The 72,089-nt window shown below is 40.9% G+C and overlaps 1 long non-coding RNA gene across 3 annotated transcripts; it reads left to right on the forward strand.

The window, feature by feature from the left end:
* The first annotated feature begins 11,337 nt into the window (after positions 1-11,337).
* On the forward strand, positions 11,338-58,887 carry LOC132659447 (uncharacterized). 3 transcript variants are annotated; one of them, XR_009599933.1, is made up of 3 exons: positions 11,338-12,893; positions 50,559-57,740; positions 58,559-58,887. It is a non-coding gene; the product is annotated as an uncharacterized LOC132659447 (long non-coding RNA). The 3 variants fall into 3 exon arrangements; XR_009599934.1 differs by having other exon boundaries at positions 11,379-12,893; positions 57,594-57,740; XR_009599935.1 differs by lacking the exon at positions 11,338-12,893 and having other exon boundaries at positions 44,004-57,740.
* Positions 58,888-72,089: the final 13,202 nt, after the last annotated feature.

Below are 72,089 nucleotides of genomic sequence, written 5' to 3' on the forward strand. Positions count from 1 at the left end.
CTATATTGATATATAAATCTCTGATTTCTTTAAAATAATTTTAAAGAAATGGTATTATTATTTCAAAAATTAACCCCTCCCCCCCAAAATTAAAACCCCTTTAAGCCTCTTAACTCATATTGAAAAAAATTATCGTATGGCAAGGTTGTACTCCTGTTATCAATGTATGAGACTCAGTATATTTCCTAGAACCCTAAGCATTTCTATGAAGGCTTCCTTCACAAGTGATTGCCACACCTATCTGTTTTGATTAATTTCTGGAAACCTTTACTAATGGTCATTTACTGAAAATCATCGCCATTGTAGACTTTTCATTTCTTGTTTATTTTCATTATAATTTGCATGTTTTCTTTTAAAAACAGCAAACCAGTAAAAATGCTAATAAAACTAAAATGGAGATTTAATTTCTTAGGTAAAATTGAGACAGGCTGACAAATTCAGACTTGTGGGAAGAAACTAGATGGACGGTTGCCTGGGAAATATTTTATGAGTCATTGCTTTTAAAACCTCCCAAGTCAGGAAGAAGGTGCTGATTAGTTGGAATGGGCGATCATATTGCCATTTCATATATCTCTAAAAATAGCACAATTTTGTGCATGTAGTACATGGTCCAAAATTAATTGATGATAAAATCACAAGATGAACTGCTTTAGGCAAATTTGGCCCCCTGACCTAGTCATGAACCTCTGTTAAGTAGGGTGAACACTCCTTTGCTAATCTTTTACACGTTTGTATTTACCTGTGTGTATATGTCTGTCTCCTTCATTGGCTAGTGGAGTTCCTTGAGAAAGAGACTGAATTTCATATTGTTTTACACCTAGGACTGGAGAACAATATCTGTAATAAAATCATGCAGATGAATGATTACTTGATGGCTGGCTAGTAAATAACTTTTTTTTTTTAATTTTAAAATCTTTAATCCTTACATGCATTCCCAAACATGAACCCCCCTCCCACCTCCCTCCCCATAACATCTCTCTGGGTCATCCCCATGCACCAGCCCCAAGCATGCTGCATCCTGCGTCAGACATAGACTGGCGATTCGATTCTTACATGAGAGTATACATGTTAGAATGCCATTCTCCCAAATCATCCCACCCTCTCCCTCTCCCTCTGAGTCCAAAAGTCCATTATACACATCTGTGTCTTTTTTGCTGTCTTGCATACAGGGTCGTCATTGCCATCTTTCTAAATTCCATATATATGTGTTAGTATACTGTATTGGTGTTTTTCTTTCTGGCTTACTTCGCTCTGTGTAAATAACTTTTTGAGCATAATAGAAATGGAGGAAAACCCAAAGGAAATCATTAAAAGATTTGAATATAATAAATTTAAAATGTGTCTGTACTACCCTCTCCTCCATAAACATTCAAGCTCATAAACAAACTTACATGATGAGAAACTAATAGGGAAAAATAGGTTCAATAAATTTGACAGCAAGAGACTTAATGCCTTTACTGTATAAAGGACTCATAAATATCAATAAGAAAACTATTGAGTCCAATAGTTAAAGGGACAAAGGACAAGAATGTATATTTCACTGAAGGGAAAGTAGATATTAATAAATATTTAAAATGCATAACCTTGCTTTTTTCAATTTTTTAAATTGTGGTAAAATACACATAATATTTATCATCTTAATCACTTTTAAGTGAACAGTTCTGTGATCAACAGTTTTAACTGAAGAAGTACAGAACAAAATCAGATCTCATTTTTGATCATTAAGTGAAAAAAATTCTTTTTAAAAGAAAATGATAATAAAGCTAACAAAAGCAGAGTGTATAGGAGTGTATTTTAGTACAAGCTTTCTGGAAAGCAATTTAGAACTATGTATCAAAATCTTGAAAGATGTTTATACTCTTGACATAAGAGTCCCACTTTTACAGATTTAATCTAAAGAAACAATCTGAAATGTGAATAAAGATATTTATAATACTTGGTGCTATTTATGTTAACAAATTACTAGAAAAATTTTAAAAAATTCAAGTGAGAGGTAATTAAATACATTTAGGCCAGATAATAGATGCTTTATATATTGTTTAACATAATATTTATGGAAAAAATTTTAATAACATGACAAAACATGTAGAATTTGAAGTGAACATATTTATAAAGTAGACATTTATGCATACTTGGATATATGCATGGAAAATTACTAGAAAGAAAGAAAGAAATATACCAGTCCATTAGCAAGAACTATTTCTGGATAGTAGAATTACAAATGATTTCTCCTTCATATTTTGTGTATTTTTGAGCTTTTAACAATGATAATGTATTGCAAATGTAACTTGAAGTTAGCAGTGGAGATTTATCTTAGAGAAGAAAGGTTAAAGAAAAGCCAGGAATAGGAACTATCCTGGTGGTCCAGTGGCTAAGACTGTGCTGGGGGGTGGTGTCTAGGGTTCGATCCCTGGCCAGGAAACTAGATCCTACATGCCACAATTAATAAGAGTTCACACGCATCAGTGAAGACTGAACATCTTGAGTGCTGCAACTAAGATCTGGCCCAGCAAAGAAATAAATATTCTTAAAAAGACAAAGAAGAAGAAAGAAAGAAAAGCAAGGCATAAGCAAAAAGGTAGAAGAGGATTTGAGAACATTTGAAAGCTATGTGCTGCGGGAAAGAGTTAATAAGGGAGAGGGAAAGGGTCTGAGGAGAGACTCTCACTGGGGCTGAGGTCCGAGGGCATAGGGTTGGGTGAGACCTGAGGGGGCAACCTCTTCCACTGGGGTGTGAAGCAAGATACAGAAGAGTTAGTCAGCAGGACTAAGGAATAAGGAAATGGAGAGATTCTTGCTTGATGACGTCTTTTTCCCTGAAGGATAAACAAGTGAGATTCTCTGTTGGGCTCTCCTATGAGACTTGAGAAACGTGTGAAGCTTTGAATTTGCTACTGAGCAGAAAGGAAGGAGTGCGTGTGTGATTTCCCTCCAAAACCCACTCCTTACTCTTATCCTTCTGGTCAACGATTGGCTCCAGTGAACCAAGACAAAAATCTGGAAATTATCTTCCCCACTCCTATTGCTCAACAGGGTTCTCACACTTCAACCTCTTTCATGTCTATGGAACCAGTCTTCTCTCTAACTCTTCTCCATTTTTTGCTGGAGTTGCTGCAGTAGATTCCAGACTAGTCTCTCTAGGCTCATGTGTCTCTTCTCATTCCCAATGCATCCATCATACTGTTTCCAGACCCATCTTTCAAAAACCCAATAAGACATTTTGTCATGACTCTGTTCAAAATACTTTAAGGTCTTCAGTGGCTGAGGAGCAGTCACATGCAGGACTTGGTGATGGAATAACATGGAGTGGGTGGAAGGAAGGAGTGTAAGATGATTCTTAGGTCACACAACTGGAGTGGTGGCTATAGAAAGTTACAGAAACAACCATTTTTTAAAAATATGGTAAATTCCCACTTTGCTGTTGTTTTGGGTAACAGTTGTATTTTAAAAAATGCATTTGAGGAAACATGTCATAATTTTTTATACCTCTAGGTTTTTGCATGCACCATTTCCTCTACCAGAAACATTCCTCACTCCCTTCTTCACTTGGCTGCTGCTGCTGCTGCTAAGTTACTTCAGTCGTGTCCGACTCTGTGCAACCCTATAGACGGCAGCCCACTAGGCTCCCCCGTCCCTGGGATTCTCCAGGCAAGAACACTGGAGTGGGTTCCCATTTCCTTCTCCAATGCACGAAAGTAAAAGTGAAAGTGAAGTCAGTCAGTTGTGTCAGACTCTTTGTGACCCCATGGACTGCAGCCCACCAGGTTCCTTCTGCCCATGGGATTTTCCAGGCAAGAGTACTGGAGTGGGTTGCCATTGCCTTCTCCATTTTCACTTGGCTAATACTTAATATACAGACAAATGTTGTAAAAGCATTTCTGTATCATCAACTTTATACTAAATGCCTTACATTTATGATCACATTTAATCCTCACATGTGTATATTTGTTGCTTTCCTTTCTTTCCTAAACTATGAGCTCCCTGAGGGCAGGAAGGATTCCTTACATTCCTGAACCTTTTAATCCAGAGCACAGTGCCCAGTATTCAGTAGGAGCTCAGTAATTGTTGAATAAATGGAGACATGAGAAAACCTAATGGGTTATATGATGGTTGAGGCCAGAAAATAGAGCATCTGGGCTAAATCTGTGCAGGAAGATTGGGGTCAGATCATGAAGACTGCTATATGCTAGGTTTAGAAGTTTGCAAGCAGCAGTCACAAAATCCTTTATTCTTTTCACAACCATGAATATTACACTCTTCAAGTCTCAAACTCTGTAGTGGGGACACTAACCAGAGGTGTGCTAGTATGTGTTTAACAGTTTCTTCCTTCCCTTTCCGTGCCCAAAGCTCTGATTTGTTTTGTGTTTTGATTCCCATGGTATACATGCTTCTGTCACAACCAGTCTTTAAAAAATTATATATATATATATGCACATATATAATTGAAATAGTTATGTACAATGTTATACTAGTTTCAGGTATGCCACATAGAACAACAGACTGGTTCCGTATAGGAAAAGGGGTACGTCAAGGCTGTATATTGTCACCCTGCTTATTTAACTTATATGCAGAGTACATCATGAGAAACGCTGGACTGGAAGAAACACAAGCTGGAATCAAGATTTCCGGGAGAAATATCAATAACCTCAGATATGCAGATGACACCGCCCTTACCGCAGAAAGTGAAGAGGAGCTGAAAAGCCTCTTGATGAAAGTGAAAGGGAGAGTGAAAAAGTTGGCTTAAAACTCAACATTCAGAAAACGAAGATCATGGCATCTGGTCCCATCACTTCATGGGAAATAGATGGGGAAACAGTAGAAACAGTGTCAGACTTTATTTTTGGGGGCTCCAAAATCACTGCAGATGGTCACTGCAGCCATGAAATTAAAGGACGCTTACTCCTTGGAAGAAAAGTTATGACCAACCTAGATAGTATATTCAAAACCAGAGACATTACTTTGCCAACAAAGGTCCATCTAGTCAAGGCTATGGTTTTTCCTGTGGTCATGTATGGATGTGAGAGTTGGACTGTGAAGAAGGCTGAGCGCCGAAGAATTGATGCTTTTGAACTGTGGTGTTGGAGAAGACTCTTGAGAGTCCCTTGGACTGCAAGGAGATCCAACCAGTCCATTCTGAAGGAGATCAGCCCTGGGATTTCTTTGGAAGGAATGATGCTAAAGCTGAAACTCTAGTACTTTGGTCACCTCATGCGAAGAGTTGACTCACTGGAAAAGACTCTGATGCTGGGAGGGACTGGGGGCAGGAGGAGAAGGGGACGACCCAGGATGAGATGGCTGGATGGCAGCACGGACTCGATGGACGTGAGTCTGAGTGAACTCCGGGAGATGGTGATGGACAGGGAGGCCTGGCGTGCTGAGATTCATGGGGTCGCAAAGAGTCGGACACGACTGAGCGACTGAAATGAACTGAACTGAACTGATGCCACATAGTGATTTGACATTGGCATACATTATGAAATAATCACTACAATAAGTCTAGTAAATGTCTGTCTCCATACAAAATTATTACAATATTATTGACCATATTTCTTATCTGTCACAGCCAGTTTCAAGCTACCAGTGTGATGTTACTACTGAATATGGATGTAGAAAGAAATGCACAGTATTATACCATTAAAAAATATTCTCCCCACACATTACAATAGACACAAATGACTTGATGAGCACAGTATGTAAATATAGTGTGTATGTATTTACACAGCATGTAAATGTAGTAAAATAATTAGTAAGTGATGAATTTTGAGTGTTTATTACATTTTATTTTAATATGTCTTTAAGTTTATATACACAGAAAGACTATACAAAAAAGAACTTCATGACCCAGATAACCACGATGGTGTGATCACTCACATAGAGCCAGACATCCTGGAATGCAACGTCAAGTGGCCCTAGAAAGCATCACTACAAACAAAGCTAATGGAGGTGATTTAATTCCAGCTGAGCTATTTCAAATCCTAAAAGATGGTGCTGTGAAAGTGCTGCACTCAATATACCAGCAAATCTGGAAAACTCAGCAGTGGCCACAGGACTGGAAAAGGTCAGTTTTCATTCCAATCCCAAAGAAAGGCAATGCCAAAGAATGTTCAAACTATTGCACAATTGCACTCATCTCACATGCTAATAAAGTAATGCTCAAAATTCTCGAAGTCAGGCTTCAACAATATATGAACCGTGAACTTCCAGATGTTCAAGCTGGATTTAGAAAAGGCAGAGGAACAAGAGATCAAATTGCCAATATCCGCTGGATCATCAAAAAAGCGAGAGTTCCAGAAAACATCTACTTCTGCTTTATTGACTATGCCAAAGCCTCTGACTGTGTGGATCACAACAAACTTGTGGACAATTTTTAAAGAGATAGGAATACCAGACCACCTGACCTGCCTCCAGAGAAATCTGTATGCAGGTCAGGAAGCAACAGTTAGAACTAGACATGGAACAACAGACTGGTTCCAAATTGGGAATGGTGTACGTCAAGGCTGTATATTGTCAACCTGCTTATTTAACTTATATGCAGAGTACATCATGTGAAATACCGGGCTGGATGAAGCACAAGCTGGAATCAAGATTGCCGGGAGAAATATCAATAACCTCAGATATGCAGATGACACCACCCTTATGGCAGAAAGCAAAGAAGAACTATAAGAGCCTCTTGATGAAAGTGAAAGAGGAGAGTGACAAAGCTGGCTTAAAACTCAGCATTCAGAAAATTAAGATCATGGCATCTGGTCCCATCACTTCATGGCAAATAGATGGAGAAACAGTGGAAATAGTGAGAGACTTTACTTTTTAGGGGCCCCACATCACTGTAGATGGTGACTGCAGCCATGAAATTCAAAGATGCTTGTTCCTTGGAAGAAAAGCTATGACCAACCTGCTGCTGCTGCTAAGTCGCTTCAGTCGTGTTCGACTCTGCAACCCCATAGACGGCAGCCCACAAGGCTCTGCCATCCCTGGGATTCTCCAGGCAAGAACACTGGAGTGGGTTGCCATTGCCTTCTCCAATGCATGAAAGTGAAAAGTGAAAGTGAAGTCACTGAGTCGTGTCCAACTCTCAGCGACCCCATGGACTGCAGCACACCAGGCTCTTCCGTCCATGGGATTTTCCAGGCAAGAGTACTGGAGTGGGGTGCCATTGCCTTCTCCTATGACCAACCTAGACAGCATATTAAAAAGCAGAGACATTACTTTGCCAGCAAAGTTCCATCTAGTCAAAGCTATGGTTTTTCCAGTAGTCATGTATGGATGTGAGAGTTGGACTATAAAGAAAGCTGAGCACTGAATAATTGATGCTTTTGAATTGTGGTGTTGGAGAAGACTCTTGAGAGTCCCTTGGACCGTAAAGGACATCCAACCAGTCCATCCTAAAGGAAATCAGTCCTGAATATTCATTGGAAGGACTGATGCTGAAACTAAAACTCCAATACTTTGGCCACCTGGTGTGGAAAACTAACTCATTGGAAAAGACCCTGATGCTGGGAAAGATTAAAGGTGGGAGGAGAAGGGGATGACAGAGGATGAGATGTCACTGACGTGATGGATATGAGTTTGAGTAGGCTCTGGGAGTTGGTGATGGACAGGGAAGCCTGGCGTGCTGCAGTCCATGGGTTGCAAAGAGTCGGACACAACTGAGCGGCTGAACTGAACTGAAGTTTATATAATTTAATTTTTGCTAATAACTGTGTTTAACGGCTGCCTTACAAAATTCCTTAAATTTTAACAATTGGCTGTCTTGAGCAGATAGGAGCCAACTCCTCCACACCATTGTCATTACTTCCTTTCCCTACAGGTCCTTCCAGCCAAATCTCCTGGGACCAGTCTTTCTTTTTCCTAAGCAGGGCACTTATTAGAAGCTCTGGGTCAGTAGCTTTTTGAGGTAGCATTAGCTCTCTCACTATGTTACTACGTTCTAATCTTTGTGATCCAGGTCCTCAGGACTCAAGTTTGTACTTTGTTTGCAACAACCAAGGAGTCATGGATACAACCATCCCTCCAGACAATGCTTTTTGTCCTGAATACTGGTTTCTCTCTGATGCCTTCTTTACTCAGGGTTGTTTGAGTCATATAAGATCTGCTCTTTAAAATGGGGCCCCATTCATATATGGACTGCTTGCCTGGCGATCACATGCCATATTGCTTTCTGTTGCTCACCTGCCCTGCTACTGCTTGGATATGTGCCCTGGCATGTGGACTTGCGTTGGCTCTACTTCTTGGTTCTTCTATCCTGCATATGCTCTTACTTTGGGATCTACCTTTGGACTCAAGGTTCCTTTTGCTTCAATAACTGAAATCTGGCCTTATTCCATGATCTGATTATAGGGCTGTCTGGCTTCCTAGCTTTGGCCTTGCCAACCACAACTCAAATTCAAAAGCTGATAAAGAACAGCACGAGAAAATGAGCTGATTTAAGCAGGTATTACTATTTTAGTGTGATTAATATCTGCCAATAGTGGCAAAAACCACCCCTCCCTTGCTTCTAAACAACTCCTGAAGATTCAAGAATGCTGAGAGTTCTGAAGGGGGCCTAGGTTAAGATAATGGAGCAACTGAATTCAACAAATGGTGGCTCCTCCCCAGCTTTCAGTTCAAAGAAGTTTCCGAAGAGACTGAGTAAACGTTGGGTCCTTTATCAATTGAGCTTTTCTTTGCTGCTGCCCAGAGGGAGGACGTGTGGAATAAATCTAGGCTAAGCACTAGATGGTTTTGAAATGCACAGGCTTATACTTTTCTGCTCTTTGAACCTAATAAAATCAAGGTTCTTCATTAAGAAAAGGGGTTTGGCTTTTTTATTTTTGTTCAATTGATATTATCACCAATAGTGATACAGAACTAAGGTGAATAGATTTCAGCCTTGAATATTCTTGAATGATTTAGGAAACTTGCAATTTGCAAAAAACTGCAAGGGAAAGGCATGCTAGAAAATTCAGTTGGATCTCAACTGAATAAATAAAAACTACAATAAAAACTTCTAGTTGTTACTACAGGACTCATGCTGTTGGTTGGAGGTGAGGACTTAGTCCTGTGCCTCAGGTTTCACTGATGCTCCACCCCTGCTTTGAGGCAACTGGGGGCAGTTCCCAGTCCAGGAAAGGTTTCTGAGCTTATCACTGAACAGAGAGAGAGAAAGAAAGTGAAGTCTTTCAGTCGTGTCCTACCCTTGCCTGCCAGGCTCCTCTGTCCATGAAATTTTCCAGGCAAGAGTACTGGAGTGGATACTTCTCAAGGGGATATATCTCCAGGGGATATTCCCGACCCAGGGATTGTAGCCGGGTCTCAGACACTTTACTGACTGAGCCACCTGAACAGAGAGAATCCTTATTAACTCAAAGATTGATATTCCCACATTCCAGGAGAGCAGTTACATTTAATGAGATACTGACTATCTGTCCTGGAATAGCAAGTTGATTTTCTGAAGAATATTTTGATTCTCAGACTATTTCCATAGAAGGAGAATTATTAATACCTTAAGCTTTTTCCTGGACAAAGTAGGGTTAGTAACTGAGTGAAGTTAGAGTGCTTTCTGAATCTTTATCTTCTTACTGAAGAAAAGATGCCCAGCAGGGTCAGCTTTATGGGCATGTGATGTGTACCCCCAAAGTCCTGCACTTAGAGGGGCTTTGTACTTTCATGCTGTTGCGATCTTGGAATTCTCAATTTTGAGCAGGAAGCCCCACATTTTCATTTTTCACTGGGCCCAGCAAATGGTAGAGCCAGGCCTGATGGCAAGAGAGATGAAGAAAGTCTTCCTAAAGAGTTTTTTTTTTCTTTTTCCTGGAGCGCTGCAAGAATGCACCAGAGGAACACTGAAAACATGCCTTTTAAAAAGTTATAATTTTTATTTATCTATCCAGGCAAGAGTAAACTGAGAATATGGTAATCACAAGTAGTGTTATAAACATCCAAGTGTGTGTAATAACTAACATTTATATGGTGCTCATTTCTATGTGCCAGGCTTTGTATACATTAACTCTCTTAATTATCACTGTATCCCCATTTTACAGTTGAGAATATGAGGCCCAGAGAGGGTGAAAAATAACACCAAAGATCACATAGGTAAGTAAGTAGAAAAGCCTAGGTATAAACCAAAGCATTACGGCTTCAGAATGTTCTTAGTGTAATGTGCCTTCTTTCTACTAAATGGAATAATGACATTGCTGAGAGATGCTTTGTAATATTTCTTTTTATTCTGGTTATTATTTTTGAATTCAGGGAAAAGTGATGAGCTAGGGCCCTTTAAAGGCCTAAGCCAACATGCACTAATAGTGAAATGCACCATAGGGCAAACACATCTTTTCCTTTGGAACATCAACTACTGACTGTTTTATAAAGGGAAAAAGTACTGAACATATCACACTTCAGTGTCTCATGACTGACATTTGATTTTGACTTAAAAGATTTTTAACTACACTACTAAGCTTACATGCTAGAGACCACATGCTCATTCTTGGATGTTCATACTATACTTTATTCCTGTCAAGGAACTGGAGATTTGGCTCATACTTGTTGGATATGTTAAACGAGCCTGTGAAACCATATTTAAATTAAAGAGTCTTTCCTTGATTTCATTTTTTAAAATCTATGTAGGCATCAAAGCATATGGGTTGAAAGGATGGGCTCTAGTATCCTGTGGCTACTTTTCTGGCCCTGAGATGTGCTTCTGTATAAGGATTAAAAAAACACAACAACATGGCTGCCGTGAGACTAGGAAGTACCTAGCACTTCTCAGAACATGGTTAACACTCAGTATAGATGAATCCGTTCAGTTCAGTTGCTCAGTCGTGTCCGACTCTTTGTGACCCCATGGACTGCAGCATGCCAGGCTTCCCTGTCCATCACCAACTCCCAGATTGTGCCTAAACTCATATCCATGGAGTTGATGATGCCATAATTGATTTATAAAAACTGGTATAGAATAGTGCAATTATATCTTGGGGATATAAATTCTCTGAGACTCATTTCATTCAGCATAAAATAAATGTAATAACACCCATTTCATAAGGTATTATAAGGATTAAATGTGTATGAAATGCTTAACATAGACCTAACATATAGTAAGTTCTTACTAAGTGGGAACTTCTATTATTCTCTTTGAACTTTTTGTCTGTAATGTAGGTCTAGGTCATTTCATGATAGAATTTTGGACCCAGTATAAAACCATTCTATTTTTAATAATATTTTTCACCTTTTTCTTCTTTGTAGGACACATTCTGTTAGGAGAATGAGATATATATTGGTTTTTACTGTGCAGCGATACTTTTTTGTAGTAACTATGCATTTAAAAAATACCTTTTGGAAAGATACATTGGTCTTTTTCCAACAGTCCTCTTAAAAAGGACTATTAAAATAATGCATAGAAGAAATAACGTTCATTCATTATTAATACCTTGTAGCAGTGATTATATTAGCTCAGCCTGGCCATCGACCAGCCCTTAGCGCCCTTACTTCAAGCAGAGCTCAGGGAGCAGACAACAGAGGGAAGGCAAAGAGCATATCTTCTCCTATAAGCTCCAGATCTTGCTTCTGTACCTTCTGCTCATCTCCACTGGCCTTTTTCTTTCCTTCTACCAATATGCAGGGGTGTATTCCACTTCACAAACAAGAAACAGAACCATTTTCCTCTCAGGCTTGTCACTCCATTGAAGAACTATTTCATCTTTCCCTTCTCTTTGACTGTTGAGCTTCAGCTGAAAGTGGGTTTCACTTCCTTAACATCTCCCATTCTTAACTGCTTTCTTTCACTGTCTTTCACCATTAGGACTTTCCAGAAATTTTAAGAACCCTGAACGCATTCAGTTCAGTTCAGTTCAGTCGCTCAGTCATGTCCAACTCTTTGCGACCCCATGAACCGCAGCATGCCAGGCCTCCCTGTCCATCACCAACTGCCAGAGTCTACCCAAACCCATGTCCATTGAGTCGGTGATGCCATCCATCTCATTCTCTGTCATCCCCTTCTCCTCCTGTCCCCAATCTTTCCCAGCATCAGGGGCTTTTCAAATGAGTCAAATCTTCACATCCAGTGGCCAAAATATTGCAGCATTAAGAACCTCTTAATCACCAAGGTGTTTGACCTTTTCCTAGTCTTCATTTTTCTTATATACATTGATACTGTTGAAGTCTTGATATTCTATTAGAGTCTGGGACATTGTTTGTCCCTGATTTTTTGACTTTTGATTTGCTCATAGAAAATGGCAGTGATGCCCACTTTGCATCATTGCAGTAATAACTAATGATGTTAAGCATCTTTTCATATTCCTGTATGTTATGCCCATTTTTTGATTGAGTTATTTGTTTGTTTTATATCAAGCTGTATGAAATGTTTGTCTGTTTTGGAGATCAATCCCTTCTTGGTAGCATTGTTTGAAAATATTTTCTTCAGCAATAAGTTGTCTCTTATTTTATTGTTTACTTTCCTGTGGTCATGTATGGATGTGAGAGTTAGACTGTGAAGAAAGCTGAGCGCCGAAGAATTGATGCTTTTGAACTGTGGTGTTGGAGAAGACTCTTGAGAGTCCCTTGGACTGCAAGGAGATCCAACCAGTCCATTCTGAAGGAGATCAACCCTGGGATTTCTTTGGAAGGAATGATGCTAAAGCTGAAACTCCAGTACTTTGGCCACCTTATGCGAAGAGTTGACTCACTGGAAAAAACTCTGATGCTGGGAGGGATTGGGGGCAGGAGGAGAAGGGGACGACCCAGGATGAGATGGCTGGATGGCATCAGTGACTCGATGGACATGAGTCTGAGTGAACTCCGGGAGATGGTGATGAACAGGGAGGCCTGGCATGCTGCGATTCATGGGGTCGCAAAGAGTCAGACACGACTGAGCGACTGAACTGAACTGAACTTGCTGTGCAAAAGCTTTTAAATTGAATCAGGTCCTTTTGTTTGTTTACTTTTATTTCTATTACTTCAAGAGATGGATCCAAAAATATTTCTGTGATTTCTGTCATAGTGTTCTGCCTATGTTTTTCTCTAAGAGTTTTACAGTATCTGATCTTATATTTAGCCTTTTAATTCATTTTGAGTTTATTTTTTCATGTGGTGTTAGAGAATGTTCTAATTTCATTCTTTTACATGTAACTGTCCAGTTTTCCCCGCATCACTTGTTAAAGAGACTGTCTTTTCTCCATTGTGTATTCTTGCCTCCTTTGTCATAGATTAATTACCACAAATGCATGGGTTTATTTCTGGGTTTTCTCTTCTGTTCCATTGATTTATATGTCTGTTTTTGTGCATTATGATACTACTTTGATAACTGTAGCTTTGTAGTGTAGTCTGAAGCCAGGGAGCATGATTCCTCCAACTCTGTTCTTCTTGCTAAAGATTGTTTTGGCTATTTGGGTTATTTAGTGTTTCCATGGAAATTAAATTTTTTTTGTTCTAGTTCTGTGAAAAATACCATTGGTAATTTGATAGGGATTACACTGAATCTATAAGTCTTCCATTGAAAAAACATGGTATATCTTTCTATTTGTGTCATATACAGATTTCTTTATATCTTCAAACACATTTCTTACCACCTTTACAAGACTGAAAGATTCTTGAAGGTAGTGACCCATGTATTTATTTATCCCAGTACCCCAATGATGTCTTAGAGAATATCTTATAAACAGTAACTGCACAATAAATGTTGGAGGATTTTTCATAACTGAGGTTAGCTGAAGGACTGAAAACACTTTATTGTATTTTTAAAATATGTGACTTTTCCTGATTGTGACATATGAAGCCTTCTTCATACACATAAGATTGAGGAATTATTTTCTTCGTATTTAGGATGCTAGGATGCTTAATCTCTTACATAAATAACTTTTATTTGTGACCTCTAGAAACATTTCTCATTGCCTAAGTACCAGAAGCTGTTGGTTGTGGTGGATTTGTAATTGTTTGATGATCACCTTTATAATGTGGATACTCATATCTTCAGCAAAAATAGCATAAAGAATCAATGATTGTATTATAGAGAAAATAACAAAAGTTTGTTTCTGGAGCATTGCTTCATATTTTTTGACATTTTGTTGAAATAAGGAAACCGAAGCCCTATCTAAGCAATAGGACTCTGATAAAAACCTGAGAATAATCTTGTTGCAGAGTTAAAGTGAATTAGAAACTGGGCCAAGAGGAGAGCTTTAGTTCAGTTTCAAATATCTGACAAAATTGGGAAATTGGATAGAAGGAGTTTAGGAAATTGTACTGGATGAAAATGTACTGATGTTTTGTATTTGTTCCAACATAAAAGCATCTATTTCCCTCACAGAGAGATGGATACGTAATGGTCTCAAATCTAATGGAAGTGCTCATTTCCAGGGGTATTGTAGTTTTGAAATGGGTTTGTTTGAGGATTCTGGGTCTAATTTCATATTATTAAACTCTGAAATTACAGAAGCCTTTCTGCAGTATTCTGTGGGCTCCAGAATGGCCTTGCAGTGCACTGTGAGCTTGTTGGGTACAAAATTTGAAGGGCTTGTTGCAATGCAGTTCCTTCTGTGGCAACCAGTGCTCTGTCTTCGTTTTTGCCTTTCCTATGGACTGTTTCTTTCTCTGATGCGCGTCACAGCTTAGCCTGGATGATGGAATGGCAGCCACTGAAGTTTCAAAAGCAGGTAATAGGGCAGAGATTTCCCTGGTGGCTCAGATGGTAAAGAATCTGCCTGCAATGCAGGAAACCCGGGTTCAGTCCCTGGGTTGGGATGATCCCCTGGAGAAGGGGACAGCTACCACTCTAGTATTCTGGCCTGGAGAATCCCATGGATAGAGGAAGTTGGCCAGCTACAGTCCATGGGGTTGTAAAGAGTCGGTGAGAGACCACGCACACATGCACGACAAGGTCAAGGTTTGAAGGTAGACTTGTGTTTGAATGCGAATTCTGTCACCTAGGAGCTTTGTGGCCCTGGTTCAGTTGTCTAGCTTCTCAAGCGGCGTTTTCCTCACCTGCTGAACGACTCCATCAACGTTAAGAGCTTAGTGTGGTGCCTGGCACAGAGAGCACACACTCAAAATGTATGCTAGTAGTATCACTAGCAACCAGAAATTAGTGTTTCTTCAAGAAAATAGCCTTGGGTTTATCCTGAGGATGATTTGGAAAAAAAAAAAATGATTGTGTGGATGTGGACATTTTTCTTAGAAACATTTGTAGAGGAAACTTGGTGGTGTGTATCTAAAAGGCCTGCCCGACTTTGCCCAAAAGATACACATACCAGTACCTTCAAATAGATACACTAATGGTGTTATGGAGCCCCAGATACTGTCCACCAAATTCATTGTGGGCAGGAAGAGGATCTATTTTTAAGGGGAGCTAAGAGGACTATAATTGGTTAAAAATAGGATTCTCCTCCATCTTCTCTGTGCTGCTTTTCACCCTCCACTTTTCTGTCCACCCCCACTTTTCCTGAATTCCTCTTATCACCTCTGTTCACTTCCCCCTTCTCTTTCTCTGCTTTAGAATTGGTACATATTGTGAAAGAGAAAATACTTGACACCATCCCCAGAAAGTCAGTGGTGGGGGTAATGCATTTTTAATCCTGAACACCTGGCCTCTTTTTATTTGGCTGCCAGAATGGGAAAGTTTTTTGATTATTCAAAAAAGTCCCCTTGCTGGTGCTCACAAATGACTAAAAAGGTTAATAAATTTCAGACTCTGCTTGGTAATCCAGGGCAATAGAACTCTGCAAACACAGACTTTTCTTTTTAAGTTGAATCTGACATTATGAAAAGCTACCCCTCTCTTCCCACACTCAAAGTATTTATCTAGGCTTTAAACACTGGGTAACAGAAGTGTGGCAAGGGAGCTAACATTAATCGTGGGTCTGCAATGCGGAGAGAATCTCACTTACATCACCTCATTTAGTGTTCATGACAGCCCCATGGGGAAAGCATCACAATTTCCATATTTCATAGGTGAGACCATGGGGGGCCTTCATTGTGCCCCATCAGAGAGGGACTCACCGCAGTGCGGTGTCCCTAAGCAATGGTGACCCCATGCAAAGTTTACCCATCTTACTGAAATGCCTTGATTCAAATGCCTCTCTGTCCTCCATGTAGTGTCGATTATGACAAGGTGTAGCTCCCAATTCTGCCCACCTTCTGTAGTCAATCAGTTCTTGGGACCATGGTCAAGTGCAGAAACCATCTTTCGTAGGAAATGGTGATGGGAAATTGATATCCCCTCTTCCCAGCAGTATAACCACAACATTTATCTCCTCAAATCTCTTTCCTTTGCTCTGATTACATAGAGGCAGGTCTGCAGGTCCCTTGGTGTTGGGGTGGTGGAGATAGCAGGGGAGGGGATGAGAGTGGGTGATGTTATCTGTGTGGCTTTCACCTTCCCGTTCCTCAGCCTCCTTTCTGTATGATGGAAGAATAACAGTACTTACCTTTAGACTGTTTTGAAAAGCAAATGAGATAGTTTACACAGTAGGAAGTGCTCTCTATTATCTCTGTTTTCCAGATGGAGAAACTGACACCCAGATGAGTTAGATAACTGCCCAAAGTCACATAGCTAAGTAGTCTTTCAAAATCCATGCTCTTAGCCGTTCTCTTGTGGTGGGACTTTTCAGCCTTTTTCATATCTTGGCACATGGAAAATTATATTACTCATACGACATGGGGGGAGAATGAATGGGGCAGCTCAAGCCTTGAGGTATTTGGTCTGTAGGGCTCCGACCACTCCAAGCTCCTGGTCAACTGGTTTTCTGCTGTACTGTTCCAGTACAGCAGAATCAGAGCTGCTACCCAGGCCAAGGATGTTAGTAAGTAAGTCTTACTGGAGAAAATGAAGACTTATCTGGAAAGTTTAGTAAAATTTAGTAGTGAAGGGAGGGGGTGATAGTGGTTGAAAAGGATTGTTTAATTTTCTCTTCTGAAAAATGGAGACCACAAAAATATCTGTTTCACAAGGTACTTAAAAACTAAATGATGGGAGGTACAAGGAAAAGCTTTTGTAAAATGTGATAATTTTAGCTTAAGGAAAAAGAATACAATACTTGAAATCATAAGAATGAGTTAGGCATAGCCGTTATAGAGATGGAATGTTTCAACTAACTATTGACTTGGGGAAAGTTACTATTTAATAGGACAGACCTCCCTCCCTTCCTTCCTTCATCTTAAACCAAATAAAAATGGACATTAGCTTCTTCCAAGTTTTCTTATAAGGTTGCACCTATTTTCATTATGTAACTAGAGCAAGTGGAAATAAGGTCAAGAATCCTATAAACCCAAGTAGTCCGGCGTTATCTGAGGAAATGGCATGCCAGGCTGTTTCTCTAACGTGGGTGTCTCTGGTGAGGATTTGCTCTGACAGGCAAGGCAGTTAGGCACAAGCTGGACCCAGAAACAAAGTTTGGTCAGTGGAGGGGAGGGACCATCAGCCAGGTTGTCTCTTCCCAGGGCCTGATGTCCTGTGTTGACATTTTCTTTGCTGAGTTTACTGTAAAATTCAAGTAACTTGCACAAATGCATCAATATTTTAAAAGCTACCAATCCTACATATGAAAAAAGAAGGCTTATGATCTCCAATAATCTTTACTATAACACATATTCATTATTTATGAGCCCTCAAAGGAGAAATTCCCACTGTCTAGGAATCTAAATGCTATACTATGGTGGCTTTGGGATAGTTAGCCACCACACTTTTGCTTTGTAAAACCATCACCGAGTGACCTTAGCAGGTTAACTCTAAAAGTCATCAATGCTTTTTGTCTTTCATCATCTGGACCAAGCTAAAGGAGAGAATTTTCTCTGACGTGACATTCTTGTAGTCAGAGTTTTAACCAGATACCCTCCTTGAAATTTGACTCTGATGTTGTAATGCTCATTATTTCTTGGCAAAGCTGACTCATTCTTTGTGGCTGAATGCAAATGTCAGCTCCTCTGTGAACCAGGCCCTACACTTTGAGCCGGGTTAATTGATCTCATGGAACCTGGTATATGCCTCTATTACGGCATCATTACAACACGGTGTCTTAGCTATTCTTGTGTTTGTTTGCCCAATAAACTATGTGCTCCTTGGAGTAGGGGTGGTATAAGGATGGTTCTTGGTCTAGGAGGCATGCACTTGATGATTTTGGAATTAACGAGTGTATCTGTCATGGACAAAGGAGCCTGGTGGGCTGCCATCTATGGGGTCTCACAGAGTCGAACATGACTGAAGTGACTTAGCAGCAGCAGCTGTCATGGATATTATGTTTAAAATACAGATAAATTTGTGCACTTCTACAAACTCAGAAAAAAAAATGTTCAAGAGACTGTTGTCATCCAGATATGAACTGAAAAAAAAACCACAACAAACATCTCAAGAGTTTTAGGAAGTTGTCATCTTAAAATCTCACTAACTGGAGAGATTCAAGAAAGATACAACAATATGTCAAGATGAATGAGTGAGTTAATGAATGAGTGAAGATTTTTGTGTTAGTGTGTGTTTGATTTATTCCTATATTTAAAGGTGGAAGCCAGGGAAAAGGAAAGGGACAGGTTTGATATTTATTGGTTGACCTCTGACCGCTAAGTTGTATATTAGATGATTCATATGATGTGATTTTCCTTTGGGTACAACTCCTCTTTTGGTTGGGTCATATTAGCTTCTTTTGTCAAATGGGAAAACTGAATTTTGCAGGTTCAATAATGTGAACAGTCACTCCATCTAGTAAGTGACTAAGCCAGAATCCAAACCCGTCTCAAAAAATTTCTTGTTTTTATTGTGGCTAAGTTGTGTCTGACTTTTTGGAACCCCGTGAACTGCAGCATGCCAGGCTTCCCTGTCGTTCACTGTCACTCAGAGTTTGCTGAAACTCAGAAAGTTCTTAGTGTATGTCTTTGTTGTTGCTGTTTAGTCGCTAAGTTGTGTCTGACTTCTTTGTGACCCCATGGACTGTAGCCTGCCAGGCTCCTCTGTCTGTGGGATTTTTCCAGGCAAGAATACTGGAGTGAGTTGCTATTTCCTTCTCCAGGGGATCTTCCTGACCCAGGGATCAAACCCACATCTCCTGTTTGGCAGGCAGATTCTTTACTACTGAGCCAGTCGTAGAGCCCAGTGTATGTCTATATATGTTAAAAAAAAAAAGGGTGGGGAAAAACTCAGCAGTTATTATGCTAATTTAGGACAGCCCTCACATTGTAGCCTACACTTTCCCCCCTTAAATATCTAAGCAAAAGGTGAGCCAGGTGGCGCTTGAAGTGGGCAACATGTGTGATGTTTCAGCAAGTGACTCAGAGTCAGAAACCTGGGTAGAGAGCCTGGCTCTCTTACTTTCTAGTGGGGTGTGTGTGTGTGTGTGTGTGTGTGTGTGTGTGTGTGTGTGTGTGTATGTTCTTTGCTCAGTCGTGTCTGACTCTTTGCAACTCCATGGACTGTAGCCCACCAGGCTCCTCTGTCCATGGGGATTCTCCAGGCAAGAGGACTGGAGTGGGTTGCCATGCCCTTCTCCAGGGGATCTTCCCAATCCAGGGATTGAACCCAGGTCTCCCACATTGTAGGCAGATACTTTACCATTTGAGCTACCTGGGAAGCCCCTTCTAGTACTGTGGACCTAGACAGATTATTTAACATCCTTGAGCCTCAGTCTCTCGAGTTATAAAATGTAAAAGCACAGTACTGATCAAATTTGTATCTCACAACACAGGAGAATGAAATGAGAGAATGCACTCAGCACTCAACCAAGGGTTTGGCACACATTAATGCTCAATGCACTCTTGTCATAATTACTCAAATGCACTCTCTTTCTTGCCCAAAGTCAATAGAGACAATTGCTCGTCTTCCTACTTTCTTAATGTTCAGCCGTTGCAATCGTAGAGTAAGTGGAAGAGAAGTCTTTTGCTCTGTGACCTGCAATCAGAAAATGGGGTTTGGAATCATTTGATAGGAGTTTGGTTCCTGGCTCTGCATTGTGGCTTGGTGAGAAACTCAGTTTTGTTGTCTGTAATGTGGCGATCAAAACTGTATCTATCTTACAGAATTCTTGCCAGGCTTACTTGAAAGTGGTAAGATAAGGAGCACATGAAAGGGCACTAACCTGGTCTGAGAAGCATGAGGAGAGTCTTCTTGAGGGCAGTGGAATACTTGTGGATCCAAGTGCAAAAAAGAGAGGAGTCTTGTAAACTAGGACACACGTTTATACCAGTAATAATTATGTTATCATTTTAATAACATACTGACATTTAAACATCTTTCAGACTACATTTTCCACGCTACTGGTTTCACTTTCTGATATAACCTCTGAATTTCATTAAATTTTTAGGGGGAGGAATACTGTGATTTTTTGGGGGGGGGTGTTGTTGGACTGTAGTTATCTCCACAATTTCATTGATCATTTTTCTGAAGGTGTTTCTAGTACAAGTTTATTATTTTGCAGTGTCTCAATTATCAGCTGTGTAATACAAGAATCTGAATAAATATAGACTGTAATTCTTTCCAGCCTTCATATTGAATGGGAGAGAGAAAATACACATACCTTAGATTTGATCCTGAGTTATTCCTTGGGTGTCAATAAGACACTGAAAAGCATATCACATTAACTTTCCAGGTCACTAGGGTTTTCATTAGACTGCTGGACTATAAATAGCTCCCCAATGATGGAGCGGAAATGATGTAACATTCCTTCTCCTCCCCAAGAGGGCTTAGCTATCAGAGAGCAACATTCATTTGCAAGTGTCTGGCTCTGTTGTGTGCTGAAGAGTTGGCTCATTGGAAAAGACCCTGATGCTGGGAGGGATTGGGGGCGGGAGGAGAAGGGGACGACTGAGGATGAGATGGCTGGATGGCATCACTGACTCGATGGACGTGAGTCTGAGTGAACTCCAGGAGTTGGTGATGGACAGGGAGGCCTGGCGTGCTGCGATTCATGGGGTCGCAAAGAGTTGGACACGACTGAGTGAATGAACTGAACTGAACTGAACTGTGCATAAGGTCAAATTTTGGATTAACCTTTGAGGTGAAAAGAAAATAAAAAACCAACAAGGGTGTCTTCCTGAACATTTTCCTTCCTAGGGAAAACTATTTTATGTGGAATTTACCTACTATACCACATAAAAATTTTTAGCATGGAATATCTAGCAGAGTGTATAAATTTATTTCCCTTGAGTTGCTTAAATGTCATCATGTTTGGTACAAAATTGGAAATACCTTGTTCTGCAAATACTCTTGCCAGCGCTTCTCTGTCATGGTTTTATATACAACGGTGCCATCTGCATAGCAAAGGATAATAGAGTAACTACCTGGTGAATACAAACACAGAGCCAACCACAAGAGTAATTCAGAAAACTTGTATTCTGTTTTGTTATCTTTTAAAGTCAGATTATCTGTCCAAAGAATTTGGAGAATTCCCTCTACTGTTTCCAACTGATTTTGTCTGAACTGTTTCTGTGAGATCCACTGAACCGGCTATCCTGGGATAAAGTGGATTTGTTGGAAGAATAAGTTGGAACAAACTGCTGCTTTGTTGATCTTACCAAGTTTTTACTAGACTGTAAGCTACCTGAGGGCACAGACTGTACTGCATTTGCCTTTGAATCGCTTCTGGGTCAGAAATATAGGGTGTGTGTGTGTGTGCTCAGTCATTTCAGTCATGTCTCTTAGTGACCCCATGGACTGTAGCCACCAGGCTCCACTGTCCAGGGGGTTCTCCAGGCAAGAATACTGGAATGGGTTGTCATGCCCTCCTCCAGGGCAGGAATGTAATAGGCATTCTCTAAATAGTTATTGAATTAATTTAATTTATTATAAAAGTCATTTCTGGGCCTCCTAAAAGTCAGACAGTGGTTGAAAAGCATATTCTTGGAAGTTCTTTTCTTTTTTTAAAAAATTAACTCTGGTTTTCATATCCTAAAACTAGATGGGTAGCCATGTATGTTGTGGAAACATGGGTGTATATTTGTGATAGAAAATTAAGGGTTGTGATAAGGAAAGCAGCAGAAAAATGGTTTCAGTTCAGTCGCTCAGCCATGTCTGACTCTTTGCGACCCCATGAATTGCAGCACGCCTGGCCTCCCTGTCCATCACCAACTCCCAGAGTTCACTCAAACTCATGTCCATTGGTCTGTGATGCCATCCAGCCATCTCATCCTCTGTCGTCCCCTTCTCCTCCTGCCCCCAATCCCTCCCAGCATCAGAGTCTTTTCCAATGAGCCAACTCTTCGAATGAGGTGGCCAAAGTATTGGAGTTTCAGCTTTAGCATCATTCCTTCCAGTGAACACCCAGGACTGATTTCTAGAATGGACTGGTTGGATCTCCTTGCAGTCCAAGGGACTCTCAAGCGTCTTCTCCAACACTACAGTTCAAAAGCATCAATTACATGTGGTAAATATGGTTAAAATGACCTGTTTGGTCTAACAGAGTCCATATATATTAAGAGTTTTTGAGAACTGTTCTCATGGCTTTGGTACATTATAGTGTTTGCTTTCCTTTTCTCTTCTGACAGTTTTATTATCAAGTCAGCCTGAAAATGAGGCAAGGAGATACATGTATGTGTAAACAAGAGGTCAGTGAAATTTCACAATGATGAGTTCTGCTTAGTGTGATGAATTATAATGGCTATTAATTGACAGCCTCATATGTGTAAGTCTTTAAATCAATAACATGTTTCATGCATGCAAAAACCTTATGACTTAATCATTGTTTCCATTTTTAAAGATTAATAAATTGAGTTCAGAGATATTTAATAACTTGCTCGAATTTGCACAGTAAATGGCAGAGCTGAGATTCAAACCCCAAACTCTTTGACTAGTAAACTGATATTCTTCCTACGTATTGTGTTCAATGCAGGAGGCACCCACGCATGGTGATTCTTAACAGTGTCAAAACATCTTCTTCTTTTGGGATACCACTTGCCTGTAATTATTACCTTTGGAGTCTTTCTTTGAGCCTTAAGGCCAGATTAATGCTTTGTTTGTGTACAGCAATAAAATATTACCATCTCAGCTTCCAGTACTGGCATCATTTCCAGGGAAGTCAGTAACTGGACAGAATTGAGTCACCTTGAATAAAAGAAAAAAAGTGAAGTGAGAGGGTGTTTAATGCTTTGTCTTCTTTTTTTTTTTTAATGCAACTAATTAAGCAATTTGAATTCTGAGTAGAAAGAAACAAATGAAAATGCTATTTCACTTTTCAAACTATATTGAATTACTATACTAGAATTTTTACCATCAGGCAGTAATGAACCAGCAAGATGGAAGAGCTGCAGGTGGAAGAGGTTGAGAAGGGTTCTGTGTTTTATCAGTTGATATGGGAGCCAAGGTGGTGTTTTGGCTGGGGAGGGAGTGACGGCATAAGAAAAGCATTAGCTAGTTTCTAGTTGGTCTCCTTTTCTATGCACACAAAATAAAGCCAAATTTAAATGATTTTTCAAAAACTGAAAAATCATTTAAATGTCTGGCTTTTGGTTCACATGCTGTTTTACTCAAAAGCAGGCAAAATAGCAAAACCAGGTCTGCTGAGATGGGCATCCAAATACTTAAGTTTCTTTTTACATTCTGTGCTAAGTATAGTGGTGAACCAAAGGAGCTCTCACCTTCATGGAGCTTATAGTCTAGACAAAAAAGACTTAGTTTCATATAACAGTATGTGAGGTCTTTCAAAGAGGCATCAGTCAAAGAAAATTCAGGAACTCAGCAGGAGAAAAATTGCATGCAAAAGGCCCCTGGAGACTTTTGCCCAAGGCAGGGAGTGTTCAGAGGGACTGTGGAAAGACAAGATAATGGAGAGGAAAAATAAGGGCTCCCAATGAAGTTTGCAGCTAGTTAGAAGTAATAACATCAGTAGGAGACTGCAGTGCTCCAGTTGGGGCTGTTGGTGTTATTAAACAATAAAGAATGCCTGGGCATTAAAGACTCTGGTTGGAATGGGTACCATAGTGGTTTAATGCAAACTACCTTTTATTCAGGGGTGACTTGAGGCTGTGAACTTGTTACATTTGCTTTCTGTGAAGAGGCTTTCATAACAGTTAAAATACACATATACTTTATTTATGTGCCTTGAGGTGAAAGTAAGAGAAAATGAACCATTGTGAAGTGAACACTTTCAGTGGCATTTAGGTTTTGCACAGTGTTCTGTGCTGTTTTCATCACTCCAAGGGGGAACCTCATACATATTATGTGGTTGTTTCTCGCTCTCCCTTCTCACTGCCTCTGATAACTACCAATCTTTGATTTGTCTCTATGAATTTGCTTATTCTGGATATTTATTAAAAATGGAATCATAAAGTATACAATCTTTTGTGTGGCTTTTTTTCACTTGAAAGTGAAAGTGTTTGACCATCAGTCGTGTCTGACTCTTTGTGACCCCAGGGACCATAGCCCGCCAGGCTCCTCTGTCCATAGGATGCTCCAGGCCAGAATACTGGAGTGGGTTGCCATTCCCTTCTCCCGGGGATCTTCCCAACCCAGGCATCGAACCCAGGTCTCCTGCATTGCAGGCAGATTCTTTACTATCTGAGCCACCAGGGAAGAGGCACCTTTTTTTTTTCCACTTAGCATGATGTTATTTCAAGTTTCATCCGTGTTGTAGCGTGTGTCAGTACTTCATTTCTTTTCGTGGCTGAGTAATATTCCATTAATATATATATCACATATTAATAGACGTTTGGGCTGCTCCTACATTTAGTTATTGTAAGAGTGCTTCTGTGAACAGGTGTCCATTTGAGCTGCTTAACAAAATACCACAGACCGAATCACTTATAACAACAGAAATTTATTGCCCTTTAGTGCTGGAGGTCTGGGATCAGGGTGCCAGCATGGTTGGGTGAGCACCCTTTTTTGTGTCATAGACTTCTTTTTGTATCCTCACATGGTAGAAGGGGCTAGGGAGCTCTTTGGAATCTCTTTTATAAGAACACTAATCTCATTCATGAGGGCTCCACCCTCATCTTCTAAAGGTCCCACCTTCTAACATCATTACATTGAGTGTTGGGATTCCAGCCTGTGATTTTGGGGAACATAAATAATCAGGCCATGCCAGGCCAAACAAGTGTGTACCTGGACTTGTTTGAACACATATTTTCAGTTCTTTTGAGAGTATACATAGGAGTAGAATTACTGGGTCATTTGATAATTCTATGTTTAAATTATCAAACTGTTTTCTGGAACCACCAAACTGTTTTCCAAAAGGGCTGAACCATTTTACCTTCCCACCAGCAATGTAGAAGGTTCCAGATGGTTCACAGCCTTGCCAACATTTGTTATTTCTGTGTGTTTTTTTTTTTTCAAATTTTTATTATAGCTACCCTAATGGGTATGAAGTGGTACTTCATTGTGGTTTTGATCTACGTTTTCTTAATGATAGTATCTTTCTGTATGCTTGTTGACCATTTGTATATCTTCATGGGAGAAATGAGAAATGCCTATTCAAACCCTTTACCCACCTTTTAACTGGGTTGTTTTGTTGTTTTCATTGTTTAGCTGGCATACTAATTTTTGAGCCATGCACTCCAGCTGTTTCATGATGCAAATCCAATACTCACAGTAGTCTGAAATGTGGAGTGTGGGCAGGGAGAAGAGAAAGCAAAGAGCCCAGGAGCGGTGGGAAGGGTGTGTGGCTGAAAGGGTGTTGATACACAGCTTTATTTTCCTCAATGATTTATGAGTCTGATAACTCAGAAGAGGAAGTGATAGCTTTGGTATGGCACTTAGATGGAGATCCCTTTCTAGAATCTGTGACTTCAACTTTATTCTCACTGCTACTGTAACGCTCAATAATAAAGGGCTACCATTTTTTAGTGAACTTCACACACATTATCTGAAACTTCATAGTCATGCCCCATTGGTGTTATTAGCCTAATTTTATAGGTTAGAAGCACTGAGGCTTGGGGAGATTGACTAACTGGTTCAAGATCACACCTTGAAGGAGGTTGAATGAATAGGGATTCCATTCTCACAGATACATGCCCTCTCGCATTACTCCACGAATGAGTTATCACTTGCTTGTATTATTGTTTTAGTTTCCCAACCTTTTTCCATTTCTTTAGTATTACTTCCCTCAATTGAGTCTCCACACTGGTGACACTGGTTTTTTTTTCTAAAATGTAATTCTAAATTTTCTAAAATGTAATTCTTGTCATGCTGTGCTGTAGTGTCCTTAGTTGCTCAGTGGTGTTTGCGAATCAGTCTTTGCGACCCCATGCACTGTAGCATGCCAGGCATGTCTGTCCATGGGGATTCTCCAGGCAAGAGTACTAGAGTGGGTTGTCATGCCCTCCTCCAGGGGATCTTCCCAGCCCAGGGATTGAACCCAGGTCTCCTTCATTGCCACTGATTCTTTACCAGCTGAGCCACCAGGGAAGCCCAAGAGTACTGGAGTGGGTAGCCTATCACTTCTCCAGGGGATCATGCCAACCCAGGAATCGAACCGGCGTCTCCTGCATTGCAGGCGGGTTCTTTACCAGCTGAGCTACCAGGGAAGCCAAATTCTTATCATGCCACAGGCTTAATGTCTTTTAATGGCTTGTCATTCTTCAAGATCCCTGTCTTATCTTTCAAGTTACCATCTCTTGCTTTCCTTATCTGTACCCTACCTTATAGTCAGAGGTAGGGTACATGTCAGACTACTCCCAATTTCTGGAATGTGTCAAGCTGTTTCATAACTTTGTGCTCAAAAGAGAGTTGTTTCTTTCTGGAATGTTTAAAAACTCCCCTTGCCTCCAGTACCACCTTATGAACTTTTCCCTATGCTGTAAAATGCACAATTATTGGCAAATGAGGTGGTCAGGGGAAAGAGAGCAAGTTGTCATTATTTACATACCTCACCTTGACTACCTGGAATAGCCAAGAGAATCAGCTAGAAAACTAACAAGGCAGCTTAGTAGTCAGAGACAAGATTAAAAAAAACCCAAAACAATAGATCTCCCAATCTCTAGCAGAAACCAGTTAGAAAATGTAATGGCAGAAAGGATCCTATTCACTGAAGCAGAAAAAAGTATAAAATACCTAGAAAGAGATTTAATAAAAATATGTAAATTCACATTTTTTTAAAAGTTCTAAACTGTTACTGAAGGATAGAAAAATAACATCTGAATCCATGAAAATACGCTCCATGTTTCTACACAGAAAGTTTAAGGTGGTGGTTATGAGCCTGAGGTCTGGTGGTGTGAGTTTGAATGCCATCTCCACCAATTCCTTCCTGGTCAAATCAGGAAAGTTGCTTCACTCTTCTAAGGCTTAACTTCCTTGTTTGTAAAAGGAGAGTAATAATATTAGTTAGCTCATGTATCAAGTATGAGAATCAAGTAAAACGATCTGACTAAATTAAATGATCTGTTTAGAGCATTCAGCCCAGTGCCAGGCACATAGTAAATACTTAATAGGTTATCTGTTATACTAAAGATGCCAGTTATCTTTAAGATACTCTGTGCATTTAATGCAACTCCAGTTGGGCATTTGTTTCTGTGTATGATTTGCAGTTTTATTGAGAGCTAATCTTTAGAGGGTATTTTTTGTTTATTTTCTCTTGTATTTTTGGAGTCATGTGTCTTCTGAATTGTGGATAAGTCTCAACAGAGGTGTTTTGGTTTTGCATTTACTTTTGCTGGAGAGATATATGTCTCTCTTTCTCCCCTTTTTCATTCTTTCTTTTGTTCTTTTCATCCTATTTTTTCCTTCTTTCCTGCTGTAAGTTCATAAAGATATTCTCCTGTATCATAAATCCTATAGGTTTTATTATTTTACCTTTCAGACTTAGATTTATAATTTGTCTGGAAGAAGATGAGGTTATGGTGGAAGTTAAGTTTTATTTGTTTTTTTCTATGAAGATTGACCCAACTGACCCAGAACTAATTCTTGAGAAGGCTGTTCTTTCTCCACTGCTCTATAATGCTATCTTGATCATACATCCATGAATATCTTCTGGACTCTCTGTTCCACTGAAAAATTTGCTATCCTTATGCCAATTCCATACTGTCTTAATGCTAACTCCTGATATCTGGTAGAGTAAGTCTTCCCACCTTCACCTTCAAGACTGTTTTGGGTATTTCTGAGCTTTTCCTTTCCATATAATCTTAGAATCAGCTTGTTAGCCTTCACATTAAAAAAAAGCTGCAGAGATTGTGAATTGGAATTGCAGAGTCTCTAGATCAATTGGAGGAAAATTGACATCTTTACAACATTAAATTTTCTCGTCCTTGAACATGGTACACTCCTACATTAATTTATATCTTCTTTATATTCTTCCAGAATGTTTCACAGTTTCCATGTGGAAGTTTTTTCCTACATACTTTGGTGCAGGCTTGAAGTTTCAACTTAACAAGGGGATATGTTTTTTTCCCAAGGGAGGTCTTGGGCTATGGTGAGCTTACCCATGACTACTCTGGAGTTGTAGACTGTGTTTCAGATACTTTTTCATTGACAACCATTTGCTAATCATAGCTCTTTAGGAGCTCGGTTCTTATAGGCCTTATCTTTTACTCCTGCTTTCATGAAAACCTCAGGCCTCTGACCCCTGGGAGTCTACCTCTAACCAAGACTGACCTTTCCATTCTGGCTTTGCAATCTCTCTGTGTTTCTGGTACCTTTGAGTTTCTTCACCTTTTGAGCTTAGCTATGTATTGAAAACATTATTACTATTATTATTTGGCTTTTAAAAGACAATATGTTATGTCTGCTCCCTATCCTTGCCTGCTCCACCCACCCTACCACCAAGTCCCAATCCCAGGTTCTGTTGAACTTGGGATTCAACAAGTTCAGGTCCCAGGTCTGTTGAACTTCCATGTTCTGCAGTGTGGTGGCCCTTTCTCTCTATGCCTTCTGTTTTGATCATAGTTGGCTGAGAAGTTCTAATGTTTAGAGTCAGAGAAGGAGTTTTCAATCAGGCTTAGAAGCCATACTTTTGGAAGGCTTCTGCAATACTACTTGCAACCTTGAAAAAAGTCCATTAATAGAATAGTTAAGTAAGTGAATGAGGGAGAGCTGAATATGAAAGTATGGAAAGGTTTTCAAGTCACATTACTAAATAAAAAGAAAATTTTCACAATAATATACATAGTATAAAGTAATTTATGTAAGTATAATTCAAAGCAACTCTCCCTTTAAAATATTTTTATAGCAATAGATTTGGAAGGCCACACACAAAACTGTTCATAGTAGCTACTTCTAACATGAGACTGAGGTGGAGGGTAGATGGAGAAAGGAGTCTCTCATGGAGTTTTTCATCTTCTTTTGTATTATGTGATTTGTTTGACTTCTTATTTGATCACAAGTAATACAATTTCTTTTTTTTAAATTGTTTATTTATTTGTTTGCTTTTGGTCTTTGTTGTAGTGTGTGGGTTTCTCTTTAGTTGCAGCTTCGGCTTAGTTACCCCAAGATATGTGGAATCTTAGTTCTTCAACCAGAGATTGAGCCTATTTCCACTGCACTGCAGGGCAGATTCTTAACCACAGGACTACCAGGGAAGTCCTCACAATTTCTATTACTTGTATAATTTAATAGTCAACCGTTTCACTTCTCCCAGCTCAGGCCCCAAGCCCTTGATGGCCTCCACAGCCTTGCCTTCTCCTCACTTGCTCGCCCATCATCTGCGCTCGTCACCTGGCTCTCCCTCTGTCCCTTGAGAGACCTCTTCTCCTTTTCACCGAGGGCCTTTGCCTTTCGCATTCTTTCCGCAGTGTTCTTCCCTCACCTCTTTGCCTAGGTCACTATGGCCCCTCCTTTGGTGGCTCTCAGTTTCTACAACACATCCTCAGTGCAGCCCTCCCTGGACTTCAGACCAGGTAATATTTCCTGTTCTATGCTACCCTGCTATATTTATCTTTTACAACAATTACTACAAGTTTAATGAAATAATTGATTTTGAGAGTCATTGTATAATGCTGAACAACTCCAGTAGAACATAAGCTTCATCCTTTCAGGGACAAGGGCTGTCTCATTTGCTGATTAATTCCCAGGGCCTAACAGAGCTCCTTGTACTTAGTAGGACCTTGAAACACACTTTTTGAAGGAATCAACAAGTAAGTGAATGAGACTTTTTTGAAATCTTGAGCATAGTTTCTGATTCCTTTCAATCCTTTCGTGAAAACTTAGGGATCATGTTGGAAATATTGATTCCTTTTCTGTTCCTTTTTAGGACTGATTTGTGTATTGCAGGTAAAGTTGCTCTGTAGTCCTTTATACTTAGAGTGCATTTCGCGATTTTCCATAAAATGCCTCCTCTAGAATTCCCAGCGCCTGTAAGTCTGTGAATGTCCTCTGCCCGTGAACAAAGGAGGGACCTAAGAGACCTCTAACAATAGGAAAGTGAAAGTGAAAGTGAAGTCACTCCGTTGTGTCCGACTCTTTGCGACCCCATGGACTGTATGTAGCCTGCCAGGCTCCTCTGTCCATGGAATTTTCCAGGCAAGAATACTGGAGTGGGCTGCCATTTAGGGGAGGTACTTATTTCCTGGTCCGAGTGCTGCCCAAGAGACTCTCTCCCTATCTCCAGGAATGACTTCCTCTATGCTTGTCTCCTGGCTCCCACGACACCTTGTCGGCTCCCATCCGACATCTTCAGCTTCAGATACAAGCTAGCCTTTTGTTGTCTCACTGGAGTTTCTCTGTTGGACAATTTACTGTCCATGGATCCTTATGAGAATATGCTGAAATTTCACTCCTAGTGTCATCAAGAGTGAAATGAACTAAATTTAACTCTAGAGAATGTGCTTTAATACATAAGAGCACAACCAAGTAATTGCTGTGTTGAGCAAAGGAGGAAATCAGTCACCATAAAGCTCATGCTGTAGGACAACTCATTTCCAAGCAAGATCGTAATGGGAGTCATCTAAACACAATTAAACTTTTATGATTTTTTTAAAGGACCATCAGACTATGATAAACATTTCATTTCACTTAACTAAAAGGTCAGAATTTTTGATGTTCCAGTTATAGGGGCAATATGTTTTGCATTTGTTCATCAGAACTTAATGGATAACTTCCGTTATAAAAAAGTTTCAGCCACGTTGAAACTCCTGATGGATGATCCCTAGCGGAAAATCCTTTTTGCTGCTCACCCTATAATTGGATGTTATGGCTATCCACACAATTCTTTCTAATGATTTCTGAAAAGGAAAGGCTGCTAGCTTGGATGTTTCATTTATTGCTTGTCAGAGGGCAATTTTTGAATGAATATCACCTTATAAGAAGCAGAACGCTTACATTCTCAGAGAAAAGTGATGATAATTGGACTTTACATATGTTTCCCTTTTTGAGATACCACAGAATTTGTTTATGACTATCTTTAGCATGAACAGGAAACTTACAATGAAACTCAAATGGAGGGGAATAAAGTTAAAATGTTATAAAACGCATGGAAAATCTGTTCCAAATGATCCAGTGGCTTTAAAAAGTCCATTTTAAAAACATGAGAATGATGAAGCATAGTGGTTTTGTTCAGTAGCAGGGAGGGGCATTGCTGTGCCAACCACACTTTCTGGTCCTATGACCAGCTGCTCATTTTTTGTCAGAAAAACAGCTGGGTGGGACCACAGCTAGTCTCTGGGTGTGGGAAGTTTTTCTTCTGTGAGCAACTGACAAGTTTGTATTAAAGGATACACCAGGAATTCTGGCTCCTTAGCAGCCCCCTAACCCTAACCTTAACCTCAACACTAAATTTGGTTTCTAAACAAGACCGTTTATATGAGTAATCTGGGGAGACATTGTTCCAGGGAATTCACATCACCCCTTGAGAGGTCACCAAGCATTCTTCACCATTCTTAGTTCCTCTAGTGGTCAGATCTGCACCATAGGGGATGCGTATCTGTTGGGATAAGCCAGGGTATACTGCTGCAACAAAAAACCTGAAGTCAGCTGGCATTGTTTTAGGTTTTGCTGGTGGATGATGAAAAAATGTTTTCCTACACAGGAAGTCTGTTTGTCTTTCCCTCTGATCTGGAGACAGACAATGGTGGAGATGGTGGTTGCTCCATCTACCTGGTTCCTGGAGTGAGGAGATGAACAGTATGGCTCCCGTGACCTACATTGCAGATAAGTTTCTGTGACTATCCATTACCAAGATTTAGTGACATCACTGACTGATAGCACATCTCTTGCAGTATTATAGATGAATAGATGCATACTCATGCAGGTGAAACAGATGGCTTAGGACTGTAGTCAAGGGCTGGGGAAACCATGTCTGAGCTCTGTTAACACGGCAGGCTGATTCATGTGTGTCTGGCAGAGTCATGAAAAATCATTGATTGTTCCATCAGCTACTAAGTCTTCAGTCTGATGAGATCATTCTGATCCCACGCGACCCTCAGAGTGAACGCGATCTTTTGCAGAGAGAGCAAAATAACAGTTTTTGTGGGGGTTCAGCATTATAGGTAGGGTGAACAACCATTCCCATTTGCCTGGGACTGGGAGATTTCCCAGAACACGGGCCTATCAGTGGTAAAACCAGGCAAGTTCCAGGCTAACTGGATGGGTAGGTTACTCTAATTACTGAGGTGATATCTCCTGGCAACAATTAAGATTCATGTGGCATAGACTCCCACTGTAAGTTGCAATTTTTTTTCCATCATAATATTTATTACATTGTGTTGTAAATGACCTAGACGTGCATGTCTATCTGCCCACCAAACTCTGGGCTCCCGAGACCAAGGACTGTTTCCTTTCCACTTTATATTCGCAATATCTTGGATGGTGCCTGCCACTTCAAAAGAGCACAATAAATATTTATTGAATGGATGAATGGATGCTGTTTCTCTGTTATTTTTCATTCCCCAAACTGGTATGTTGTGATTGGCTTTTTCTCCTTTGAAGATCAGGTCTGCCTAGATAAATACAAAGCAGGGCAAGACTCTTCTCTGACTGCAGCTACAAGCTTGTGTAAAGCTTTCACTGTGACCCATAATGTGAAATTACACAAACTCAGCACTGAATTTCAGCATAAACTGATTCCTTATTAGACTGACTGAATAATTGAATCTCCTTGTTTGACATTTGTTTAAAGACATGGGACAAATGGTGAATATTTGAAGCTGTGGAAACAGATGTTAAAAATTCGGTCTAGCTGTTTCTGGTAACTGGGACTATTGTGACTGAAGACCCAAGCTTCCAGGTCTGTCCCCACCTTTCGGAATGCAGAATAGCATGCCCACACCACCCCACCGAATGCCCTCCAAACCAGAGGCAGGAGGAAAGTCTCCATGGGCACGCCTCCTGATGGACTACGTTCATGCCCAGTTAACGGCAGCAAACAGTGGGCTGAGAAACTTGGTCTGGAGAACTAGAGCCAGGTCTCTTCCAGTTGAATATTTTCCTAACAGGCCTTAGAGGTGTGCTGAGAAAGAGTTTGATTGTTCTTGATTTACAGACTAAATCCTTGGACATTTTTGTTTTCATTAATTAACCACGATGAGTGACTCCTTAGTGACTAAACTTTCCTTTTCTTTTTTGTCTGTGCTGGGTCTTTGTTGTGTTGCCTGGGGCTCTTTTGTTGCTGTTCGCAGGCTTTCTCTAGATGCAGAGAGTGAGGCTACTCTTGTGGAGCTCAGGATCTGGAGTATCACGGCTTCAGAAGTTGCAGCTCACTAACTCTATCTAGTTCTGTCTAGACAGCCCATGCTCTAGACAGAAGTTTTAGTTCTGAGAACTAAGAACTAAGCTAAGGCTTAATTGCCCTGTGGCATGTGGGATCTTAGTTCTCAGAACAGGAATGAAACCCATGTCTCCTGCATTGGCAGGCGGATTCTTAAGCACTGAACCACCAGGGGAATCTTGGCTAAGCTTTTCTGAGAAGTGATTTAAATTCTAGAAGGAGGTCCTGTGGAGTAGTGGGAAGATCACTAAACTTGTATTAAGAGGACCTAAAAAACATATCCTCAGTTTCTTCATCTGTAAAATGTGTTTAATAATATCTACCTTTCTTACCTTATGAGATAGCTTGTGGGGGTCAAAGGAGATAAAGCCAGTGAAAACAGTCTGAAAACTGTAAAATGCATAATGAATATAAGATGTATATTTTCTCTCTCTTATGAATTCACCTGATTCTTCTATAACAAAACTTATCTAAACTTGCCTCTGCTTTAATATTTCCTTTTGTAATCAATTATACTTCAATAAAAAAACAAAGGGGGAAAACCCCCCTTCCTTTTATTTATTTTTCTCATCACAGAAAGATAATAGTCTGTGCCTTATAGGTGTGTTTTCTTTATGACAGAGGAAGACACAGGTACCATGATCTTACTTGTATATGTATGTACTAGTTCATGTCCAAGATCATGCAGCTAAATGTTCAGTTTAAACACAAGTGTGTCTATCTCACTGCCCATGAAATTTCTATCACATTGTATTACCGTCCAGATTTTAAAGGGTTTCCCACCATTTTTTAAAATATCATGGCTTTGGTATACAAGTTCATTTTGGGCTTTATCACATTATTTTCTAGATTTTGATTATATATCTTCACCATTTGTCACTCCAGACTGAAATATCCTACTGCCTATTCTGGCAGTCCTTTCCTTTTCCTTGCTTTTGTTTGGACCTGTCTTGAGATATAACAGCTAAAGTTGCATGTACTATTCCAGGTGCAGGCCCTCCTGGGTTGGGTACCAGGGCAGGAGAATGTTTCCAGATGTATTGCCAAAGCTTATCATGGAACTCAGGTTATCATGAGCTGTTTTGGCTGAAGTAGGGCGGCTCCAATGGAACATCCTCCAGCTTCAGCCAGCAGCCGTGTGGCCAGGCATTAGGGAACATGATGTCTTAAGGTCTCTGAAATTCTTTCATTTATTTATTCAGCAGGTTTTTTTTTTTTAAAAGTACGGATCCAGTGCCAATCTCTGGTCTATTTGCTGTGGGTAGGATAGAGAATAAAACACCCCAAATCGCTGTCTTCCTGGACCAAATCCAGCAGTGTGAGGAGACAGCTGACAGATAGAGAAATGTAATGTCAGGTGATAAGCACTATGTAAAGAATGAAGTTGGGTGAGAGGAAAAGGGGAAGGCTGGGCAGAGGGCTTCGCTTTTGACATGGAATGGTCAGTGACATCGCCGATAAGGTGACATTTGAACAGAAACTTGAAGGCAATAAAGGTTACTTCAAGGAAGAGCAGTCCAGGCAGAGAGAACGTACAAAGGTCGCAGGGCAGTTTTGTGCCATGTTTGAGGTATGCTGGCACAGCTGGAGCTAAGTGAGTGAGGGGGAAATGAGGAGATGAGACAAGTTCAGAGCTTCAAGGTCAAGGAAGGGCGGATCATGCATGGTCTTATACGTTTTGGTGAAGTTCTCAGGATTTTATTATAAGCAAAGAACTGATCTGATTGGACTTATTTTAAGACACTCATTCTGTGTACCCTGAGAATTGACTATGGGAAAGCAATGAGGCCAGTTAGCCAGCTACTGTAATAATCCAGATGAGGGGTGGCAATGGCTTGGTTCAGGGTGATGGCTGAGGTGAGGGCCAGATGTCACTGAGTCCTGGGAATAGACTGGATATGACAGAAAGAAGAATTACTGTTGACTCCAAGGTTTTCAGCTTGAGAAACCGCAAAAATTGGATGAACGAAGTTGCCTTTTATTGAGAGGAGGAATACTATGGGAGGCATGTTTTGTGTGTGTGTGTTTGTAGGTGGTAGGAGGGACTTAGGAAATCTATTTTGTGTATTTGAAGTCTGAGATACTTCCATGGAAGAATTTCAAGGAGACAGCTAGATATGAGTATGAAGTGTTTGGAGGAGAGGTTTGGGCTGGCTTTAGAAGTTTGAGGCTAAATGAGATCACCTAGACAGACAGATATATCCGTAAGAAAGAGGCCAGAGCACTGCCCTTGGAGGACTCCAACATACTAGATAGAATTTGGGGAGATAGCTGGAACCAGTAAAGAGAAGCAGTCACTTAAAAACTATTCTGCCAGGATTATTTTTGTAATCTGGTTAATAAACAATCAAAACAAACAAACGAAAAAACTATTCTGGCGACTGTGTAGCAGCAGCTACTGTAAATACTGGGCTTATATATTAGAGATCTACTCCAGGGTGGGGGGAGGGGCATCAGGGAAGATTTACGCTTGTGCATGTGGCTGCTACACAGGATTGTTGTGATAAAGCACACACACAAGAGCCCTTTCTTATCATTACCAGATCTATAGGAGATTGGCAGTCACTGCCAAAAATCAGGATGAATTAGTTTATATCAGGGGAATTTGCTTAACGGAATTGAATCGAAAAGATCATATATTCCTGATGAATGAGTGAAAGTCACACAGTTGTGTCCAACTCTTTGTGACCCCATGGAATATACAGTCCATGGAATTCTCCAGGCCAGAATACCGGATTGGGCAGCTGTTCCTTTCTCCAGGGGATCTTCCTGACCCAGGGATCAAACCCAGGTCTCCCACTTTGCAGGCGGATTCTTTAGTGTCTGAGCCACCAGGGAAGTCCATATTCCTAATAATATATCTATAATATGATAGAAACAAAGAGCTCTCGATACTGTAGATACACAAACCATAAGCAGGTGCATTTATGAATCTCCAAGATTAGACATAGCACAATGCATATTAGCAAAATAATCTGTGTGTGCATGTTAGTCACTCAGTCGCGTCTGACTCTTTGTGACTCCCGCCGGGCTCCTCCGTCCATGGAATTCCCCCAGTGAGAATACTGGAGTGGGTTGCCATTCCCTTCTCCACGGGATCTTTCCAACCCAGGGAATGAACCTGGGTCTCCTGCATTGCAGGCAAATTCTTTACCGTCTGAATCTATGTAATACACATAAACAAAGTTTGGGCTTCGGAACACTTTTTCTTCTGATTGCAATTGGTATTTCATTTTCTAATATAGGTCACCCCATAAAAAGCTTGTTTACCCCATGATGTATCTCAGGTGTGAATCTAAGTATTCAATTTTCAGTTCTCAAGCATGTTAACAGTTTTCTACAGTTGCAGTTCTGGACAGCAGCAACTGCTTCATCTGATAGGCAATCAAAGCCATCTGTGCAAGATGGGTGAAATACCAGTAAATTTAAAAAAATATTCTGCTTTCATCCTATGGACTCTTGCATTCCTGCCCCCTACACTGTCACCATACCATCCCTAATCTGGCCACCTAGGAGTTCAGAAGGAGAGGTAGAGTCAGAGGACAAAGGTATCAAATTCTTGGTTAAGCTGGAAACGTCTTGATTCTTGTATTAAGATTTGAAAGAATAGTAGCAGAGATAAGGCTTCTTTGGGCTGGGTCCCAGAAGGGAGAATTGGAGAGGGAGTGGGAGGGGGTGGTGCTGGGACACTAATGAGCTGAGAAGTGGCCATAACTTGCACCCCTACTTCATTATCTCCAAAGATGCGAGGGGTGGGGGTACAATGTTGTGAATTACCAAACCTCACATGTATTCGAACCTCATGCTCTGAGTCCTAGAAAGAGCTCATTATTTCCCCTGACTTAATTTCAGAGGAGGAACGCCGGGTTGGGTCTGTCACCAGTGAGACCACCAGGGATGTCCAGCTGAGGGGTGGTGCTAGGGGGAGTGTTAGCCTTGGTGGAAGAAGCACAGTGGCTTTGAGCCTTCTCCATGGAGCACTAGCCTTCTTTAGATGAATGCTCTTCTCTCCATGTGGCAGGCAGTAGAATGGGCTTGCTGCCCTTGACAGGCCCAGCAGGGCCTCTTTTTGATTGTGTTCATCTTCATTCTTTCATATGCTGTCTTGGAGAGCTTTCTTTGTGCCACAAATGTAGAGTTAATACCTGCTTCTTTGTCTTCAGTGCTATCTCTGTTATAGCGTTTACTTTACTGCATGTATCTACTTATCTGTCTCCCCTACTAGATTATGAGCTTTTTGAGAACAAAGACCAAGTTACAATTGTCTTTATATTTTCTAACACCCAGGATAGTGCCTGGGTCATGGTAGGTAATCAATGACTTGTTATATTATAAAGGAAACCAGATGGGTTCACTTTATGCGATGAGTGTTCCATTACCTGGTGTGAGTAACTGGAGTAGGTAAAGGAGAGTGACTTGGGTAAGAAATGAAACACTTTCTGCTCAAAGGACATTAAATAACATTAATTAACCACCTACACCATATCTTCTCATCTTCATTTCCATTCCTTCAAATAACAGATTGAAGCCTCTTTTCTCTGGAAAGTCTTTGCTGATTATCCTTCTTAGAATCTGCCAGTCAGTCTCCTCCTTCCTATAGCATTTCCTGTTATCATTTTGTAGCCATAAATATATATTCCTAGATTTGGGGAGGGCTCTAAAATCACTGCGGATGGTGACTGCAGCCATGAAATCAGAAGATGATTGCTTTTTGGCAGGAAAGCCATGACAAACCTAGACAGTGTGTTGAAAAGCAGAGACGTTACTCTGCCGACAAAGGTCCGTATAGTCGAGGCTATGGTCTTCCCAGTGGGTACTTACAGTCATGAGAGCTGGACTGAAAAGAAGGCAGAGAGCCAAAGAATTGATGCCTTCAAACTGTGGTGCTAGAAAAGACTCCTGAAAGTCCCTTCGATAGCAAGGGGATAAATCTAGTCAATCTTAAGGGAAATCAACCCTGAATACTCCTTGGAAGGGCTGATGCTGAAGCTCCAGTATTTTGGTCATCTGATGCGAACATCTGACTCATTGGAAAAGTCCCCAGTGCTGGGAAAGACTGAGGGCAGAGGGAGAAGAGGGCATCAGAGGATGCAATGGCTAGATGGCATCACTGATGCAATGGACACGAACTTGGGAAAACTTCAGGAGATAGTGAGGGACAGAGAGGCCTGGCGTGTTGTAGTCCATGGAATTGCAAAGAGTTGGACATGACTGGGTGACTGAACAACAATGACTTAGAATCAAATAAAATATAATCATGATCAATAACATGTCAACAAGATAAAGCTGCAGCTGTAATCCTCTCAAATAATTTAACATGCCCCAAATGCTATAAAACTGTCATAAATGCACACTGATTATCCAAGAATATCTGGATTATGTAAAATCTATGCAAGAACATAAAATTAAAATCTGCTTTGTTATGAAAAATTTCCCCGAACTAATATACACATTAAAATGAATATTTTCAACACATTTGTTCTGCTTTTAAATTATAAATGGAATATTGGAGGATTATTTAGATAGTTAGAAGTGAAGTAAAGTGAAGTGAAGTCACTCAATCGTGTCTGACTCTTTGCGACCCCGTGGACTGCAGCCTCCCAGGCTCCTCCGTCCATGGGATTTTCCAGGCAAGAGTACTGGAGTGGGGTGCCATTTCCTTCTCCAGGGGATCTTCCTGACTCAGGGACTGAACCCAGGTCTCCCACATTGCAGGCAGACGCTTTGCCCTCTAAGCCACAAGGGAAGTTTAGAAGTCTTTTAATACAAGTAGTGGCTCCCCCGGTGGCTCAGATGGTAAAGTATCCAGCTGCAATGCAGGAGACCTGGGTTCAGTCCCTGGGTTGGGAAGATCCCCTGGAGAAGGGAATGGCTACTCTCTCCAGTATTCTTGCCTAGAGAATCCTTTGGATGGAGGAGCCTAGCAGGCCACAGTCCATGGGCTCACAGTGTCAGGTATGAGCAGCTAAGCACAGTACAAGTCAGCAAGTTAGAAGTTAGGCCTCCTTGCCCTTCATAGGTTGTCCTCTCCAAAGCAGGATCTTCCAACTCATTCACTTGGTCCTGTAGTCACAACTGAATTAGCAGGCTTAACAAATGCTTCCTGCAGTTTCTGATAATAGTAGTGTTTCTTTTCTCCTCATAAAAACTGACCCAGTATTCCTAACCTTCTTCCTCTCCTTTTCATTTTCTTTGTTTAAAGCTAAAGGCCTAGTTGCTCAGTAGAAGACCAAAGCAGAGTCAAGGGAAGACATGGAATAGCCCCAAATCACTCAAGTGCCATTTCCTTCTAGAAATGAGTCTTTCTTGATTTAATTTTTATTGTAAAAGCAATAAAACAATTCCTGACTGTGAATAAACTCCAAAGGGGGGGGGGGGGGAAAGACCTTCTGAAACATCTATGATATGATTTCTAAGAAGTCTGGCTGTGTTTTATTAAAATTCAATAAAACAACAAAAATGTATCGAAGGCCTACTGTGTGCCAGGCCTGATGTGGGGCTCAGAGGAGACTGAGATGAAAACGACACAGTTTGGCCTTCAGGGAGTCCAGGTGAGGTTGGGAGTTTAGAAAGCAGCACTTGAGCCTAGTCATGGGCACTTCCTGTAAGATGACAGTGGACTTGGGGGAGACTCCCTGGGGCACTTTGGTCATGTGACCAAGGGCTTTTGATTGATACTGATCTACAATCAAGTTTGGTAAGAGGAAGGACCTTTAACAGAAACTGTTTAACAAGAAGCCTCTGTGTTTTTCTAGTGAGATTTGAGTATTAAAATTTGCTTCATGTTTAATTAAGAAAAATCTCATAATCCCACTGAAAACATGATTAACATGTTTGGTGAAGGTGGATATTATAGGCAATAGAGAATTCAATTAAGAAAATACAAGGGTGAAACAATAATGTTGAGAAAAAGATATCCTTAGCCTTGTAAGTGTGAAACATATTAATATTATTCAGTTCAGTTCAGTTCAGTCACTCAGTCATGTCTGACTCTTTGCAACCCCATAAACCACAGCATGCCAGGCCACCCTGCCCATCACCAACTCCCGGAGTCCACCCAAACCCATGTTCATCAAATCGATGATGCCATCCAACCATCTCATCCTCTGTCATCCCCTTCTTCTCCTGCCCTCAATCTTTCCCAGCATCAGGGTCTTTTCAAATAAGTCAACTCTTCGCATGAGGTGGCCAAGTATCGGCGTTTCAGCTTCAACATCAGTCCTTCCAATGAACACCCAGGACTGATCTCCTTTAGGATGGACTGGTTGGATCTCCTTGCAGTCCAAGGGGCTCTCAAGAGTCTTCTCCAACACCACAGTTCAAAAGCATCAATTCTTCGGTGCTCAGCTTTCTTCACAGTCCAACTCTCACATCCATACATGACTACTGGAAAAACCATAGCCTTGACTAGACAGACCTTAGTCGGCAAAGTAATGTCTCTGCTTTTGAATATGCTGTCTAGGTTGGTCATAACTTTCCTTCCAAGGAGCAAGTGTCTTTTAATTTCATGGCTGCAATCATGATCCACAGTGATTTTGGAGCCCAGAAAATAGTCAGCCACTGTTTCCATGGTTTCCCCATCTATCTTCCATTAAGTGATGGGACCGGATGCCATGAATTAGTTTTCTGAATGTTGAGCTGTAAGCCAACTTTTTCACTCTTCTCTTTCACTTTCATCAAGAGGCTTTTTAGTTCTTTTTCACTTTCTGCCATAAGGGTGGTGTCATCTGCATATCTGAGGTTATTGATAATTTCTCCCGACGATCTTGATTCCAGCTTGTGCTTCCTCCAGCCCAGCGTTTCTCATGATGTACTCTGCATAGAAGTTAAATAAGCAGGTGACAATATACAGCCTTGATGTACTCCTTTTCCTATTCGGAACCAGTCTGTTGTTCCATGTCCAGTTCTTCCTGTTGCTTCCTGACCTGCATACAGGTTTCTCAAGAGGCAGGTCAGGTGGTCTGATATGCCCATCTCTTTCAGAATTTTCCACAGTTTCTTGTGATCCACACAGTCAAAGGCTTTGGCATAGTCAATAAAGCAGAAATAGATGTTTTTCTGGACCTCTCTTGCTTTTTCAATGATCCAGCAGATGTTGGCAATTTGATGTCTGGTTCCTCTGCCTTTTCTAAAACCAGCTTGAACATCTGGAAGTTCACGGTTCACGTATTGCTGAAGCCTGGCTTGGAGAATTTTAAGCATTACTTTACTAGCGTGGAGCCAAATTGCATGGACTAGTCTGGATTTGTGTGATGTAGCTATTATTTGTCTCAGTGTTTTTAGGAGACAACTAGCCCCACACGTCAGTGAAAATAATAAATACCCGTGTGTGGCAGTGTTTGGGAGAAATGAGTAGCATCAGGGATAAGATTATTTCCAAATAATCTATCAAAAAACAAGACATGCAAGCAAATAATTAGTGGATGCAATTCAGATGCTGGTGATTATATTGAATACTTTTTGTCTGAAAAGTGGTTGCTTCGTGGCAGACTTATCCACTTTTTTTTGACTTATAAAATAATTCTCAAGTGACTTTTCAAAAAGATGAATCCAATTAGAAACAAGACCTCGAAGGTTTTCTATTTCTCAGGGCCTGCATAGTCCTGTTCTGGAACCATTGGTAGTTTAGTTATTAAGTTGTTTCTGACTCTTGTGACCCCATGGACTGTAGCCCACCAGGCTTCTCTGTCCATGGGATTGCCCAGGCAAGTGGGCTGCCATGACCTCCTCCAGGGGATCTTCCTGACCCAGAAATTGAACCCAGGTCTCTTTCACTGTAGGTGGATTCTTCACCATCTGAGCCACCAGGGAAGCCCTTGGAACCGTTGGTCTGAGCTTATTTTACATATATTTTGCATAGAATGCACTTCTAAAAATAAAGTATGACCTCAGAGGAAAACTAAGCAAAACCAAGAGTTGTCTCCACAAGCATAGTGCTCTAGAAGTCAAAATAATAATAATTAAGTGCAGATAATTAAGAAGCAGATGCAACAGCTAGAATCCCCTCAAGTCTCCACTGTAATCCCTTCCTATCTACCAACTGCCTGGTCTCTCCTCCCTTCAGTTTAGGTCACTTGGTCTCCCTAGTTACTTGAACTAGTCAGACGTCTCCTCACCAGGTCCCCTTCAATAGCTTCCTTTGGTACTCAGAAGAAGGCCAAATTCTTTAGCATGGCACACGAAACTTCTGGCTTTTGAGGTTCATCTCCCACCATCACAGCACACACCCTGTGCTCTCACCTCATTGCACCCTTCACAGAAAGTGCCTTACTCATAACTTCCTGCTTTGCATATAGTATACCTTCTGCCTAGAAAGCAGTTCAAGTATCACCTCTTCTGTGAGATCTTTCCCAATTACTCCAGGAAAAGGAGTGGTCCTTCTCTGTGTGAGGTAATTCTACTATAGCACTTTTCAATGGCAACCCACTCCAGTGTTCTTGCCTCGAGAGTCCCATGGACAGAGGAGCCTGGCAGGCTACAATCCATGGTGTTGCAAGAGTCAGACATGACTTAGCAACTAAACCACCACGACCACTTTTCAAACACATCATCGCTGTTTATCAAACTGAAACTTTTCATGCGTTGATTGCCACCAAGTCCCCAAAGTCTGAGTTGGAAAAAATAGATGCCAAGTACTACGATATTTCAAAGTGAGATGCTAGACAGCATGTGCCAGGCTCACAAAGAAGATGCTTTAAAACTGGTTTCGTGAGCTCATTATCTACTTCCAGGATATCAAAGAGCTGCAGATCAGAGTGGGAGCGAAGTCTCCTTCCAAGAGCATTGATAATGTGTGCTGTATGGTCTCTCCCCTGGCCACCAGAGAGGAAATGGAGGAGGACTTCCCTCCCTTTGCAAATCAGGACCATTCAAGAGGAAAACAGAAATCCATGAGGTTTGAGGGCAAAGGGACAGTCACTGATTCTGTGCTGAAAATACTGAGGGCAAGAGAGATCAGGGCTGGAGCCACCTGCTGCTGGCATGGCAAAGAGAGACAAGTCTTCACAGGGAATAAGCTACAGTTCATTCATGATTACTGGCAAGAGCTTGAGTATCTTATTGTCTAGAGATGGGACTCATAGGAGCAAAACAAGCTGGAGCCATTTTTTAATCCTGCTAAAGAAGATGGCCAAAAAGAGAGCTGTGACTCTGGTAGAAGAGGTGTGATCCTGGATGGTCTGAGTCAGAGAGAGGAATCGGAGGTCAGAAGAGAGGCATTGCCCATATCTATCGGCTATTCAGAAGGCTTTAATGGATGTGCTCTGAGGATCCCATGAAAGCACCCCATCATAAAAAGTCAGCATAGAAACCTCCAAGGTCAGAGAGTACCTCTGCAGATGATAAGTGTTAGAGATGTGAGAAACCTCCCATTTGGTTTCTACTAGGTTGGGGAGGGGCAATTGCCCTGATCCTCTGGGTAGAAGGCTGGCTCAGGGACAGAGTGCTTTCATATGGACATTCAACCAAACCTTCTGTCTTTAGGCCTTCCCCGCCCACCCCGTCCCCTGCCCCCACCGATCCCCACTTTGAGAGGTATGTGGAACCTCTCATTCCTAAGCCTTTCTGGGGTTTTGTAGCCCAGAGCAGCTTATTTCTGTGCTTCTCCCAAAACTGTTTCAGTTCCTTGACTTTCCAGCTCCCAGTATTCTGCTGTTTTTGCTTCCTCTTTGTCCTTGTGTGTTTATGCCTTAAACAAAATCCTTTTACCTCACTTGGGTGTGGGGCAGGGGAGGCTGGGAGAAATCTATGACAAATATGAGTGTTCAATCCACCGTGTATAATTTGAAATATATGTAACTTTTATAATAAGAAAAAATAGTTGTTGTTATAAAAAAGAATTGAGTTGGAGATATAAAACATATATGTCCATATTTATATACATATAAAGTTAATAATACAAAGCAACTCATTGCTGTTTTGCAAAATAAACCAGGCAGACAATGGTTCAGAGTTTTGATAAAGTATCCATCACTAGAGGCTGAGGTTATTAGAGAAGGCTCCCTGGCAGACTCTGAATAATGGGTAGAATTTGGATTCTTTAAGGGAGTAGGTCTCTATTTAATTCATTTCTTTATTAACAATCATGTATAAATCAGGATATTATCTACTGTGGTAGCCATTGCTTTGAGCATCTCAACATACATTTTCCCTTGTTATCCTTCATTTTGATGAGATGAATTCTCACTTGGAGAGAGGGAAGTGAGCACAACAGAGAGAAACAGAGCCCGAAGGCAGAGAACCCTATTGATCAGACTTGAGCCTGATCCAGCTCCACCTAAAGCCAGAATGTTCTGGACTTCTAAGTTGCAAGAGCCAAAAAATTTCTATCCCCACTCCCACCTCGCCACTTTTGTTTTCTAAGTTAGTTTTAGTTGGCTCTCAGTTACTTGCATCAGAAAGAATCCTGACTAATATGATAGGTAATGAGATGGTGTTTAACTGAATTTTAGAACACCACCACCATGGCTAGAGTTAGACCTCAATGGATAGTCTAAATTGAAATTATAACTTGCAACTTGTTTCTCATTAAGCTTATTGGTGTTAATAATTACTATCCTTTGACTCAAGGCAGTCCAGGAACAGATGAGTGTCTGCATTTTCCCTTTGGAGCTTGTTATTTTTCTCATAACAGATGAATTATTTGTAAGCAAAAATTAAAGATAAAAATCAATTCCCATCATCTTCAAGAGGATGTGGTGAGTCTATCCCTAGAGATAGGAGGGCTGCCAGGTAATTCATCTATAGAGGGCCGCTGGAAGGCAGAGCCCACCAAGCTCCCAGAATTCATAGTTTTATGCTTGCAGATGAGAAGTTTTTGCTGCAGCAGCCAGAGCAAAGATAGCAAATCTCTAGGCAAATTACTTCATAACAGCTAACTAATGCCAGCTAATTAATAAATAAGGACACACTGTGGATCTACTATTGTTTTCAGTGCTTTTTGTGTACCACCACAAACCTGATTATACTGCTATTGTCATCCCTCCCATTTTCCAGATGAGAAAAATTAAGGCAAAAAATGGCTAAGCCTGGATAGGCAGCCAGGCAGTCTGATGCTGATGTGGCATGTTCTGAGTCACTCTGCTACATTGCTCGAAGGCATGAGTCAATTTACAAAAGCATCCTTGTGTTGTAACAGCAAGTCTTGGTCTCCACTGACAAAGCAGGGGGATTGGGATTTGAGGCAAGAGACAGAATTACCCGGATAATCAGGAAAAGGGAGAAATTCAAATTCTGCATAAAATGCATTTCTTCATTAACTTTAATGATGGTGGATTATTCTTGTGAGATTTTATATAGTCTTACTAAACAAAAAAAGGCTTGATTACATTTCCAAATTTCTATCTGGAATTTCCAAATTTCTATCACCTCTCTTTGTGATATTGTGATATGTACTTAGTTGCTCAGTCATGTCCAACTCTTTGCAACCTTTTGGACTGGCTCCTCTGTCTGTGGGCTTTTTCAGGTAAGAATACTGGAGTGGGTTGCCATTTTCCTCCTCCAGGGGATCTTCCTGACCGAGGGATCAAAGACAAATCTTCTGTGTCTCCTGCACTGCAGGCAGATTCTTAACCCACTGAGCCATTGGGGAAACCACTTTGTGATATTCAAGTTTTATCCACATACCCTATTATTGAGACAGACTGTTCATTACTGGCTTGCAATCTCCCCCAAACCCCTAGACTTGCATCCCCACCCTCTTTTTGCTAACAGCTCCTGGTTATGTGCAGACATCATATGGTCACCCCTTGTTCTGCAGGACAGGGAAATCCTTGCCTTGGCTGACAAGGCCCTGAATGAACAGGCCCCCTTCAGCAGCTCTCTGAGTCTATCTCTGACCACTCTCTCCCTGGTTCACTTTGCTTTAGTTGTACTGGCCTCCCTTTTGGACCACGAATACCCCAGAACTGTCCTCCTCAGCACTGGCTATTCTCTCTTCTCAAATGCTTTCCCCTTACATAGCTCCCTGCTTCTTTCAAGACTACTCAGATGTCCCCTTCTTATGAGGTCCTTGATCACCTTATTTAAATACATTTCCAGTCCCTGTTACTCTGCTCTAATTCTTCTTTTATCCACAGCACTTATTAGTTTCTAACATGCTACTTGACTTTAAAAATTATGTTTATTTGTTGTTTCTATATCCTTCTGGAATGTATACTTTCTGAAGACAAAGATACTTGTTTACGTGTTCATTGATGTTTCTCATGTGCCTAGAAAAGTGCATAGCCTGTAAGAGCCAATAAATAAATATTTGTTGAGTGAGTGAACAAATGAATGATTAAATACCAGAGGGTTCTGGGAAATATTTTCCTCCTGATAAGAGGAAGAAAGTAGAGACTCTTTGCTCTTCTCTGTAGCCTGTTTTCTGCCTTTGAGACCCATTGCATGAGATTATGATGTCTGAGCTGCTTTAGCTTTCTCACGACTTAGGAAGAGCCTAAGAGAACCACAGCCCTGCCCCTGAGCTCTGCCTGTGCTCAGTTACTGAACCCACACTCGCCAAGAAAGGTCTCCAGATTTCTTGCTTGCGAAAAAATTAAATCCTTTCTTTTAAAGTTAACTATTAGCCTGGCGGACTATACTCCATGGGGTCACAAAAGAGTCAGACTTGACTTAGTGACTAAACAACAACATTCCTTAGGCATGCTCTTACTTGCAGCTAAAAGCATCCTCAACTGATGCAATAATCGCATGGTAAAAAAGAAAGAAATTTGGTTTTTAATTCTGCTTCCTGGCATAGAGCTCCTAAAACCCTTGGAATTTCCCTAGTGATAAGGAGATAGAAATGTCTTCTGTTTTAATGGGGTGACTGAAACCAAGGGTTATAGTGTGAAAGGGTTGTCTCATTTTGTGGATCATCAGCTTCCTGAAGAATCTTTACTAAAATAGACTGTGAGAGTGAGAGCTTGGTGGCAGTACCCTTGGATGTGAATTCTGCAGAGTAGAAGAGCATGTTTGAGCTGAGATCCTAAAAGAGGAACTAGCCAGGAATAAAGAGAAGAATGGGAAGAAGAGATTATAAGCAGAGACAATGAAACAGGGAACTAACTTAAAATACTGAGTGCTTACTGTGCCAAGCATGGTACTGGTACTTTAATAGTAGGATTTAAAGTGCTATTTGTGATATCCTTATGAGTAGGTACTATTATTATCCTAGTTTATAGATGAGCTAACTGAGGACTGGAGAGGTTAAGTCAGTTGCCTAGAATCACAGCTTATAATTGGTGGATCTAAGATTCAAACCAATTTGAGAGTACATAATAGATGTACACACTATCCAAGATATTGGTAACAATGAGCAAAACACAATTCACCTGCCCCTTCCCCCATGAAGCTAATGTTTTGATGCTCTATTACAGAAGTGAATCGAGGGCAGAAGCACCTGGCATATTTAGGGAGCCAATGGCTCCTGCATCTCCAAAGGAATCTTGGGGACTTGCTGCCATATTTGGTGGAGATCAGTTGGACCGTTGGAATGCCAAAGTGGGTTCCCTGAGATTGCCTTTGGGCTTTAGGGACATTTGTACCACATGTTTAAAAATGGATAGAAATTTATTTTCATTTTAAAATTTCTTACAAGTATTTAATCTGTCATGAGAGAAAAACAAGTCCCAAAGAGGAAAATGCACACAGTGCTGTACTCTATGTCCAAAAAAGAAAGTGAATACTTATCTGCTGCCAATATGCTTAGTTAGGGTAGACAAGAGAGGTACCATTTAAAATTATGGTTTTGAAAAAAGCCACTGAAGGAAATGGTCAGAGATCTATTCCAGGTGTTTTTTTTAATACATATTTTTTATAAGGTCTGTTTTATAAGAAGAGGAACTCAGACAAAAGTGGGAATATTATAAAATATAGTTTTATAGTAGATTTAGCAATGTATTTGTTTAAAACTTGTCATTCCTGCAAAGCAGAGAGGTTAAGTTTTATAATAGTGGCCACAACTATTTTTGGTTTTTTAGGAACGTTATTTAAATTGCCTTCCCTTTTCTAGCCAATTTGCTGAAGTAAAAGTATATCAGGAGATTAATATACTTTTATTTATAGAATAATAATACTTTATGACTGCTGAGCTGATCACATATGCTAGTTCATGAAATCCTCCCAATCCTGTGTGATATAAATTATAGTTTATATCTCTTTACATATGGGAAATTGTGGTTGAGGAAATTTATATGATCTCCCCAAGATCTCAGTGGTATTGCTGGAACCTGAACTTGGGAATTCTGACTACAGCTCTTGACCTGATTGGGTCAGACCTACTGGGTACAGTATTAAGGGAGTGGGCTCCAGTGTCAGTTGGATTTTAGATTGTTCCTTAACTGTACCTTTACAAATGATTTAACCTTTTCAATCCTCAGTTTCCTCTTCTGTAAAATGGAGCCAATACTACCTACGTCATAGTTTTGTGGTGAGGAGTGAATGATTATTACTAACTGTAAAGTGCTTATTTGGCACACAGTCTATGTTAAGTGAATGGGTTTTAGTATTATGGATAAAGAATAAAGGAGAAAAGTATTGCCTTAATAGTGTCTTCTTATTTGGAAGGAAATATTAAAACAATGGTTCTCAACTGAGGGCAATTTTGCTGCCCATGAACTTTTGGTGATGTCTGGAGATATTTTTGGTTGTCACAACTGAGAGGTGCTGAGACCAGGCAGGTAGAGTGGGTGAGAGCAAGGATATGCCAAACATCCTACAATGCTCAGGTTAGCCCCCACAACAAGGAATTATCTGGTCCAAATGTCCTCAGTGCCCAGGTTGAGAGACCCTGCATTAAAACAGCAAGGACTTGTTGAGTCTATACTTTTTTTAAAAACGGAAGTACAGTTGATCACAATGTTTAAAGTTATGATGTTGTAGATTGGGTATATACTTTTAATGAGGTGTGTAAACACCACTTCTCCAAGCACAGAAAAATCTGAAAATTGGAGGCCATATATTATCTTGGCCAGTAGAGAACACAAATGGCAACCCACTCCAGTGTTCTTGCCGGAGAATCCCAGGGATGGGGGAGCCCGGTGGGCTGCCGTCTATGGGGTCGCGCAGAGTCAGACACGACTGAAGTGACTCAGCAGCAGCAGCAGCATCAGAGAACACAAAAATGAGTGTAAGGAAATGACATAGCTTATGTTGGACATATGAGTAGAGTGATAATCTGAAGTTTCTAATTGGAAAATTCAACAGTTTAAAAAAGTTCTTTGTGGTTTAGAGGGGACAATTCTTAAAACTGTCAACTTATAATTATTGAAAAAATAAATTTTCACATGAGACAGCTCAAATTCATTAGCAAATGGCCTTAGCTAGCTTTCCATCATTCTTCAAACACTTTTCAACTTTAGTATCACCAATAAGATATGATTTAATATTGTTAAAAAGGAATTTTTGTCTAAGTGAAAAAACATAATTTAGATTTGTTAGTATAAAGACCAAAATGCAGTATTTTCCTATTAGAAACAGAAGACAATACTTGTCATGATGATTTTAGCTCCTTTAACTTGAATATTAAAAAACTAATTATATTATAAAAATTGAATCCCACACACCAATTCTCTTAAATTATATTGATCATGATGAACTGATTTCTTCAGATTTATGACTTGAATAATTTATTATTGTGCAACTCATCTCACATTAGTGGCTTTTGCAAAGTAGTACAGAAAAGCAATCTTTTGCCAACTTCTATTCACGTTTGAAGAAAAATTTCCTGTATGTATGGCAAAACCTGTCACCACAGAGCCCAGAGATGTCAGTTTAATACATTGACACAAAGACATAGGGAACATTTATAAAGGAAGGTTACTTTTTCCTGGAAAATATTAAAGAAAGAGGCATTGTTGCAGTTAAGCACAGCCTTACCACCAGGATTGTGCCCTGAATGCTCTTCCAGGAAGGATCTCAGAAGTGTTGTCCATATAATCAACCAGGGGCTGGCCATATGCTTCCCTGGTCCTACCAGGGCCAACTTGCCACATGGTTGGAGGTAAGAACTAGGTGTGGCATTGAAAGGTATTGTCCATTCATTTGTCCATTCAAAGTGCATTTTTTTCTTTTCAGCTTTATGAGGTATAATTGGCAATTAAAAAACTATGTACATTTGGACTTGTCGGTGGTACAGCGGATGAGAATCCACATGCCCATGCAGAGGACACGGCGGGTTCGATCCCTGATCTGGGAAGATTCCACGTGCTGCAGAGCAACTGAGCCTGTTGTCGGCAACTACTGAGCCCCTGTGGTGCAGCTACTGAAGCCTGCGTGCCTAGAGCCTGTGCTCTACAGGAGAAGCCTCCACATGAGAAGTCCAGGAACCGAATGCAGAGTAGCCTCCACTTGCCTCAACTAGAGAAAGCCTGTGCACAGCAACCAAGACCCAGCTCAACCAAAAAAAAAAAAAGAAAAAAATTTTAAAGTGTATATATTTAAGATATAGAATTTGCTGATTTGATATATGTAAACATTGTGAAATATTCCCTACAATTAAGCTAACTGACATATCCATCGCCTCCCATAGTTGCCATTTTCTTTTTGTGAGTGCATGGCGCAGTTGATATGTTTCTCTCAATCATCTAATATGTGCCAAGCCCTGCGTTTGTGCTGGCAACAAAAAGTGAAGAGGGCAGAAGAGAGGACAGCTTAAGGAGGAACCACCTGGCTTTTTCCCTGTCTCTCATAAAGTTTATAGGTTGCTGAGGAAAACTATTAAACAGATAAGTAGACAAACCGTTTTTTACACATCCATAAATACAACAAGTAAAGCGTGTTGAGGCAGTCTGAACATGGATTGGAAAAGAATTTCCAGATACAGAGCGTTTCAGAAAGGAGTGAATTTATTAAGAACAGAGAGCAGATGTAATTTGGGCACTGCAAGCACATTGGGCCTGACAGACCAGGGAGAGTGGATTCTTTTCGTGGATTAGTAGCCAATGTTGATAGCCTCAAGTTAAAGATAATTACTGCTGGAAAGTTGCCACTAGGTGATTGGTTGGGGCACTATAGGGTGACTACTGGGGGGTGGGCATTCTTGCCTAATTTGGGGTCAGAAAGCCTGCTGGTGATGACTAGGGGGCTTGTGGCAATGATTACAAAGGGGCTCAGTCAGTTCTGGAGATGACCTTGTTTCTGGACTCCACTTCTGTGGCCTTGGTGCAAGACTTTGCACCTGTGGCTTTGGAGCAGGACTCGACCGACACAGGGTATTATGAGAAAGAATGCTAGAAGAACTAATTTAACCTAGGAGCTCAGAGGAGGTAGCTGGTAGGTTCAATTTTGCTGTGTTAAAACAAACAACACAAGCAAACAAAAAACAAAGGTATGGCTCATAGTTGATTGTTTAGTTGTTCAGTTGTGTCTGACTCTTTTGCAACCCCATGAACTGTAGCCCACCATGTTTTTCTGTCCATGGGATTTCCCAGGCAAGAATGCTGGCGTGGGTTGTTAAATTGACAAGCAGTGCAATTCAGATATAAAATATTCCTAATGAAGTGCGAAGTTCTAGGCCTTTAAAAGACAGAATTCTGCAGGTGGTGGTGATTTTTACCATTAAGCTAATAGAGCAAACCAGAGTCGACAGGATACGAAAAAGCTCTGGCTTTAGTTAGTTACTGAATCACTCTGTGAAAGAGCTGGTTTGAAGGAAGGGTGAGGCTGGTGAATGGGCAAAGAACCAGGAGAGACAAACAGGTCTGGGAGATAAATTCGGAAGGAGTAAAGCACAAGGAAGAGGTAAACAGACAATGTGACAGGCTCAGAAACACACGAGCCCCAGAGGCAAACTGGCAGTAAGGTCACAGGAAATGAAGAGTGCTCTGAAGCAGCAGGAAGTGGCGCCCTGGGTGGACCCGAGTGCCGGAATCTGACCTGGACAGGAAGTGAAGGGCATCATCTGAGGAGCAGGAAGGGGAGATTATTTTTTTGTGTTGGTTGTAGTGAGGAAAATAAGCGTCGGTTACATAAACCTTGCTAAAGCTTTCATCCTGTTTGGGGTTTGAGGCAGCTTGAAGCTTCTCTAACAAAGTAATTTGGTCTTGTCTTTGGACAAGAAATTGCTCTGGGGCTTTGTATCGCCTTGGCTCCCTTTTGGGAGACAGAAGTTATCTGCCTTGGATTCATATCAGAAGAAAATAAGGACCTCCTACCTCTCGTCTCATGACAAAATGATCTGTATATGGCACTTGGTTGAGATATGTCTATCTTGTGTTATAATAAGATGAGGGGTTGTGGAGTGGGAAATATTTAAGTTGTTTGTTGGAGATTATATTGCTAATTCAGCATTGTTTACACTGGAGAAGGAAAATGGTGGAAGAAGCCACCTCTTTCCCTGGGATAAATGGAAGAGGTGAACACACTGAGAAGTTAAAATGAAGAGAGAAATATGCAAACAAACTTTTAAAAAAAACCAATTGTAAACAATGTGGTATGATGGAAGATGGGAAGCATTAACTTAAATGGGGTAATTAGAGGAGACAAAATAAGGGGAATGATGTGAAGGATCTACCTATCTGTAGAGACTAGAAGCTCCTTCAAATATTTCTTTTCAGGTGACTGTGGGACTTTAAATCTTTCAGGATTTTAATGAGATGCTCAGACTGTATGTCTTACACACACACCAGCACACATGCCTTGAGAAGGAACCACCTGGCTTTTCCCTGCTCTCATAAAGTTTACAGGTTGCTGGGGGAAAACTATTAAACAGATAATTAGACAAACAGTTTTTTTTACACATCCATAAATACAACAGGAAAAAGTACAGTGCTTTTCCCTCTGAAGGGAGGTGTGTTCTTGGCTGTCATTTAAAAAGTAGCTCCTAGTATATTTTACTTTCCCCTTAGAAGCTCTGGAGAACAGTTGGCAAATAGAAATAGTACACAGAAATAGCATGGCTTCCTGGAACTTAGGAGGAAGGAAATGGGTGGTTTCTTTAATTACTATAGTGTGTGTGTGTGCGTGTGCACACGTGTGTGTGTGTCCCTGTGATAACCAAAGATAGCATTCTGGCTTATATCCTCAGGAGGGAAGGTCAATCTGGAAATTAATGGATTTGGAAGTATATATTTGGTTGTGTTGAATTTGCTAGGTTAAGTAAGACAATAATGTGTATTCAATATCCTGGCTAGATCGGAAAGGGTGGACTGAAATTTTTCTCTGATATTTAATCATTTTAAATTCAAGAACATTATTATTTACATATGAAGAGCTAATGACTCTAATGAAGGCACAAAAAGCTTATTTACAGCAAAGGTGTTAGTGGGGTGACAAGAGGAGTGTTGATAAGGCCTTAATTAATTGATTTTGTTAATTATTCTTTTCTGCCGAGTGTTAGAGTCCTTTTGGTAAAAAGCAGTAGAAACAAGAATTTTGCTGCAAGCTATTTTAACTCAGTAGTAGTAGCAAAACTTCTTGGCCATTTCAAGATATTTTGGGATCCTTTTTTTGTCCTCTTATATGCTGAAATTGTGGACTTTGTAAAACTGAAGAACTAAACATATTTCTATGTGGACACTTATTTATGAGCTGTGTGATTTAGCCAAGGTCTGGGCTTAAAAGGCATTTTAGGGAAACTGGAAATAAATTAGATGACAAATTTGAATTGAAATAAAAATTAAAAATATGTTCCATAGCAGTGCCATGTATTAATATTTATTTTTTCAGGCTCCGTAAAGACCTTGACTAGTCATAAATATATCCTTTCTCCTGGGTGCAGGAAGTTTAACTTTTCTGTAGACTTATACTGCTTTGCGTTTCTTTGAAAGTCATGATACTGAAAAAATCCAAAAATCCTCAGGAGATTCTGTGTAAATGCAAGCTGCAAAAGATTTTCATCTTTTCTCCATCCCACTATTGTCCTATATCTTCACTGATTTGGAGGAAATTGTGATTGAGGGCATGGCTATCATTATTAAGCATGTATTAGCTGCAGGCACTGTGTTGGATATTCACATACATTATTTAATAAAGCCCCCATTTTACAGATGGGACAGCTCACAAGTAATAAATAGCATAAAACCAGAAGATGAGTCTAGATCTTTTGTGTGTGTATGTCATTTCTTGACTTAATCCTTGAATGCCTTAAATTGCTGAGGCCTTATTTCCCTGATGAGACTGTCAGTTGCTAGAAGGCAAGGATCTTATATTTTAGTCTGCATAGATTAGGCTGGCAATAGTTATACCCTTCTGTTGAAATGAAAAATCAAATGTCAAAGAATTTTGTAAAAAGGTTAAATAAGATGTAAAGAAAGAAACAAATCCCAAGAGATTAGTTTCTCAAATCATGACACGAATGCCATACAACACTGGTTCATGAACCAGTGACGCCCCCACAGTGTCAGGTAAAGCGTGGGGGTTCCTTAGGTTGTCAGGATACTGGGTGTCTCCATGCACTTAGTGGGTGGTGGCTGGGGTGTCAAAAGTCCTGTAGAATGTGGGACAGTCCCACAAGATTGCCAGGCCCCAAATGCCACTAGTGAGTGCCTCTGCTGACTAGCAGCCCCTGGCCTAGCGGCCTAGTGATGGAAAATGTGGACCCAGAAGGCAGACTGGGTTCCGACCGAGCTCCATCCCTTGCTGGCTGTGTCAGTCACATCACTTTAACTCTGTGCTCTCTACTCCTGGCACACAGTGCTGGATAACGTCAGCTCTTACTCACTCGCCTCCAGGAGAATGTCCCTGAGCAAGACACAGTCTTTGAGAAGTGACTGAATTTACTAGACTAACAGTAACAGTGTAAGAATCAAGATGTATTCAGAATGGTGCTTCTCAGATCTTAGTTTACTTACAAATGTCCTAGTGAAGTGAAAGTGTTAGACACTCAGTCGTGTCCAACTCTTTGTGATCCCATGGACTGTAGCTTGCCAGTCTCCTACAAATCTTGTGAAATGCAGATTCTGATTTAGGAGGTCTGGGGGAGGGCCTGAGAGTTTGCATTTCTGACAAGCTTGTGATGCTGGTGGTGGTGTTAGTGGCCCGCAGTTTGAGTGGTAAGATTCTAAACCTGGGGGAGAAGCTCACTTAATAAATCCAATGAGCAAGCATTTATTGCCTATCTGTTGGTACCTTAATTTACAGAGGTGGAGGTAGTGGAGGTGGGCTATAAAGAGTATTGAATTTGATTTCTTCACATAGGGCACTCTATCTGTTTGTCATTTTTATTATTACCACCCCCCACCCCCCTACCCCCTGCCACATACACACAGACAGAGAATATTGTCCATGGAAAACTAACAGAAACTTTTTCTTAGGGGAAAAAGGCAGAAAAATAGTTCCTATCTGAAAATCCTCACTAAGAATAAAAGGCCACTTTTTGTCCCCAAATAATTTTAGATATTGTAGCTAAATAAAGGGAAAATTTGGCTGCCATTCTTTAGATGCAGGTGTAAGCCTTGCATATCTCAGAACTAGTGTGAGCTGTGTGTGTTTTGAGTGTATTGTGTGTGTGCTGCTGCGCACGTGAATGTGTGAGCTGGGAAGTGTATGAGGTCTTTGCTAGACAAATGCTTTTAAAAACATTGCTGGAGAAGGGAGATCTAATTACCCACCCCCTACTTCCCCGTGAAGATTAAAGTTCTAAGTTAAGGGGCAGGGGTTCCAAAGGCAGCTTTGACTGGGAACTTTGCATATTTTAGGCAGTGGAAGTTATTTGAATATAGTCATTGAGAGAAGAGACTACTTATTATCCACTTAAAATACTTCCCGACTGCAGCATGGTGTTGTACGGAAGCCAAAGTAATTGGCTCTGCATTTGGCCAGCTGATTTAGCAAGAAATTTTGCAAATTATGCAGTCCTTACAGATGGTGCTGTTGGGTTTGTTAGAATGTTTTAAAACAGTGACACACTTGACCAAGAACTGAATTTCCAGCCTCTCAGAGGTACCTTCAGCCAATCCTAGACTATTTCCACCGCGGGGGCTGAAGACCAGAAATAGACCTTTCCTGCAACCTTATGATAAATGATTTCCTTTAAAAACCACTTGTATAATAAAATAACTCGGTGGTAAACTTGGCCAAGGGAAACTCCTGGAACTTTTCTGTATCTTTGGTTATCTCTGAGTTGCTTGAATCACACTTTAAAATGGTTCTTAATTGACTTTCTGGTGCTCTGCCTGAGGTCAGGGAGGAGCCTGTGTTTCTAGAAGGGAGATGGGTGTGCTCTGCCAGGGTGAAGTGTAACTCCCTGAGAGCCTAAGAGGAAGGTCTATGCCTGATGTGTAGAGTAAGAACAGCTGGAGCCTCTGGCTTTCTCTGGGAAGAGATTTCTAAATTTGCCTCTTAGAAGCTATTAGAAAGTTCAAAGTACTGTGTCATCTTCATAGGCCCAATTCCTGCTCAGATCTTTGCAACAGGGACTCGTCCTGATCTTTGCTTGTTTTCTTGGTTTCTGTTCATATCGTCACCTTTTATCCATCTCTCTCAGTGCCCTTTTGGTGGTGCTTATTTTGGCTTTACGTAAGCAGCATCTCTGGACGCATGAAAGAGGCAGATAAAATTCCCCTGGGTTACTGAATTGCCCTTTATCTATTTTTAGCCATGCAAGGAATTTACCGTGGCCCACAGCAAAACTCAATCACTCCAAGCCAGTGAGCAAATTCTGAGTGTTTTTAAACCTCTCCCTGAGGCATTTGGCATAGGCTAAACTTAAAGGCACATGATTCAGTCATTGATTATTCAAGATATACCACACTTAGTTTTCTGTAATCACAAACTGTCACTGTCAGCTAGACACTCAGCTCTGGCTCCTAATTTTGTGTTGGAAGCTACATAAACCCTATTGTGTCCTGTGTGCATGTGTGGCTCTGGCAATGCAGAAATGGCAACAGGGAAGTATCTGGTGCCCACTAAGGGACTAACGACAGATAATTTGCTCTCTTTCAGTCAAGTGACCTTTCTTAAGACAGCCCTTGGCCTGTAGCCTGGGCTCTTTGACCCTTGTATATCTGCCATCTCTTCCATTCCTAGGGACCTTCCATGAGAGTCGACAATGTTTCACCTAGGGCCTTAAGATTTTTTTAATAAATGAGTTTGAAGGAGGCATTCATTCATTTGTTGATTGATTGACTTATTCATTCAACAGACATTCATTGATGAATTCCTATATTCCAGCTTGGAAACCTGGAATGGGGGATCCTCAACTTTTCATAGGAATACATGCCTATGACCTGCCATTCTGGCTACAAGAGCTCCCTTGTACCTCCGTCACTTCTTGGGAACATGCCCTTCTAGCATGGTGAGCTCTGCACTCCTATCCAGGTGAGCTCATTTTCTTTGTCTCTGCACTTCTGCTAGCAAAGGAATCCCTCCCCTTTCTGAATATCACTAGATTCTGTTACTCCTTTTTTTAAATTCAGGGTCAAACTGAAGGTTAAGAAGATAGTTGTCTTACTGTATGACCTGTGATGTGCCCACTTGGCTAGGCTGAATTACATCCTCCAGAATTCCCTTCCAGTATGTTTCTGGTGATGGTGGGCTATAAGGGAGAGTCTTTAGCAAAAAAATGGAGAATGAAAGGGAGGCGGGCAGCTATTTTGTAGCACGCATATACCTTCTCCCAATTGTTCAACAAAGCACCAATCTAGATGCTATGGTGAAGGTATTTTGAGATGTAATCAAAGCTCAGAATCAGTTGACTTTAATCATAAGGGAGATTGCTCTCAGTAACTCAATCAGAGGAAAGCTTTTTTCTTACAGTTTTACTGAGATATAATTGACACAGCACTATGTAAGTTTAAGGTGTATAGCATAATGATTTGACATACATACATTGTGAAAGATTACCACAATAAGTTAATATCCATTATTCCATATAGATACAAATTTTTTTGTTTTTGTTTTTTCCTTGTGATGAGAACTCTTAAGAGCTACTATCTTAACTTTCAAATATACCATACAGCAGTGTTAACTGTGGTCAACATATTGTATGTCACACCCCCAGTACAGAAGTTTGGACCTTTTGACCAGCTTTTTCCAGTTCAGAGAAGGCATTTAAAAAGAGGGGTTAGACCCTTCCTGAAATCAGAAAGTCCATGTAGCAGAGCTGGAAAATTCTAGAATCTTCTTCTATGTTCTAGGTAAACACCCATGCTGTTACTGATCTGCTCATTTGCCTCAGTGGCGTGGAGCTGCAGCTGGGCCTGTAATTTCTTGTCTTTCCAGCTGGTTCTCTCCTCATTTCCACTCATTCTTGAGCCAAGTGTATGCATACAGCTCCAGGACCAAGAGCTCCGGCTTCCACAGGATACCATCATCACCAAATTCATTCCTGGGGGTGTCCCAGCCTACTTGTGATGTCCCTTCTCGACGCCCTGTCCTGTGGGTGTCAGATTTGCTGAGCCAGCTCCTACAATTTTGTAAGACAATTCTTTGTAATAAATAAATGCACAGATTAAAAAAATAAAAACTTCTCACTGGTTATGCTTCTCTTGTTAAACTCTGACAGATATAAGAACTAGAGAAACCACTGCTTGCTTGTCACGACGTTAGCAATTGAAACCTAGATGGCCACCGGTATTCATTCATTTATTCACAACTATGCTAAGGTTTCCACTGTTTCCCCATCTATTTCCCATGAAGTGATGGGACCAGATGCCGTGATCTTCATTTTCTGAATGTTGAGCTTTAAGCCAACTTTTTCACTCTCCTCTTTCACTTTCATCAAGAGGCTTTTTAGCTTCTCTTCACTTTCTGCCATAAGGGTGGTGTCATCTGCATATCTGAGGTTGTTGATATTTCTCTCGGCAATCTTGATTCCAGCTTGTGTTTCTTCCAGTCCAGCGTTTCTCATGATGTACTCTGCATATCACTTCATGGGAAATAGATGGGGAAACAGTAGAAACAGTGTCAGACTTTATTTTTTTGGGCTCCAAAATCACTGCAGATGGTGACTGCAGCCATGAAATTAAAAGACGCTTACTCCTTGGAAGAAAAGTTATGACCGACCTAGATAGTATATTCAAAAGCAGAGACATTGCTTTGCCGACTAAGGTCCGTCTAGTCAAGGCTATGGTTTTTCCTGTGGTCATGTATGGACGTGAGAGATGGACTGTGAAGAAGGCTGAGCGCCAAAGAATTGATGCTTTTGAACTGTGGTGTTGGAGAAGACTCTTGAGAGTCCCTTGGACTGCAAGGAGATCCAACCAGTCCATTCTGAAGGAGATTGACTCTGGGATTTCTTTGGAAGGAATGATGTTAAAGCTGAAGCTCCAGTACTTTGGCCACCTCATGCGAAGAGTTGACTCATTGGAAAAGACTCTGATGCTGGGAGGGATTGGGGGCAGGAGGAGAAGGGGATGGCCGAGGATGAGATGGCTGGATGGCATCACAGACTCGATGGACTCACGTCTGAGTGAACTCTGGGAGATGGTAATGGACAGGGAGGCCTGGCATGCTGCGATTCATGGGGTCGCAAAGAGTTGGACACGACTAAGCGACTGAACTGAACTGAACTGATGCTAAGGTTGGCAGTATAGCAATCAGCAAGGCAGACATGGACCCTGCCCTTGGAGGGCAGATCTAGCAGGAAAGCGGATGTTCAACGTATTTACAAGGATAATAATAAGGTGAGCATGGAACAGTTAGAAGGTATAAATTGCGAGACTCTGCGTAGTCTAACGTGTCAGAGAAGGGAAGTAAGGGCCTGAGAGAAAGAGCTAGAGAGGATGAAAGCAAATAAAAGGAGTTCAAGCATTTCTTTAGAGTTGTTCATGGTGGCAGAAGAGATGTGGCTGGAAGGTAAGCCATAGAGGGCCCTGCAAACCAAGATAATGATGTCTGATGCCCTGAGGGACAAACATTTTTGTTTAAAAATCTTCACATTTAGAATCCTATTTTTTAAAAATTATATCACAATATGGTTTCATTTTGAGCCTTTAAAATTCCTGTGGCGTTAGTATGTTTGCTCCTGTCACTGCTGACTTCTTTTCCGCTTTTTTTCTATAGCCTTCTTATATAACACAGGATGGTCTTTTTATAAGACAAGCATCAGTTGGCTATTGGTATTTTAACTCATTCTCCTGCTTTGGGCTTTAAATTCTCACTGCACACTTCTTGAGGGAAAAAGAAAATGGAATCTGAACTCTTCCTATTAATTTACCGGACCATTCCCTTGTCTTAACGTTTATTTTTGGTTCTCTGAAGACTCATGGCAAAGGCTTCTCGAGGGTGGGCAGTTCACCTGTCCTCATAGTTCCAGGGCCTTCTGTTACCACCTGAGGCCGGGGGAGCTCAGCCCTTCCTTGGGCTGTTAAGCCTTTCTGCCTGCTCAACACCATGATGCTCTAAGGACTTCGTTAAGTAATTGAGCCACATGTTATCCTTGAAAAGTGGGGCAGTAAATACCGTCAATTCCGTTGGCTAGAGAGATAAGAAAAATTGAAGTGGAGATGCCAGAAGGTATGTGAAAAAACCAGTCACAAGTCTGAGGTAGGCTGTAGTGAGAGCTTGGATTCAAATTCTGTCTTTCTTTGCTCTCCTTCATTTTTCAACCCCCTTTCCCAGGTCTCCCCTCTGGCTGTGTTTGGGAAAGGAGTTAGGTAGAGAAGGTGAACCAAATTTTTAAGGCAGACTGACTTGGGTCGAAAGTCTGGTTTCACTGTAGCCTATTTCTTTATTTGTAAAATGGGAATAATATCAACTACTTGTCAAATGGCAAGTGCAAAGCAACTAGCTCAGTGCAAGGCACACAGGTGGGGCTCAGTACATCTGGGGTATTAAGTATTATGATCTTGAAAAGGGGACTTTGCTAGAGGTGGAGGGAGCAAACAACTACATAGGCTTTTACTGAACAGATTATTTTTACCCTTTGTACTCAGTTAAAAATTTTTAAATTTAATTCTTATTTTTGGCTGTGCTGGGTCTTTGCTGCTGTGTGAGTGCTTTCTTTAGTTTCAGAGAGCAGGGGGTTGCTCTCTAGTTGCTGCGTGCAGGCTTCTCACTGTGGTGGCTTCTCTTGTTGCAGAGAATGGGCGCTAGGGCGCGTGGGCTTCAGTAGTTGAGGTTCTCCAGCTCTGAAGTGGTGCTGGAGCTTAGTTGCCCCCAATATGTGGGATCTTCCTGGACCAAGGATTGAACCTGTGTCCCCTGCAATGTGAGGTGGAATCTTAACCACTGGACCATCAAGGAAGACTCCTTTGTCCTCGTTTTTATACAAGGTGTAAGAAGCATCATTTACTTTGAGAGCAGTGCCTGGTCTCTCAAGGTCCAAATCAGGAGTCACGACAGACAAGCAAGTTCATGGGTTGTAAGGACACTTGTAGAACGTGCCCATCCTCGTTTAAAAGTGAATTGGAGATAACAAGGCTTACTGTGATAATTGTTTCATAATATATGCATATATCAAATCATGATGTTGCATACCTTTAATACAATGTTGTCAACATCTATTGGAATCAAACTGGCAGAAAAAAGAGAAACTATACTTACCGTAAAAATAGCAGTCAATTGGGGTGAGAAAAGTTTGGAAATAGGTAGTGGTGATGGCTGTACAACACTGAATGTCATCAACGCCACTAAATTTTATACTTGAAAGTGGTTAAAATGCTAAATTTTATGTTAGGTATATTTTACCACAATAAAAAAAAAATGAATTGGAGAAAGGCTACTAGCTTGTGTCTGAATAGCTCTTCCTTTTACTCCCAAATGTAGGCTAGCTTGCTACTAATGTGACCCACTTCTGAACTGAACTGTGTGGGGACTATTTGCAAAATTATTCCAGAATGTGAATTAGGAGGGTCCACAGCTAAACTCCTCGTTTTCCTGATGAGGAGTTGGACACCCTGAACACACTCAAACAGGCCATTCTTTCTCTGACAGGGCCTTTGCATATGCTCGGCCCTCTGCCATGGATGCCCTTCCCCACTTTGATAAATCCTATTTCTCTTTCTGGCTCTGTGTGAAACATCACTTTATCCAGAAAGCCTTCCCCTGTCCTCCTAACATGTTAGCTCAGCCTGTTGTGTTATTTCTTAGTAACCAACACTGTTTTGAAATGCTCACTCCACTTGTAATTACTCTGTAGTATGTCTGAGTTTCAGGCATGAGGGCAGGGCTTTGGTCTGTCCTGTCCACCATTGTTTCTCAAGAACTCAGCGTAGTGCCTGGCATATTTATGGACATGGAACAACAGACTGGTTCCAAATAGGAAGAGGAGTACGTCAAGGCTGTCTATTGTCACCCTGCTTATTTAACTTATATGCAGAGTACATCATGAGAAACGCTGGACTGGAAGAAACACAAGCTGGAATCTAGATTGCCGGGAGAAATATCAATAACCTCAGATATGCAGATGACACCACCCTTATGGCAGAAAGTGAAGAGGAACTAAAAAGCCTCTTGATGAAAGTGAAAGAGGAGAGTGAAAAAGTTGGCTTAAAGCTCAACATTCAGAAAACGAAGATCATGGCATCCGGTCCCATCACTTCATGGGAAATAGATGGGGAAACAGTGGAGACAGTGTCAGACTTTATTTTTTTGGGCTCCAAAATCACTGCAGATGGTGATTGCAGCCATGAAATTAAAAGACGCTTACTCCTTAGAAGAAAAGTTATGACCAACCAAGGTAGCATATTGAAAAGCAGAGACATTACTTTGCCGACTAAGGTCTGTCTAGTCAAGGCTATGGTTTTCCCTGTGGTCATGTATGGATGTGAGAGTTGGACTGTGAAGAAGGCTGAGCATCAAAGAATTGATGCTTTTGAACTGTAGTGTTGGAGAAGACTCTTGAGAGTCCCTTGGACTGCAAGGAGATCCAACCAGTCCATTCTGAAGGAGATCAGCCCTGGGATTTCTTTGGAAGGAATGATGCTAAAGCTGAAACTCCAGTACTTTGGCCACCTCATGTGAAGAGTTAACTCAGTGGAAAAGACTCTGATGCTGGGAGGGATTAGGGGCAGAAGAAGGGGACGACAGAGGATGAGATGGCTGGATGGCATCACTGACTCGACGGACGTGAATCTGAGTGAACTCCGGGACTTGGTGATGGACAGGGAGGCCTGGCGTGCTGCGATTCATGGGGTCACAAAGAGTCGGACACGACTGAACGACTGAACTGAACTGAACTGACTGATGTCTGAGTTTCAGGCATGAGGGTAGGGCTTTGGTCTGTCCTGTCCACCGTTGCTTCTCAAGAACTCAGCATAGTGCCTGGCATATTTGTGTTCATTAAAGAAAAAAAAAAGCACTAAAAATAAAATCAACCTTGTCTTCCCTCATAGGAAGACATGCGGTAATGCGAAATTGTTCCAGTTCAGTCAATATCTACTGACCCTGAGTTTATCATAAACTGAATGATGTTAATGATATATCTTTATGTGTATTAACAGGCAAGAGTGGCTGGGGAAGTAGAGCAGACGTTGCCTTTAATCCACTGAGCCTGACCTAGGCACTAGTTGAAGTCTCAAGGAAATGCACAAAGAAGCTAGGTGCTGGGGTGGGGGCTGAACCTGACTGCCCACACCTGCACTGCCTGTGTAGGATCAACGCTAAATCAGGAGCAGAGGGGTTATAGGTTTGACACAAGGGGATGCTTTCTGGTGTGATATTAAGGATTGTTAAAAATGGGTTGGAATATAGAGGAAGCCTTCCCCAGAGGCTTCAGAAAACAGGCCAGAGTTCCATTTCAGCTGGTTATTTTGGGCCTACCACAGGCAGCAGGTTAGACTAGACAGCTACTTATAAAGTACCATTGTTCCATCCCTCTGACCCATAATAAAGCTATAGACACTGCTGTTGCTGATAAACATGCCAGGACACACACAAACAGGCCAGTCCTGGGGCTGTATCTGTTGCTAGTTTCTTATCTACTGAACATTCTGAATTCACCTTTTGTTTGGAAAAATTACCTCAGTCTTTGAGCACTGAAGCTCTTTCTAGAAAAGACTAGTTCTGTATCTGAAAGTAAGAACTGCAATGCATACCAATTTAACTCTTGGGTTGATACTCACCTAAGTAGAGGATTAAAAAAAATAAACTGCCACTTGGAATAATTCCCAGCATACAAAGAAAACGATCTGGACACTGCTGTGTGTCCTGTTCAGGAAGCAGGGGATGCATCTTCTCTTTCTCTGGTTTTAAAGTAAGGGAAGGGATTGGTCTTAAATATGCAAATGAATCTAATTTAATTAACTTTTATGACCACAGCTCCTTTGAGATAACCATGGGAGCCAATTAGATTCCATTAAAATTCAGCCATTTCCTCCAAGCTTCAATGAGACACCCTTGCCTCTTCTAAGAAGAAACAACAACAAAAAAATTTGAAAAGATCTAATCAGAAATAACAAAAGAGAGTAAGTTGTCTGTAGCAGCTCAACAATTTGGTCTTTCCAGAAGCTGCTTACACAGTCATTTGCTCCAGTTCATTGCCCCAAGCCTGGCGCCACATGCAGCAATGCGAAATCATTCCAGGTCAGTCATGTAACTGCTGACCCTGAGTTTATCATAAACTGAAGCAGTGAAAGGTAAAGGAATGATATTTCATACTTTAGGGCGGAAACTCAAATTTCGTGAGGGAGAGGGAAAATTGCTTTGACCCTATCAGGTCAGAAACATAGAGGAGCTTAGGCCACTTAATCCTTTGTTGCCCTGTTTTGTAATATTCTGTGCTTTTTCTTCCCCTGATCACAAATGTGACACATATTTATAATAAAAAAAAAATGGAAAATATAGAAAGGCTAAACGATGCTGTACATATCTAGAAAGAACTTGGAAGGCTCTCTTCTGTAATTTTGCTCACTTCTTTCCCCCTTACTAAGCAAATTTTAGAGGAGTGTGTTTGGGAAGGATCAGGAGGGCGTAATGAGGGCTTGAAATGGGGGGTATCATATTCCAATTCCTTCCTTTCCCTTTCAATCTATATCCCACGCCACTTACCTCTCTGGTCTCTAACACTATGTAATTACACAGCTGCCAATGGTTTTTGAATCCTGGCCTCTAAACCACTTTCTGTGGTTAGAAAAATGTATGGTGGGTCCACCAATTGTTTGATCCGCCCTGAAAGTGCCTTGAGATGGGTTCAGCTAAATGTGTCATTGGGTTCCTGGTAGTTGTGTTGCCTGCTATTAGTTCTAGAAACATTTCATGTCGTATGACTACAGTATTGCAATTAATTTCAGCATGAACAGAGGAGATATTTCTATTTCTTCATAGAAAGCTATGCACTCGCAAGCTGTCTCTAAAACAAATATATGAATGTATGGTGAAACCACCACAATACTGTAATTAGCCTCCAATTACAATAAATTTATAGAAAAAAGAAAGAAAGGAAAAAAAAGAAAAAAACAAAGATATGCAAAGAGCAGGTCACAGTGCCCAGCATTATACGATTATATAATTGTGTAGGCTATTAATTAGGAGGTAAAGTTTCTGTAACAGGGTTTTTAATCAAGTGGGTTTAAGAACACAAATTTTATATCTCCCTTAGATTTTAAAAACAATAAAGTACTGAAGTTCTAACAAAGGCACACAATTATAAAATAACTAGAAAGAAAAGAGATGACGATGTAGAAAATAGACACACGTCAGTGGTTCTAAGAGAAAGAAGAAATAAAGGTAATAAAAAACAAAGCCAAATCTTTTATTTTTCACTAATAGTTTCACCTGTCTTTGTTTTCAAGAATTTCAGCTTAACTGGGTGTCAGAATAATTCCCTCTGACATGCCCTAGTGCAAGGCTGAATCACTTTGTGCCTGGACTCTTGGAATTTCAGTAGCTACCATCTATTGTGCTCTTACCATTGATACATGCCAGGCACTATATTCTAAAGCATGCCTCAGTTTATCGTAGCCCTTATAGCAATAATCTGAAGTTGACTGTACCATTTAGGGCAACTGAATATCTAATATTCATTATCCCCTCTTCTTTTTTGCTAACAGAACCAAATTTTTCATCGGGTATTAGTGTATCCAACTAAATACTCACTTTACCAGCCCACTAAGTGGCTTTGTGATCCAGTTCTCATCCGATAATGAAATGTAAGCAGAAGTTTGTAGGAGATGGGGGGGCTTCTTGGAAGTTTTATTCTTTCCTGATGAAACAGGACACACAGACTAGAGTAACACTCTTAGCCTATCCCCACTTTTTTGTGCCTTAGGTATAAATGTGATGGCTGGAGCTGCCTTTGGTATAAAAGTGATGGACCAGTAGTAGCCATCTTGGAAACATAAAGCAAGGAGCCAACATGCTAAGAAAGGTAGAGTTAAAAGGCAGAAAAATCTGGGATCCTGATGGTATTGTTAAACAGACAAACTGTGTCCAGCAACTGTTTACCACTGTACTTCCAGTTATGTAAAAAAAAATAATTTTTGAAGCCATTGTTAGTGGCCATTCAATTATTTGCAGACAAATGCATTCCAAGTCCCATTTTTCAGATAAGGAAACCAAAGGCTATTTGTAATAAGTAACTTGAAAAATTTATATAAAATTTGTATGGGGGCTCTCACTCACATATTCTCATTCTAGAGCTTACTCTCTTAGACATAATACAGTATCACATCCCCACCCACTGTGTTAGGTTGCAAGATCTATTCATAAGCTTCTCAGGAAACTTGAACCTCCTTCTGACTCTGCCTTTTCAGACATGCCAGTGTTAAGTATTAACCTTGTCTGAACAACACACATCAGTCTCTTACCATCAGCTTTACTATGATGAAAGCCAGATCTAACCATCTCATTTTCTTGCTTAGAATCCTCAACAATACTTCTTCCTCTACAGCCTGGATGTAACTGCAACTGTCTTTAGTGTAATGTAAGTAAGATAATTGGTACAGGCAAGTAGATTGTAAGAAACTCAGTTGTGTCGGTGTGTTAATTACCTCGGAGAAGGCAATGGCACCCCACTCCAGTATCTACTGCTGTGTAACACATTGCTCCAAAACTTAGCAGGCTGAAAACAACAAACCCTATTTCTTACACAGTGTTTGAGTGCAGGGAGTCTGGGAGCATCTTAGCTGAGTGGTTCTCACTCAGATCTTTTATGAGGTTTCAGTCAAGATGTCTATGGGGACTTCAGTCATCTGAATACTTGACTGGAGCTGGAGAATCCACTTCAAATAGGCTTATTCACACGGTTGTTGCACTTTCCCACCACGTGCTCCTCTCCTCACAACATGCCAGCAGATTTCCTCCAGAGCAAGTGACCCAAGAGCCAGAGTCACAGTGTGTTTTATGACAGACATGGAAAGGGCATGGTATCACTTCTGTACTATTCTGTTGGTTATATCTTCCAGACTGGATAGAGTGTGGGAGGGGACTACATGGGTGGGTGCCAAGAAGCAAGGATCACTGGGGGACATCTTGCTGGCTGATGAACTCAGGTAGCGTTGGGACAAAATGGTAGTATTACCATCCAGCCTCAGCCAGTTGTCACTACGGTGGGACACAGGTCCTATGTTGCTGGATTTTTCCATTTCTCACATAAAGCCAGAAAAATAGATTTCTAAGTTAAATCTCATGATAGTAAATGTTGGCTTTAGGATTTTAGAAAATCTAGTGTGGGCCAAACAAAACACAAATGCCATCTAGATATAGTCTGAGAGCTGCCAGTTTGTACCCTATCTGGCCCATACTGTGGAAGGAATGTGTAAATGCAGTTTCAATCTCTGTCTGGAGCGACACTTCTAAGAAGGTTCAGAATACAAGTGCGGGCTTCCCCAGGAATGTATACCACGATAATTTAGTAATGTCTGCCATGGGTGAAGGCAGGGAGAGTGAGGACATAGGTGCCTCAGTCTGGTACACATGACCATACAATTTATTGCCCAAACCAAGATACTTTTGAGAGTAAAAGGGAGTGCTATCATAATTCCACTAAAATAGTATTTAACAGTATAATAAATGAAATTGTGCCGTAAATTGGAACTAACTCAGAGAAACCAGGATATACAGTCACCATCCACACAGCCCTTTGTGAAATCACCCCAGTGTCCTCTGTCTCCTGTGTTCATTAGGGCGATATCAGAGACTCATTGTTCTCCGAGCACATGCATGCTTCTAAACCCCACTGGCTACAATCCTCTGTCCCCGTTCATCCTCTTTCCTCCTCATCCTTCCTCCCTTGTTTCCTCTTAGACTTCAACATCTCCAAGTCCCATCAGAAGTGTTATTTTATCTGTTGTTTTTACCTCCTACCCTTCTTTCCAGGCTAATTGCTCTTTTACCAGAGTTTTCATAAAATTTTATACATGTCTTTAATGAAGCATTTATTGCACTAATCCACATACAGGGACCATGTATTATTTAATTAGGACTCTCATACCTATCTCAGTGTCTGGCACAAAGAAGATGCTTAATAATCATTAATTAAAATTTTGTTTAGAATCTCACCTCCATTCTTTTTCTTTAACACCCTCTGCAGGAGGTAATAATGAAGACTAAAATGTCAAGTAGGCAACAAGAGGAGGTAATGTAGGAACAGAGAAAATCCCCAAACCTGATCATTGGGTCTTGGATTACTGACCATTAACCTAAGTAGTGCTTGTAGTAATTTAGAATTCTTCTCTTGCTTTTCACTTCTAAATGAACAGAAGCTGTTTCATTGAGGATGAGCTTCTATCTTAATAGTTAGACTGAGTACTATTGCCTGTACTATAGAGACAGTGAGTGTGTGTGTGTGCTTTATAAAAGCTTTCTCCCTCAGAAGTTCGTAACTAAGAAGTGAAAATCAACCCCAGGCCTACACAGGACAGGAAGGAGGATTTATCTTCTCATGTACACATCTAACACTCCCTGATGCTCATGTGCATTGTCTATAAACCTCTGGGGGCAAGGGGAAGAGAAACTGATGCAGAGCAATGTTCTGCATAAACTCTCATGAATGAAATTAAGTTACAAGATATTAGTCCCGTGGGACTTAGATGTGTTTGTTGGAGGTGGGTAGGTTAATGGTAGGAAACCATTAAATCTACTAGACTGTTATTAATTTTAATCTTAAAGCCTGAGATAAAGCAGAGCAAATGATATCACATGGCACTTTTTCTTTGGTGGGATTTCATTTGGTCTCCTTTTGAATTAGAGGGAGGACCCAGAAAACTTGGACGTGGTTCTGGATCTGGTCCTTCTTGGCAGAGTAATTCAAAGTAAGTCATATACAAATAAACCTATCTGTGAAACAGAACAGAGACATAGAAAACGGGCTGGTGGTTACCAAGGAGGAGGTGGGTGGGAGAGGCTTGGATTGGGATTTTGGGGATTGGCAGATGCAGACTGGTATATATAGAATGGATAAATAACAAGGGGCTACTATATAGCACAGGAAACTGTATTCAAAATCCTGTGATAAACCATAATGGAAAAATATGAAAAAGACTGTATACATGTATAACTGAATCGCTTTGCTGTATAGCAGTAATTAACACAACATTGTAATTCAACTATTCTTCAATAAAAAATAAAAAAAATAAAGTTACAACTTCTCTCTGAATCATCTTCCTATTTGAGATGGGGCTACTAATAACACTTATTTCACAGGGTTAAATGGAATAAGGTATGTGAAAGGACTCTGTGGATTGGGATGATGTATACCAATGGTAGTTAGGACTATTTTTCGGCTGATTTGCCGGCAGCAGTGATGGAGCGAGTGGGAGGGAGGACAGAATGGAGAACCATACTTAAGCCGCCCGCCCCCAGGTTGCTGGTGACTGAAACCCTGGTTTATCCTATGACAGCAAGGTTAATAATAACACCCAGTAAAGAGTGAGTGCTTGAAAATTTGTCTGGGACAGGCTGGGTTTGCCAGGGAGGGTTGGTCCTGACATCACTTACTTTAAACCTGTGGTTGCCAGTCAGGTTGTGCTCTATTATCCCCTGCTTTTTGGAAAGGGTGAGTCTAAATTGGAATCGTCTTGCCTCTGTTTAAGCCGTTTCTGCTGAGTCCCATAGCGCTGATTATAGTTCTTACGTTCTTCAATAGGCTGTTTCATTCTTGACTCACCTCCAGACTCATAAATATTCTTCAGAGAACACAGAGGTTTTAAAAGGTGCTTGTCTATTAACCCTGTGCCTTAACGTGCCCTGTGTAATAGCCAGAACACAGTATCTTTCCTGCTTTATTGTCTCTAACATGTGCAGGAGCGAAAACCTTGACAGGCTTTTTTTTAGAAGAGTTTCTTTGCAGTTGTATGACCTTGGGCGATTTCTTCAACTACAGAAAGAGGGATAATAATAACGAATGTGGAGGCTGTTGTGAGCATGAGCAACGACGTGAGGAAGAGCACCTGGTTTGCAGGAAATATCCAGTTACATAATGGCTATTATTATTACTCACAATAATCACATTAAAGGCATTCAGAACAAAACATTTGTAATGAGTCCTGGAAAGATTAATTTATACTTAATAGTCAAGAGGCTGTCTGACAGTATTTTCCAGGTACTGACTCAGAGGAAAGTGCTGCCTAGAGGGAGAGACAAATGTCAGCACACAAAAAATTCTAAATCTGAACAATATATTAGATGGAGACATTTCAGTACATTGAAAAACTGTTACAGAAAATGATCCAAGATGGACTGAGTGTGTTTACAGTGATTTTTTTTTTTCAGTTGAGTAGTTTGCCTGGGTGTCACTCTATAATGTGTTGAAAACACATGGACACTGGGAGGACAAGAAGGGTGGGACAAATTGGGAGGGTAGGCATCGATATATATAGACTACCAGGTGTAAAATAGCTAGTGGGAAGCTGCTATAGTACACGGAGCTCACCTTGGTGCTCTGTGATGACCTAGAGGGGTGGGATGGGAAAGGGGAGGGAGCGAGACTCAAGAGGGAGGGGATATATGTATACACACAGCTGATTCACTTTGTTGTACAGCAAAAATTAACGTAACATTGTAAAGCATTTTACTCCAATAAAAAAAAAGAAAACAGCGTTACTTGATGTTGTATCATGACTGTGGAATGCCACATTATTTGCATCAGAAGCAACCAGTGTCCTATTTCCAGCTGGTTTTTAGGCAAGCTCTCTGCTGCTGCTGCTGCTGCTGCTGCTGCTGCTGAGCTGCTTCAGTTGTGTCTGACTCTGTGCAGCCCTATGGACTGCAGCCTGCCAGACTCCTCTGTCCATGGAATTCTCTAGGCAAGAGTAGCAGAATGGGTTGCCATGTCCTCCTCCAGGGGATCTTCCCAACTGAGAGATCAGACTCAGGTCTCCTGCACTGTAGGCAGATTCTTTACCCTGAGCTACCAGGGAAGCCCAGGCAAGATCTCTGCTGCTGCTGCTGCTGCTAAGTCGCTTCAGTCGTGTCCGACTCTGTGCAACGCCATGGACGGCAGCCCACCAGGGTCCCCCGTCCCTGGGATTCTCCAGGCAAGAACACTGGAGTGGGTTGCCAATTTCCTACTCCAGTGCATGAAAGTGAAAAGTGAAAGTAAAGTCTCTCAGTCGTGTCTGACTCTTCGCAACCCTATGGACTGCAGCCCACCAGGCTCCTCCATCCATGGGATTTCTCAGGCAAGAGAACTCTAGTGGGGTGCCATTGCCTTCTCTGGCAAGATCTCTACGGCTGGCCAAATATATACTACCTCCGTCACTCACCAGTGCTAGACCTTATGCTCAGAGTTTCATTTCTTAACGACTTTGATTCTTATTAAAATGGTAATATCCTTATTGTCATCAATCA

This window comes from Ovis aries, chromosome 3 (genome assembly GCF_016772045.2).
Source record: "Ovis aries strain OAR_USU_Benz2616 breed Rambouillet chromosome 3, ARS-UI_Ramb_v3.0, whole genome shotgun sequence".
Classification (NCBI taxonomy): Eukaryota; Metazoa; Chordata; class Mammalia; order Artiodactyla; family Bovidae; genus Ovis; species Ovis aries.